Source organism: Galeopterus variegatus, unplaced genomic scaffold (genome assembly GCF_000696425.1).
Source record: "Galeopterus variegatus unplaced genomic scaffold, G_variegatus-3.0.2 Scaffold10734, whole genome shotgun sequence".
Classification (NCBI taxonomy): Eukaryota; Metazoa; Chordata; class Mammalia; order Dermoptera; family Cynocephalidae; genus Galeopterus; species Galeopterus variegatus.
Window position 1 is genome coordinate 1 of NW_007736845.1, and position 58,482 is coordinate 58,482.

At 35.3% G+C, this 58,482-nt stretch overlaps 1 protein-coding gene across 2 annotated transcripts; it reads right to left on the reverse strand.

Annotated features, from left to right (window-relative positions):
* Positions 1–3,759: 3,759 nt before the first annotated feature.
* Positions 3,760–23,976, reverse strand: MYL1 (myosin, light chain 1, alkali; skeletal, fast). Of its 2 annotated transcripts, none has more exons than XM_008594409.1 (7): positions 23,713–23,976; positions 13,360–13,387; positions 8,917–9,060; positions 6,614–6,787; positions 6,077–6,154; positions 4,921–4,963; positions 3,760–4,072 (listed from the first exon to the last, which is right to left on the reverse strand). In XM_008594409.1, exons 1-6 carry the CDS (start codon positions 23,830–23,832, stop codon positions 4,935–4,937), a joined length of 573 nt encoding a protein of 190 aa, XP_008592631.1. In that variant the 5' UTR covers positions 23,833–23,976; the 3' UTR covers positions 3,760–4,072; positions 4,921–4,934. The 2 variants fall into 2 exon arrangements, with proteins under 2 accessions (XP_008592631.1, XP_008592632.1); XM_008594410.1 differs by lacking the exons at positions 13,360–13,387; positions 23,713–23,976 and adding exons at positions 13,638–13,662; positions 14,491–14,557 and having other exon boundaries at positions 3,770–4,072.
* Between the last annotated feature and the right edge of the window lie 34,506 nt (positions 23,977–58,482).

Below are 58,482 nucleotides of genomic sequence, written 5' to 3' on the forward strand. Positions count from 1 at the left end.
AATTCATAAAATAACCCTTTTAAACTCTATTTTCTAGAAGATGAACTTGAAACTTGGAAAGGTCAAATAATCTCTCCGTGGTCACATAGCTCAGAAAGGGTAGCAGCAGGATTCAAACCTAGGTCTGACTCCAAAGCGCCTTCTCTTTAGGGTGTACTTTGATTCCTCCAAAGAACGTCTAACTGATAAAGGTGGGAAAGTAAACAAGAGTAAGTATATGTTTGCCATTTGAACATTTTTTGCTGAATTACAGTTCAAATTGAACTTTTACCAGTTGCCATCAAATGATTGCCACTAAGTACACTTTTACACATATTATGGGTTAAGCTTTAACATATTTAATAAAAAGTAAAAAAAAAAAATTCCAAATATATTTTTACTTATAACTTTAATTTATATATTTTTATTGTACCACTAAGCATTATTGATTACCTAATACTATGCTAATAGCATGGTACTTGTTATCATACTATACAAAAAATATTATGAGATGAGTCAATTTTCACAGATTAGAAGAAGATAATAGGAAAGGGTTTTTTTGTCTTTTCAAGGAGAGAAAGAAAAACCTAACATATTTGCTAATAAAATTCTTCTCTGCCAGCTATGTGATTACTGACCAATTTTCCTATTTTTTTTTTTTTAAGTTGAAATGAACCAGGAATATTTCTAGTATTTCTAGGAGTATTTCTGGGCAACTTCAAAATCTGTCCCTGAAAAGTCTGAGCCTTATCACTTCTCAGAAGGTCCACCCCGATGTTTGCAGGCCTGGGTCAGGAGTACAAACAGATGTCCACTTACCATAAATTTAAATATTTAGTTACCTATCAAACAAACAAACTGTTAAATAATATATACTCTGGTGTCATTCCTTGACAAATATAGATGCATTATAACTTGAAAGCCCAGGTTAGAATTTTTGGACTCCTTGGTGATCTGCCCCAGAATGTGGTGGCCTGTCCTCCTTCAACTGACACCTCTGGTTCCATCCTGCCCTGCAGGGGCCTTGTGGGTAACTCCATCGTTTCTATAAACAAAACAAAACTGAACAAAAACAGCTGGCTTTGGTCACCTCTTGGTTTTAGGATTGTATACATCACTGGCAGTCTTCTCTTCGGAGGATGGACCCAGGAAGACTCCTACACAGGTTCTGGAAGAGAGCATGGGGCCATTTGGGCAGGGACGTATGGGATCCTGGTTATCCAGGATCTAGGAGTCGGGACACAAGCTCCAGCCCAGCATGCTCTATTTCTGAGTAGACTCTTTGGCTCTGGGGGTTTCTGGCTGGAAGAGGGCCAGAGTGGGGCCCTCTAAAGTGTGGGGTCCACAGCATAGGCCACATTTACCCTGGTCTAAGAGCTGTACTGCTTCTCAGTTTTGCATGGCAGAGTAGCTTGGGCCAGTCCCATTGTTGGCAGAAGAAGCCAAGGCAAGGTAAAGCTAGTACTTCTTCCTACCAAATGTTAATGAGCAACTGAGAAAATCAGTCTTGGAATTGTTTCAGAAAAGATTCTCAGCAGATTCCTTGAAACCCCATCACCCTTCCCTTCACAATGATTTTCATAACCTGGGGCTCACTCATCAATCTGTAAAATTGAAATCATTGCCTGAATTGTTTTTTTTCCTTTTGCTCTTCCTTAGCTTGACTTAATCTTGATAATTCAAGGGAGTGTAATCTTTTAGTCTGGACTCCAGATACTTGTTTTTTAGCCTCCTGTTTTCTTTTAGGATATAGACTTGGTTTGCTGAATAGATCAATAAATTTATAATTTTCTGTAGATTTAGGATTTAAAGGAAGATATTCTGTCTTCCTTCTATTAAGTTCCAAGTTATATTTGCCACTATGGAGAAAGACTTGTAAATAGTGTTAGAGAAAGATACATTATGAATTCTTTCCTATATAATGTTTCTTAAGGGATATTACTGAGAAGTCTAAAAATAAAAATTTATATCCCCAATTTAATAATAATGGTTTATTTCATCCACAGAGAAAAATAAATTAAGTTCCTCTGTGATATTTTAGTTTCAAATATAATTTTGAGGCAAAAATGTAATGCATAATACTCATATTACATTTTGTCAGAAAGGTAACTTGAAGATAGAAAAAACAAACCTGAAAATATTTGCTTATGCAGTGTAGGCTTTTCAAAAGTTATTTTTAAAGACTGAGGAATTAGGCACCTGTCATTTTTGCCAGCTGGTGTAGATGTTAAAAATTACTGTCACTCTTCTGCTTGCTACTCTATTTTGCACCTGCTGCTACTTGAGTTATGAGCATTTCATACATGGTAATTTATCAAGGTTAGTTCCCAAGACAGTATACTAGATGTTATCTCACTGGAAGTTAAAGCAGTTTTATAAGGTCTTGAGGGAAAATTGTTAAATATAAAGCTTGAGACAAAGAATGTAGTACCTTGTAGACATCGCATTTTTCTAATTGAAAAATTTCAAAGAAGGGTAGAAGATGGGACGTTTAGTCACATAGCCTAAAGCAAAAATGAACCTTTTATGATTAGACTATTTGTACCAGTCAACTTCTCTACATGGTGACATTTGTAATTTTTAGAAAAACACTTTTAATTCCCTGATGTAACAACTGAAGATATATATTGAGAGCTACACTGTTCAACATGGTAGTCTCCAACCACATGTTGCTATTCAAATTCAAATTTAAATTAATTAAAATTAAAACCAATTAAAAATTCAATTCCTCTATTGCACTAGCCACATTTCAAGTGCTCAGGAGCCACATGTGGCTAGTGGTTACCGTACAGGATGATGTGGATATAAATTTCCATTTTCAGAGGTGGTTCTATTGGATGGTCTTAGGTAAACCTGGCCTTAAAGATGATGAGGCCATAGTGTATTTTCCTTAAAAAAGTGCTTGTAATGTTGCAACATCATCTTTGCCACTAAAGCATAGAATGAAGTTGAAGTGTGAGTTACTGGAATCCAAGTGAGCTTTGCTAATAGAAGGAGCATGTTGACCTGAAGCTCCCACCATCAGGAAAATGTTATCTCAGCTTCCAAAAATATATAGGCAAGCAGGTACTTTTCAGAGGTTTTATGATCCCATAGATTACAGGTTATCTTTAAGGAAGGTAGGGAGAACTAATTGTCACTCATCTCTTCTAAATATTCAACTTTTGCTTTCAGATTCTGTTCTGAAGAAGAGATGATAAAGTTTTCTCTATGAACTTTTCTGTCAATTAGTCTTACTATTTTTGACATCCATTGAAAGATTGAATTGAGATTTGCAGACATGAACATGCACAGTAGGAGATCATAGGAGAGAGACTATAAATAAACAGCATCTTGAGTTCTTACACAACAATCTCAACCCCAGAGAGTTTCTTTTCCAAGTAACAACTGGAAGGTCATTTTAAATTTTATCCTTGAAGACCTTCAGTTAGAAGGATCAAGGGCCTTCTAGAATTTTCTAATAGACCAAATTGCCACTAGAAGTGAACTAGGTCAAGCCATGAACATGATAATTTACACAAATCGGAGGAAACCTATTTTCAGCTTAAATTGCCTAGATTATATTAAAAAGCTTCTGATCCTATCTGAATTTCCTTAGTTCTCTATTTCACTTTTTAAATATATAATTATCTTTATTCAGTTTGTTATTGCTATGTAGAAAGCAATGATTTATTCTTTTAAACACATTCATTATTCATCAATATTCCATACATTTAACAGAAGAATTGAGTTTTTAAAAATTATTTTTATTAAGGAAGAAAATAAAAACACAATGTGACTTGAACATTCCAGACTGACCAAAATTGTTTATTGATTTATTTTTTTAAGATGTTGTCGACCTATGGTAGATAATAGAGTGGTGCTTATATTTGAGATCGTCAATATTTTATTCTTGTCTAGAGCAGCAGACACTTGCTTTGTATGGTGTGAATACAATTAATACAGAAACTTAAGGAATATAAAAATTTAGTCCTTCAGACTAGAACAGTCCAGAGTGTTTTGTTTTTCTGAATGATGGTAAACATATCTGAACAGTTAGTCATGGGTGTTATTAAAATAACGTTCCAGCCAGTCTTCCTAAACAATGCTTGTTCTGTAAAGGAAAAGAGAAAATAAGTTAGATGTTGATTGCATCTTTCCAGAAAGAAAACTGGGGAGGAAATAAGGTGAACTGCAAAAGAAAAAAAAAGCACAAAATGAACCAGCACTGACAAGGTGAGACATCTCCTAGTTTAATAAGAACCTGGTTGCTTGTGCATGAATTTGGATTGTTATAACATGATTTTCTGGAGCAGTAATTATTAAAAACTACTTTAGAGCTGGCTGCTTAGATCCGTTGGTTAGAGTGTGGTGTTATAACTCCAAGGTCAAGGGTTTGGATCCCCTTACTGGCCAGCTGCCAAAACCAAAAATAAATACTTTAGTTATTCAAAGAACTTAGGCCCATGCTTTTATTAGTGTTATGTTCTAAGTCAATTAATTAACTAGTCTCTGGTTTGTTGAGTTTCCACGGCATAACTGTAGTATAGTAAAAAAGATAAGCTTTGTAAGGTCTGGCTGGTTAGCTCAGTTGGTTAAAGTGCAGTGTTACAACACCACAGTCAAGGGTTCAGATCCCCGTGCAGATCAGCCACCAAAAAAAACAAAAAAAACCAAAAAAAACCCCAAAACAAAATAAAAAAAACCCCCAAAAAACCCAAAGATAGAATTTATGGATAGAAGCAAAAACTTTGTATGATTTAAAATATATACTTATACAAAAATGCTCTATTTCTAAATAACCCCTCTCAGGGAGCTGATGTTTTCTGGTTAATATAAATAACTCTTAATTAAGAACCAATACTAGTTATATCCACAGCAAATAAAGTGAAAATGTCAATTTTTTAAAAAAAATACTACATCTAGAAAAGTTTTTATGTTAAAGAGTGAATAGATATGTACCTCGAGAGCTCCGTTTAGATAGACATGATATGCTTGACAAAAGCTGTAGGAATAATACAGACAGTTTAGAGTCAAAAAAACAGTCACATTTAATGAAAGAAAGGTTCAATAAAAGAGAGGTTTAGCTGAATGCTAATTCTTCTTAGCTGCAATGCTAGAGTTTATTTTCTTAAGCTCCATACAGCCCACGATTCTTAGTACTGGATTGGTGCCATTTCCCCCAATTTTGTAAATTTAATTTTTTGAATAAGTAGTACATTCACATGGTTAAAATTTTTTCTTTGAAGTATAAAAGGGTATATAACAATAAAAAAATGTTCCTCACCACTGTCTCTCAGTCATCTAGTTTACCTCTTTCTACCTAAGATGGCAGAGCTATTTATGCATGTACAAGAAACAGGCATGCTTGGTATTAGTAACTGATGTTGAGATCTCTCCAACTTTAATATTCTATTAAATTTGATTCTGACACAAGCCCTGTTTATATAACAGGGATATTCTGAAGATCTAACAAGAAAATACATGTGAAAACACATTTTAAGCTACAAAACCATGCATAGGATTGCTAAAACACAGTGGAAAAAATCTTATGTATATATTCAGATCCTCATGGGATATCTTTTTAGAGTTATTATGAAATTTATTGACAATAAATAACATGTGTATATGCAGTGGATTGAATGGTTCCCCCAAAGTCATTAAAGCTTAATCCCCACTGTAATTGTTGAGGGTGGGAAATCCTATATTGATAATTGAAAGGTGGGCCTTGAAGAGGTGATTAGATTGTGAGGACCATGTACTAGTTCATGGGTGTGGTTCTGAGGGCTTTAAAAGGAGAGTGTGTGAGAGTCTCTCTCTCTCTCTCTCTCTCTTTCTCTCTGTTCCACCATTCTGCCAATTACTGTCACCACCAAGGCCTTCACCAGATGTGTTCCCTGGACTTGTGGCTTCCCAGCCTCCAAACTGTAAGCAATGAATTTTGTTTTCTTACATATTACCCAGTTCCAGGTATTTTTCTGTAAGCAACAGAAACAGGCTAATACAGTATGTCAATAAAGAAGGAAGAGGAAAAGAAATTATTTTAAGTTCAGAAGGAATCCAGCATCAACCTGATGAGTTAAGAGTTGCTGTAACCACCAGAGCACATTGATTGTACCTTCATAGTTGATGCAGCCATTGGAGTCTTCTTGACCTGCCATCAGGGCTTCCACTTCTTCCTCTTTCATTTTCTCACCTGATGAAACAAAACTCTTCTTTCAGAAAGAAGGCCACAGGATATTTTCAAAATTCCTCCATAAGTGATCAGTCACGGCTCCTGAAGACTATGACTAAACTCAAGTATAGGAGCTGTGCCCTTCCTATTCCTCTGGCACTTAGCCTATTGACAATAAAATGTTTTTGAATAAATGAATGAAATACACATTATCCCTGATCATCCAAATTGTATGCTATAAGAACTGTAATGCTTTATTTTACTTATTCATTACCAATATCTTAGATTACCATTTCCCTGAAACAAACTCACTGTCACTGAGGCCAACTGAAATGGTCGTTAATTTTTGACTACTGTTTTTTTCATTTTTCCTTTATAGTCTTTCCCCCTCCCTGTTTTGGTTATAACATGATTCTCCTGAGTTGTGCTCTTCCCTACATATTCTGTTCTGTTAAGTCCACTGAAATCAATTCTCCTTACCCAGGGTGGCTAGAACGTGGCGGAGTTCAGCACCCATAACTGTGCCATTGCCTTCTTTGTCAAAGACACGCAGACCCTCAACAAAGTCTTCATAGGTGCCCTGGTCCTTGTTGTTGGAAATAGCTTGCATCATAGGCAGAAATTGTTCAAACTCAATTTTCTTGGCATTCATTTCTGTAAGAAATTGCAATTTTTGAGGGTTATTAGCTACCACGAAACGCCATCTCTGAGTCACAAATTAAACTTGGAAGTTCATTCTAGATGATCTGAAAAATCTTCACACAGCTTAAATTTCACTTGGTAAATTGCTAAAATGACAAAAATGTGGTAATAGATAAATAGCATGAGTTCTGGAGTCCCAATGCCTCAGTTCGATCCCCAATCCAACATTTACAACTGTGTGACAGCGGGCAAGTTTGTTAACCTCTTTGTGCCTCAAATTTTTAATCTGTAGAATAGAAGTACCTCATAGCATTATTGTGAGAATTCAATGAGATAATGCATGCAAAGCTTATTGGAATACTTGAAATGGCCTGCGTGCTTAAGAAGTGTTAGCTACTATTTTATTTTCCAGTTCAATATTTTTCATAAGTACTAGGGAAGCAATATAAAATAAACAGATATAAGAAATCATTAGCTTATAAATAGAGTAAAATTTAACTGAACTTTAATACATATTTCATCTATATCCCAAGCCTTCTATTTTTACAAATTTTAAGCATTTTTTAAAAAAAGCTTATGAGGAGAGTGTGTGTCAAATATTATGTGATTTCTTGACTTCTTTGTTATCTAGAGGCTTTAAGATGATATGACTTTATTATCTTCTGACAGTTAAATCTCATTCATGGCAAAAGTATAAAATAGACTATCCAGATGAATGCGATTGGATAAAGTTATTTACTCCTAAAATCAAAATTCCCTTTTCCTATTCTTCTCTCATAAAATAGAAATCTAGTACATTAAGTAATATTAAAAATATTATATTTGAGTACTTAATAAATGAGCATTTTCCTAATAATTCCATTAAAGATGGATGCTTGGTAAGTTAGAAAATGATATTTAAAAATAAAAATAAGTTTGACCTATTGCTGTCTCACTTTATCTCATGTTCTCAGGTACTTTCTGCATGATTTAACTGGAAATTTTTCTTCGAAAAAATAAAGTCTGAGAAAAGTTCCAGCAGACTGATTTAGAAGTGTTTCCTTAAAATCAAGTGTTCTCCCCCCCCCCATTTTTTAATGAAGAAAAGTCCTTAAAACATTTTCAGTTATCAATGAGAAAAAAAAAAAAGATTATTTGCCATCTCCTTCTGTTTTTTCCTACTGGTAAACATAAACGCCAAAATATCTACTTGAAAAAAACTTCATCTTTTTTGTCTTGTCTTTTTGTTTAGACTGGCATTTTCCAATAGAATATTAAACTCTGTTATGAACCATTAGAATTAAAAATAATTTCTTTGTTCCAGACTAATGACTGGATTTCTGTATTGAGTAAATGACTTCTGCAATTTTGCCACTTACTTATCTCACTGATTTTTGTCCCAGGATTTACCTTGATGGACTGATTACAGGTTTCAGCTTAGGGTTTTTTATTTATTATTTTTTAAAAATAATTCTTTGGAAACAGAAAACACTCTTATTAAGATGTCATTCTGTCTATTCTTAATTAAAATTGCTGAGTTTCTTTTAAGATGGCCACAGAAGCAGGATGTCAAAGGACAGAGCACAGGGCAAAGTCAGCATGTTTTTCTCACTTGCTTGAAAACATTGCAATTTCATTTCCACAACTTTTATCAAAGAGTGGATTTTCTCTAGAAGTGTGCCACTGTAACTTACTCAGAATATTTTACAAAGAGCATTGTGTTTTTGTCATATTTAACATCTTTGTCAAAATGTATTTTTGCCTTTGAAGGTTTGAAGTCTGAAAAAGTGTGCAGATTTGAATATTATTTAATTTTATCAGCCTTTAAATTATGAACATTAGATGATGATGATGATGATGATGATGATGATGTTAGTATTAAATAGTATTTTCTTTCATTAGCAGGACATTTTATCATGATTGCAAATTCTCAAAGGAAGGTTAATTTATTTTGTGAGAGAAAAAGCTTAGATGCTAGATGGCCAAGGGGCACACACACCACCATCAATAGGAAACTGAGCCCCACTACATGGAACTTATTTCTCAGTCTCTCTTTCTCTCTCACACACACACAAACACGCACGTATACACACACACACACACACACACACACACACACACCCCTACACTTCCATACTTCTTGGAAAAACTGATGTAGTTACCTTCATTGCTGGGATTTCCCAGAACCTTCTTGACCTCTGCATTGGTGGGATTTGTGCCCAGAGCCCGGAGGACATCACCGACCTGGCTTAAAGTGATCTTGCCTTCACCTGTTCTGTCAAACAGGAGAAATGCCTCCTTGAAATCTGCAAGAAGCAAGAAGCATTAGGGTGCTTTTTTCTTCCTCAGACTCCAGTTAACCCTAACTCCATCAAGGATTCAGTTCAAGTCTTCTCTGTTTTACAACTTTTACCAACCACTCTAGTCGTTATCTTTGAACTCTCTTTTTTTAGCTCAAACAATCACTGGCAAACTCTTGACGTTTCTTTTTGGGGATTATTTTAAGGCAGCATTTTCAATTTCAAGTCATACATTATTATTAATCAGGTATGGAAATTGGAGCTCCTAATCATATTTATTCATATTACATTCACTTGCCTGGGAGGCAGGACTAAGTTAAGAAATGCTGAGGCCTTGATAAATCTTAATAATTGCTCATATAACTTCTAATATAATTAGCAAGGTTAATAAAATTTCAAGAAAACAAATTTTTAATCAGAGTTTTATTATGTGAATTTAGCACAAACTTCTCAAATTGTATGGAAAAAACCTCTCTCTAGGTACAAATTTCCTACACTCTCCCCTTAACTGTTTTTCTCCAGGAATAATTTCATTTTTCAAGAAAAAATTTAGAAGGGTGAAACAAATTTGTAAGTTCTGTAGAGTCATTTAACCACTTCCATGTATGACTCTAGTAGGCTACTAGTATAAGCTATTTGGAAGGAGAAATATTTGTTTGGATCTATTGCTATGGTAATCTCTTTAAACTTTATTCTTTTTCAGCTAATAAATATGATAACATGTTGCCATAACAGCTTTAGAATTTAAGTACACATTTTAAATTAAAATTTCATGGAGATAATTATAGATTTACATGCAGTTGTAAGAAATAATACAGAAAGATCTCTTGTATACTCTGCCCAGTTTCTCCCAATGGTAACATTTTGCAAAATTATAGTATATTACTGCAACTGGGGTATTCACATTGATAGACTCCACCAACTTTTTTCATATTTTCCCAGTTTTACTTGTACTCGTGTGTGTGTGTGTATGTGTGTGTGTGTACTGAGGATATTCTAAACTGTGATCTATTCTTACACAATCAATCTATTGGCTATTTTTCCTAAATTTTGTCATTCTCTTTTGATAGGAACTATTTTTACTTTTCAAAATTACAATGAAAAGAATTTAGAAGTGTACACCAAAATACAGGAAAGGGGATACTGTGGGTTTAGGGGCCAGTAAAGCCATGTTAATTGAAACTTCTAAACTTAACTAACTGAAAATTTCTGGGAAACCCAGAAGTACTGGTGGCAATTTATTGGAGTTAATACCATCAACATTCAAAAAACCAATCGTGAATGAAATGATAGAGGTGAAAGCATTCTTTTCAGGCCATCCAAGGTCTCACTCAGATCAAAAGATGCCTTCTAGATAGAATACTCAGCAAAATACCCTATTTGCTATTCCTCCACCCCAATCTAAGATTGTACCAGACATTGTGTTCACAATTAGCTATATGGATCATGTTACCATTCTTTACTAAAATTTCCCTCTCAAATTGTATGCAATTTGACTATAACAGATCATTTCCCTAATCTAAAAAACATGCTGCAGGCACTGTGCAGGCATTAGTCAAATATTACTTTTCATCTTTCTAAGGGACATGTGAAACTGAACTATTTTTGTTACTGGCTCCAGGCTTTCACACACAGACTGCTCAGAGGGCTCGCTATCACTCTGGTTAGAGATGCTGATGTAGAAACAGGATTTTATGGGCTGTAATAGAATCACTCTGACATTAACCCTTTTGGTGATTTAAAAGCAGAGGCCAGAAACATATTCTTCTTACCCCAGATTTTTAACCCAGGTCTTAATCTCTACTATTCTAGAACATGGGTTGGCAAAGTACTTCCCAGAGGCTTTTTGTAAATAAAGTTTGATTAGAATACAGCCATGCCCATTCTTTTATGTATTGTCTATGGCTGTTTTCATACCTTAGCAACAGAGTGGAGTTGTTTCTACAGAGACTGTACTGCCAGCAAAGCCTAACATATTTACTATTTGGCCCTTTAAGAAAAAGTTTGCTGACCTCTGGTGTAGAATAGCACTGTTCTAAAGCTTTTTAGTAATGATGGGAATGTTTTCAATCTGGGTCATCCCCAAAGGTAGCTATTACCTGTGACTCTGGAACACTAAAATGTGACTAGTGCAACTGAGGAAATTTATTTACTTATCTTTTATTTATAAATTTATTTATTTGAAAATAATTAAATTTAAATAGCCACATGTAGCTAGTGGCTACTCTACTGGACAGCATAGGACTTATACCTTTAGAATGCTATAATTTTTCTTTTTCCTTTAATCCTGTGATATATTCAAATAGAGCAGCTCTAATCATTAAACAAGGAAACAGTCTTCATTTATTTCTGAAAGTTGAGAATTTTCACTTCATTTAAAATGTTTACATTTGTTTTCCTGACACAAGAGAAAATCAGTCCACTGCACCAACATCTACCAAACTTCTGTTACTATTTATCTGTTCCTTTTGCCTCTCTCCCTCTCTCCCCTCCCCCCACTACATCATATCTGTTCACTTGTCTTAGGTTCAAGGAACTGTTGTGATTGCTCATGAAAATCAACTACAACGTATATTTAGAAGTTAAAATAAACAACAGCAACAGCAACAACAACAACAAAAAACCAAACTTCTGTATCTAAAACCCATTTCACATGTGGAGTAACAGGTTTAATGGTCATCACTAAGTCCTTCTGTCCCTGCAAGGGTTTTTAAATCTTCCATTGCTTGGTCCTACCATAGTTTGGCTGTCAAAATGACACTGTAAATTAGATATCTGAGAGAAATGGGATGTAGTAGCTGATAATATAACAGCATCACTAGTTAAAAATGCATTAGAAATCAAACAAATGATAGTAGTATCATGTTTTCGATAAGAAAAAAATAGTCCTTTATAGTATAATTTCAAATGATCTTGATTGTGAGTCATCAGATCATCTCATCTGTCTACATGAGGTCATCAACCATGATGTAGATGCGTGTGAGTCAGTACTATTGTGAATATCCTTCTTTTCTTAATCGATGTCCAAACATGAGATATTTTAGACACCAAAAGAAACTGAAGAATGTGAAATCCTTTAGGTAGAGAACTGTATTTGAATAGGTCCTTATTAATCACCTATAATTATAATTATTTATATATATATCATAATGTATATAGAATGTACTCATTTATTCTTATGACCAATATTCTGATTTATATATCATGTATCTAAAATTTCCCCTCTCCCTTCCATAGATGTAGTTCTCTCAGTGCATTTAGATAGTGACACTTTCACTCCATACAGCATTCCTTTCTATTCTTCCTAATAAAAAAAACAATATCCTGTGGGGTATGAGATGTGTTGGATCCAAAGACCCAAAGGGGAAAAATATTGAAGTGTTAGGGAAGTTATTTAGATTCTCTATTTAGATTCCCTTTAATCTTAAGAGTTTAAAGTTTCCCAGCTAGTACCTATTTTTTATGAAAGAAAAAAAATTTTTTTTATCTGACTGGTAAGGGGATCGCAACCCTTGGCATGATGTGGTCCGCACCACACTCAGCCAGTGAGCCCACTGGCCATCCCTATATAGGATCTGAACCCACGGCCTCGGTGCTCCCAGCGCCACACTCTCCGGAGTGAGCCATGGGGCCGGCCCTATGAAAGAAATTTCTAATCAATTTAAATCAATATGTGATTTTGATCATATTGCTAATTTTTTGGGTCCCTGAGCAAATCCTGTTACCTCTCTGGGAGTCTATCCTGAATCTCTAAAGAGTGGTTGGACCAGGAGACATCTAATGTTTTTTACATAATTCTATGATACATCACTCATTTCTCTTTGTTTCTGAATCCACGTTTATTCTACAACTCACTATGGTGCCCACTGAAATTATGTAGATTTGGTAATTGGGCAGTTTTATAATCAATTCTATTTCCTAAATCAAATAAGTCAGACCAGCTAAATCTCTCTTCAGGGATTTGATTAGCAAATTAGCCATCCAAAATCTACATCCTTTTCTGGGTATTTGTATGAGTATATGGTATTCCTTATTGTATCAAATTGGTTTATTTAGAAATCATTGAATGTAAGGTGTTTACCTTTTGTTTGCCTGAACCCTTGATTACTGATTATAAGCAAGAGTTTCAGGTTGAATGAATTTATATTTAGAGTGATAGAGAGCATTTATATTTAGAATGGTAACACTAGAGTAACACTAGTGGGGATAATTAGGAAGAGCTAATCTCATCCCAAGGGAGTTGGTTTTCTCACAAGCCATCTTTATGAGTGTGCACATATTAACAACTGTATCTTTTAAACTTACCATCCCGCTGTGCTTGAGAAAACTCGATCTGTTAGAAAGAAATTAACCACAAAGAATATTTTAACCAAACAAAAATGTCCTGATTTTTAGGTGTATCCAGCGCATTCCAAGTAATCTTCAAAGTTAGCTCCAAAAGAAAGCCTACTTTTCAGAGTTCAGGCATATCTGGGACATTAACAGGTCGAGCCACAAAGTAACATGCCTTCAAGTTAAGTGATATTTCAGAAAGTAGGCAGTGCTCTGCCTACGCCTGGAATAGAAAAGCTCAATTCACTTACCAGCAATCTGGTCAGCACTGAAGGACTGCAGTGGCGACAGAGAGGGAGAAAGAAAAAAATAACTAGAACTCTTTCAAATGCATTGACAGAAGGAGTGCTCTCTGCTCTGAGATTTTTAGTAAGCCATGTAGGTGTCATAGCATAAGAAGATTGCTTTAGGGTACTTTTGAATCTAGGAACATAAAAAGCTATTGCGAAAGATAATTAGGAAACGTCTCCCTGTATCTTAATCAATGAATCAATGATTTAACAAATGCTAAGTCAAATACTTCCTGGCAAAATATAATAATCTTTGGTGTATTCAAGGTATGTCTAATAAGATACACTTTTAAAAAGTACAGATATACTGTATTCAGAAGACCACCTTAAGTCTTTCTGCTGTTTAAACAGTATTTATATTAGCATGTAATACCCAATGCATGTCTAATAAGATACACTTTTAAAAAGTACAGATATACTGTATTCAAAAGACCACCTTAAGTCTTTCTGCTGTTTAAACAGTATTTATATTAGCATGTAATACCCAATGAGTCAGAAGCAGTTTACTTAGTTTTAACTATTGGCATCATTGGTTAGTGTTTTAAGAATAATATTTTCCTATTGTTGCAGGTTTCTTCTAAATTTAGATATAACAGACCATATATGATATAGCAAAATTGGTGAAGCATAAAGTACTGCTCTAGGAGTAAGATGTATTTTTCCAGTTGGCATAATAGCTCTAACTTATGATTACCTCATCAAAAACCAAAAAGTAGATTGTAAAGATTCATACTGGATATGTTCTCTTATCAATTCTAATCCCTGTCTGCCTTTCTTCTGAAGAAAGGACAAGTTGTTTTCTTATAGGACCCACCATGATGGAGCTGCTGGGCTGCAAAACAGCGGCAAAGCTGGACAGTGGTTGAGGTCTGCTCCAATCCCTGGGTGAAGTCCTCCCTGCCTGAGGCTTCTTTTTATTTCTGGGCAAGCTGTGACCTCACAGCTAGCATCAGATTTCAGAGGGAAGTTGCCACTCCCTTGGAGAGTTCTTTAGCTTTCTTAGGGCAAAGGGATAGAGGGATCTGTACCCTGAGGGCTATTTTTAGGAAAGCAGAACCTAGGAGTGGACAGCCATAGTGAGACTGAAGCCTGTCAGTACTTTTATGGTCTTTATCCCCAAGATGTTCTCTTGTGGCATCTTCCTTTAAGAAGTTTCTTATTTGTTCAGTGGCACGGGAGTTTAGAATTTCTCTAAGGGCTCAGGCTGACCCCTTCTCTTGGTGAGTTATGGACTATGCAATCTTCTAGTCAGCAAGTTTTGATATTATGGAGCTTCTTGGATGGGACTGGTTTAGGGTTTCAAATGGCAACTGCTATAGAAGGAACATCCTCTGAAGCTCCATCCCTTATGGTCAAGTTCAGATGACTTGAAAAGGCCACGCACGTTCTCTGTGTTTCTTAGGGGGACAATCCGGTCAGGTCTTTAAATCTCCAATTAAAGACCACTTTTTTGCAAGTTGTATTCTCAAGAGTACAATTTAAGCCAGCAATGGTTTTGATCTCCATGTTTCACCATTTTCCCTTAGTCTCCTGACATTAGGACTGGGAATTTTCCTCCTCTGTTATCTTTATGGTGGCCGACAAGCCCTATTTTTGGAATATTAGTTTTTCCAGGAAGCAAAGCGGATAGGCCATTTTTGCATTCTTTTTTCCTTATTCTATACATATTCATTTAAAATTTTATGCAAATACTTACTAGAACGTGCTGATTCTGTTTCTGCCTTGTCAAACATTTTATGGATCAGTCCACAAATGGAGAACCAAATGAACCTAAAGTAGGGTTTGTGAAATGCAAAATTGTACTTTAGAATTTTAAATGTATTTAAGAGATTGGCTGACAGTGGGTTTTCTTGACAGCTTACCTGAAAATATGGCAACAGTTTTTACTGGGAAAAGATCAGTCCTAGAATATCCACTAAAGTTCAGACAAAATGTTTATCACTTTGCTACATATTTATTTATTTATTTATTTATTTATTTATTTATTTATTTATTTATTTATTTATTTATTATTTATTTATTTATTTATTTATTTATTTATTTATTTATTTTAAAGGATGACCGGTAAGGGGATCTCAACCCTTGGCCTGGTGTTGTTAGCATCCCGCTCTCCCAAGTGAGCCAACTGGCCATCTCTACATAGGGATCCGAACCCGTGGCCTTGGTGTAATCAGCACCACACTCTCCCAAGTGAGCCATGACTGAGTGAGCCACGGGCTGGCCTACTTTGCTACATATTTAAACGAGCTTACAGACATAAAGTATGCTGGAGATGAAATGTAACTTATGTAGTGCTTCAGCAACTCTTTTGAAAGGGGGTGATCACAAAAAGCATGAAGTCTCCTCTACTAGATAGATGTATACTTTGCAGTTTCCTCTCAAACCATTCCAGAAGAAATCAACATATTTAAATGCATATCACTTTTGGCCCAAAGTTTATAGGAAGTGAAAAAAATCTCACAGAATCTTGAGTTGGGCCCCAAAATGAGAATTGAATGTATAATTTTAAAATTATTCATCCTCAGGTACACATATCTTCATAAGTAGACTGACATTTTGAAAGGTTATTGGGAAATGAAAGTTAGAAAAAGTAAGAATCCTTTGAACCACTAGGGGAAATAAATGGAAGGGAGAAACATGGGTCAAAATTTGTAACCTTTGGTAATTGTGTAATTTGGGATCTCATGGTTTTTGATACACAAATTAAAGCCACTAGAGCACAGCATGTTTTCTTTGTGTTCTTTTTGAGTTTTGTAATTATATTTATGGAATTCTGTCATTAAATTTGAATTGCCCTATGATTATTATTGAGAACTACCATGTATCTTTAGTGGAGCTAATAACTATAAAGAATACATAATTAATCAACAAAGTTGCCATACTAGATATAATGATAACTTTCATATTTCATACTTTTTTCCAGATAGAAAAATATGTTCTTGTATATATATAAAATATAGTTAATTTGTATAAAATATGTTGGTTAAACTAGAAAGTCTGCTTAAAAGTGATATTTATGTTATGAATAAGCTATTCCTAATCACTTAGATATCATGTAAAGGTTTATTATTTTTAAAATAGAAGTGGGGAAGTGATAGGCAGTTGCCAAACGATTTCACACTAGTCTTTCTCTATAACTTTATAACATAGAGAGTGAGAGTTTAGATTTTTTGTACCTACTGAAAATCAAAATAAACATTTGAGCATGTTATTTGACAACAGGGAAGGTTATAGTATAGTCCAGTCTATGGAATAAACTATATTTTAAAAGTTAGAAGTACTGGATTCTGTGTTCATAGACTAAATGGAAAATGCAATTTATTCTCTGCTGCACTTACAAATGACAAAACCTCTCTTGCATCTCTTCCTTGGTGTTATAATGATGAGGTAATCAGCCCGTTGAACAAAGGCATGATATGAATACGCAAATTGGCAGATTTTGGCCTCAGTTTTCTATGTCATCATTTGGTTTGTTTTAAAAAATTGGATTTAAGTCTCTTCTGTCTGGAATGCTGTCCTCTCATCTCTCCGTTTTAGAAATAAAACATTCTTCCAAGCCCTGATAAAATCTCTTCCTCTTGAAAGAGCCTTTTCATCTCTATGTTCTATCCAACTCTTTTTCCCACTGCAGGTTGTTCAGCCTTCTTGATTGCAAACTTCTGGGAAGCACAGACCATTCCTGAAAGCCATTTGCTCATGATGTGGATGTGGGGCTGGGCCTGCCCCTACCTCTCCCCATTTCAGTTCTAGTCCTGCCTTACTATTAGGTCTTATATCCCATAATTCTATAGAATACCTTGCCTATATTAGATGCCCAATAGATTTTTATTAAATTAAAATCATTAGAACATATGTGTACTAAGCTTCTCTTCAAACATAAACTCCTCCTCTAGAATATTATATTCCCCCAGGAAAGAAACTTCAGCTGTTCCTTCAAAGAGCTTACACTCCAGAGGAGGCACATACATTCTTCCGTGCTGCACCTCTGGCACCTAGAACTGCCTAGCCCATGGTAGGCATGCACATTTTGAATTATTGATATTTGTACCTTTATATTTCCAGCACCTTCCCTTAGATTTTGTATAAATGTTTTTTTATGATCTGGAATTCTAATTCGCTAACCTTCAATTTGTGTTTTTAAAGGCTCGCTCTCTCTCTTTTTTAAAATTCTAGCCTACATACTTAGACTGTTAGTAAAATAGCTGTATTCCACATTTTTCTGACCCCGGAATTCTAATTCGCTAACCTTCAATTTGTGTTTTTAAAGGCTCGCTCTCTCTCTTTTTTTAAATTCTAGCCTACATACTTAGACTGTTAGTAAAATAGCTGTATTCCACATTTTTCTGACCCATGTGCTATCATTTGGTGTTGAATTTAGGTAAGTAATAGTCTACAAGCTACTACTACTAAAAAGAATTTTTATTGCAATGTTTACAGATTTTTTTTTCACTTCAAGAAGCATCTTTCTGATAGTAATCATGAGGTTTGGTTAACTGACTAAAGAAAAGATAAAGCTCCTGGTATATGGAAGGAATGGATTTATAGATAATGTATTAAAATGTAGTTAAGCAAACAGATTCTAGAATTTGCCCTCCAAATTCTGGTTCAGGGTGAGAAACAAACTGTAGAAGTTGATGTAGAAACAAACTATAGAAAATCCTATTTTCCTACAAAAAATATTTCGGTCTGAAGAGAAGCAGAAGAAAGTGTAGCATCAGCAAACTAAATATAATCCTTTCCACCATGAGTCAGATGGTGCTTAATACTGGGTAATTATGGAACGACTTCCAAAGACAACTTGCCAGGGGGTTCATTTGCAGCAGTAAAATGTCGAGTGCTAAATTTGGCACTATTCCTTTGTGGTCTCCTTGACTTACAAAGATCTCATTATCTTTAAAATTAAAAATGCTATTCACTATTAATTGGTGAACATATCTCTTCCTTTCCAAACTGCATTTTACTTTGCAATGACATTATTCAGTTACATATAATTCAAAACATAATTCTGGAGAGAGTTACAAAATGTCCTTTAATATTTTCCTATTCTATGCCACCTGTTCTCTTCTTTTACAGAGTAGATACTTGAAAGAGGAAATATGATACTGATATCTAGTGATAGTCTCAAGTAATTTTTGATTTGCTCCTGAGGTTATATCCACACTGCAAATGAATTAATATTGCATTTGGTTGACATTACAGTCATATTAAAAATTGATTTGTGCTATTGAAAGGCCAGAGTAAAAGAAAATAAAATTATATAAACAAAAAATTGAAACAACTTATAAATGTTTTCACTCTTTTCTTCTAATTAAAAATCGACTACATTGTGTTTTTTTCCTAGCTCTTCTCCTCAAATTAGTTAATATTAAGATTTAACTTCATTATACATGTGGTGTTGTATTTCTGCATCTGATGGTACTTCAAAAAGTTCTTGGAAAGATTTGTATTATCTTTCAATTTTATTTTTCATGAACTTTTTGAAGTACTCTCATATCATTCCAAAGACTATTTGGTTGGGACTTCCAATTTAAATCATGCTATTTATTTGTAGACAAAATAGAGTTCTCATACACTTCTCAGAATATTAACCTTATAGCAAAATCTGAAGGTCAGGCTTGGTATCTGTGTGTTTAAACAAAAACAAAATTATTTTAAAATTCTATCAGTTTGAATACATTTAACAGCATTTTTATATCAGGAAGCTGGAACAAAAGTGACTAGGAGCGTTTAAAAGTTCTTAATATTTCACCCTCCATCTGTAAAAGAGAACACCCAACTTGTCAGCAACAGGCACTAAGGTAGGGGAAAGCTGTGGAGAGCAGAAGTGAGCTGCCAAGGTCAGAAGGCTTGGAGAACTTGCTCTGATGTGTGCTTGTCACCCCTTCTTTTGGCCTCACAGGACTGTGCAGGGCAACAAGAACTATTCTACCTCATGCTCTTAAGAGCAAAAAAGGTTCCATTACACTTACTTCTTTAGAAACAGCCACTTACTCTTCATGAACTGGAGGTAGCTTAGGAAATGGTTAGCACAGTTGACTCTGGGTATGACCTGCTAAGTTTAATCCTAGCTCTGCCATTTAACTAGTTACCTGATCTGATCATGGGCATAGCACTTAACCTTGTTTAAGCTAAGTTTCTTTACTCACAAAATGAGAATAAAAATAACCTCAGTGTAATGTTGTGAGGATTAAATAAGATAATATGGCACAGAGTAAATTCATAATGAATATTGATTATTATTATTACAAAGAACTTTATAATTTTCAGAGCCTTTAATGGAGTGTGACATCATTTGATTTTCCAGAAATTCTTCTAAGTGAAACTTGGTTTATGTTTGCCTTGTTAGAAATTAGAAAAAAGAATTTATAGATTAACACGAACAATATACCTCAACCAAAACAAGTCAGGTGTCCCAATGCATACACAGCTATCTACTTCCACTGAATACCCATCAGTAGACAGATGTATTGGGAATACTAGATTTGCACCTTATCCATTAAATTGAAAGCTTTTATCTTTCCAAGCATGTAGTCAATTGTTGCTGCAATATTTGTTATTTGGTAGAGTTTCTGTCAATGCATTCTGTACTTTTACCACTTTTTGTAATATCACCCACAGTGTCTAGTCAGGGATGACCTGATTGAGTGATGAATACAATGAGAATTAAAATTCAAGCAGCACAGTGAGAGACGTCATTCAAAGTCCCATCACCTCACAGCAATGCTGACAAGTCAGCTAATGCATGCATCATGCAAAAAATTCACTTACCCATTGAAGATCTTTTTAAATCTAGGCACAGAGTCACCTCATTATTTACTTTCATTAATTCACTTGGTTGCAGTTTTGGGCAACTAGTATTCATTCTTGTGTTTGCACCTACAACCATACTTATGGTGGGTTTTAATTTCTACAGTTGTGATTCTGTCAGGCAGTGTTCTTTTTGTCTGGATGTTGTTGCTGGAAGTACCAACTCTCTAAAGGCAAAGAGCACTTGGAACCACCAAGGACAGTAACTTTAGTGTTCAAATATCAGCAGTACTTTGTTTTTGAAAAGAGTACTTATAAAAAATCCGTGGGTATAGAACATTAGGTAGGCATTTCCTCAGAGAATATCAAAGGTTTTATGTCAGAACAACTGAAGAAATGTCCTAAACAAAGAACAAGCAAACCACCAAATCAGATTGGAAAGCACATTTAAGAAATTGATAAAACTAATTAATAATATCCAAGATTGTTCAGAGTTTATGGTGAGCCAAATATATGACTATTAAGCATAGCATTATATTGTAAGATGAAACATAGTTATTAGCTGAGAATACTATTGAGAAATTAAATTTTACTATTGTTACTACTGTTGAAAAATTAAGTTTTACTGTCATAACAATAGTACTACACAAAGATAGTTAAGCTTTAGTATTACTCAGTCTAAAGAACAGCTAGATGTCTAATCTTATATGATTTATGAAAGAAAGTTTATAATCCAATTAAGTTTTGTTCTTTATTGAGTTTTCAGAAAGTTAATGAACACATATACCAGCTCTATTAATTTTTTTAAAGTTCATTTTCTCTGTTCATTTTAACAGCTCTATTAATTTTTTTAAAGTTCATTTATAAAAAAAAGCTTATAATTTATATAAGGTAATGTATCTAGAAACATCGTTAAGTGATTAAAAGCATCATAATATGAAATGTTTTAATGTGCATTCTAATTAACCCTGTTACCTATTAGGATGAAATTAAATTGCATCACATTCTCTAGCTATGTTAGAATAGCTCTAAAAATGCACTGATTTCATATTGATTAATGCAAATCATTGAAGGCATTTAAATTCCTTTACAAAAATATGTTAGTTTTAATTCTTTTCCTATTTTCTCTTTCTATTAGGAATGGTCCATATGACTGAAAAATAAAGGCTAATTACTTCCTGTTTCTTCAAGAACTTCTGCTTTTTGATTTGTGTCCATTATCAGAATTCATCACATCTCTTGTTCCACAATGAAATAAAGAAGAGAGAGGATACCCCATCCTTAAACAGACTCTCTAGGAGTATTTCCTTCTTTTACATAGTCATACTAGCTCATGCTAGCATTAATTCAACACACATGTAAGGATAAACCAATTTTCAAGATTCAAATAAGCATCACTTCTTTGCCAATTATTAAATGAATAATTGGCTTAATTTCTGGATTGAGAAAGTGATGTTTTATATTAGAAATCTCTCACCTGCCAAACTGATTTTTTATTTAATTGTTTACTCTTACATAGTTCCTTGGGAGGAAAATTAGTGCCTGTTTATATTAGCAGAATACTTCTTTTTCCTAAGTGAGGAAGGAACATTTTTTTTTCCTTTCCAGATGTTTGTAATCCCGGATACAAAGAGGTGACATTGTCTTATAAATTACAATAAATGTAAAGAGGAGTAGCTTTGACACTGGTTCATATCTCTAACATTAGTGTAAAGTGGAGAGTTAAAGAATAGGGACATCAGAATTACTGTAGTGGCTGAAATCACACTTATTGTATAATGTAGTCAGTGTGCATCTATAAAGATAGATTAACTAGATTACTGGAGATGAAAATTTTGTTTTCCTCTTGAACTGTATGCATGTAGTCCTCAAGATAGAAAAGCATTTATTAGGAGATATGACATGCATTTCTTTGCCTAAATGCATATTCATTAATAGTTGTTAACCAATATTAGATTCTATGAACAACTTTGGTCAAATATAACTTCAGGTACCTAAAAACTAAAAATTAAATATTTATGATAATCTACTACTACATTGAAACATAAAATTTCATATTTAACTGGAATGCTATAGAAATTATGAATGTATCTATTTAATTTCATATATCTCTAAGGGTAATCTAATTCAATATTTCAAGAGATTTTCAAAAATCTATGATTATACTAAAATAGTCAATGAAGTGTTTATTTATAGATCAGCATCGTAGTTGCAAGTAAACAGTGTTAAGTTATCAAAATTCACATTTATTATGTACAGAACTTTTGGCATAAGTGAAAAGATAACCTCATGGGGACTTTTCACTTAGTAGTTTTCCATATAAGGCAGGATTCCTCAGATGAAGATTTTCAAACTGTCATTTGGACCAGTCAAAGCCCAGTGAATGAGGAAATGGAGCACATTTGATGGGTCACATCACTGAAAGGCAACAGGCACATCCATTTTGTCATTTTTCCCAAAGTAGATAATCTTTTGGCAGTTGGGAACTTTGATCACAGCAAATGTTGACACAAAAATCAATTGCATTCTCCTTAGTTCAAGATCAGTATGCAAAAGCTCAAAGACATAAGCTAAAAACCATATAGCCAACAAACTTCACAATTTTTTTTGTTAGTTTCATTTAGAAAAAACTCACAAATTCTGAATTAAATACTGTATATAAATAAACAAAATGGCAGTTATAGTCACTGAAACACTTGAGTGCATAATTTTTTGCACTGAGATCTCATTTAATGTTGTATCAAATTTTATTAAGCAAAGCTGAAGGGGAAATTAACTTGAATTGCAAAAATCTTCTTGTTTTCAGATGAAATAGAGCAGCTGTCAGATGAATATATCCAAGACAACTGGGTCATCAGCTGTTTTTAAACTTCTGGAAAGAATTAGTGGCTAAACCTTTCCTTTTGATGTAATTTTAAGGTAAAGGATCCAGTTTCCACAGAAGTTTTATAAAACAAACAAACAAACAAAAAACCCCCACAACCCACCAGTTTAAATATTTGTGAATGAAATGTCTTTATACTTTTATACTTTCTCCTGAAACTGCACTTTGACAATTTAGGGAAAAATGGAAGCCAAAGGTTAAAAAGTAGAGCAAATGAAGGTTCCACATTTTGAAATTATATGCTAGAGCTTGCTTTTTTAAAGCAGGATTCTCTTTTTCCAAAATCTATGAATTCACTGAGAAATGTCATTCCTCTCAATGAAAAATATATCCCTTTGCAAGTTCCTGGAGTTCCCTACTGTTGAAAGATGTTTCGGTGACCAAACAGTTCACCCGTTTAGTTACCTTAATGGCAGAAAGGTCAATTTTTTCTTCTTTGGGTTTGGCTGGGGCAGGTGCAGGTGCCGGGGCAGGGGCTGGGGCAGCAGCAGCAGCAGGTTTCTTTACATCCTTCTTTGGTGCCATTTTGTTTAAAAGGATGGGTTAAAAAAAGAAAGAGCTCCTCCAAAAGAACCTGTCAAAATGATTCTTGGAAGAGGAGTGGTGGTCGGTTGATCCACAGCCCAGTGTCTTGAAGGTGGACCCGGAGTGTTAAATGGTATAAGGGCATGCATATATATTTCACTTAGTGACTAATAGAATCTTGACACATGCGGCTGGATTGGACAGTTTGCTAGTCAAGGGGGGTGGCATTCCAGCTCAGACTATAAATGGAAGCTAAAGGGTCAGGGCTTCATCAATTTTTTTAAACTCCCCTTGCTTTTTTTTTTTTTTTTTTTTCCATCTCCACATATAAAGGAGAAAGAAGTATGACAAAGCCAGCTTCAGATCCTTTGGTGACAGTAAAATAGATTGATACTTTTTCTTGGTAGAATTACAGTTCTGCTGAAGTTGTAAATCTTTTTTTTTTTTTTTTTTCCATGCCTAAAAAACTTTACCGAAGGATTTGATTTCAACTTGGAACGTTGGCAGGGAGTATCACCAACTTTCACTCAGCTCCTTTGCTCATGCTCCTTCCTCCTTGCCATAATTTGCTAGAAAATGTTGGTCAGCAAAGAGGTGGTGGTGTTTAAAAATAAAAAGCAGACGTATAAGGAAAGCCCATCAAGTCCTAAAGTGGTTTTCCTTCTAGGGAGCATGAATTCTGGCTCCCTCTTTCTCTCTCTTTTTTAATTGTGGTGAACTCTATGCTAAAGAAAAATAATTCAAAATAACTTCCTATAATTTAATTATCTTTGTGTACTTTAATAAAGAATATCAAATGGAATGGAAATGACAGCAAGATTTACCTTCCTGCAAAACAACTTTTTTAATAGTAAAGCAGCTTTCAATAAAAGTACTTATCCATTTTACTTTAAAAATAGCATAAAGTCTATTTATTTACCAACTAAATCTTTTATTTATACTAGGGAGACAAAATACATTTTTAGAGAGATAAAAAGAGAAAAGGACATTAACTGGCAATATTGTGCAAGGTTTGGTGAGTAACTTGAAAGTTTTTCCTTTTCTGTCCTTGGCTTCCTCTGTTTGCAAGGCTAGACTCATATGAAGAAATATAAGATAAGCAAAGGATTCTTTATAACTTTGTAAGTGGCAAATTCTGCCCAGACAGGGGGTTACAATCAGTATTCAGCTATTGCTCAGTACCACCCTCACTTCTGTTGTTTTAACTTGTGGAATATTTAACCAATTAGTAGTTATTAATTAGTAAAAAAAAAAAAAATTAAGAAACAGTAGTTAATTTAGTATTTTAAAGTAAATATGTGTATATACACATACATTTTATATATGTGTGTGTATATATATATATTTGCATGCATACACACACATTTATACATACATATACAAGTATTATGTGTAAATATACATATTATATACTTTAATTGTTAAATGTAGTTGTGTTTAAAGATATAGATTTATTAAAGTTTCCCTAACTTGGAAAAGGTTTTTCTTCTCTATATATTACAACTGAGGGAGATTAAGACTCTCGTATTAGCAATAATTCACCTAAGTCACAATTTACCTGCAGTTAGTCCTTATCTCACATGGTGGCCTGAGCTATTGAATTATTGTATCCACATATGTTCAAGCAAAACTTTTTGATTACCTCCCTCCCCCATGTTGTCCCACACCAATGACTCAATCATTATCCAAATTTAGCTGTTGATATCATTTCTTTCATACAAGACAGTCATGAGAATCTGAACATATTATACCTAAGAATGTTGTCTCACATTTAAATAATTAGAATAGAGTTTTTTTAAAAAAATCCTGCTTATAATAAAAACACTACTTTTGCAAATAGCAGAAATTCACCCACCAGTTTTGTTTTCCTTTGGATTATGAAATGACAGATTGATATTTTCTGCAATTACTGAGACATGGCTATTATTATGAACTCTTGCTTTAACATACAGCCTATATTAATACTTTGCTTCATATGCACAAATTCTTTAAAATCTATGGCAGGGTTAACAGGCAAAGGAGTTTTGTGTGTTCCGAACAAAAATATTTTGGTCTTCCTTGCATTCAGAAGAGAAATTAAAACATATAAATTATTATACATTAATATATTATAAAATATATTGATTTATATGTTTTACTAATCCACTCCCTCAAAATTATTTTATATTAGTAATATTACCAAAATAATTTTGATATTAAAAATTTAAATATCACAAATATAAAATAGGTACACTTTATTTCATATTAAGGGGGGAAATGGCCTGATCCCACTACGTATCTTAATCCCTTTGTATTAACAAATATATATCACTGATTTATGAATTCATGGAGGAAAATATGTTAGTGTAGAACGTTCTTCTTGAGAAATAGAAATCACAAAGGTAAAGCACTATTGCTATCATATCAAGGGCATATGCTATGAACATGACATCATTGTTGATGTTAACCTCGACCAGGTGGCTGAGGTAGTATTTGGCTACCCAAAACCTATAACATGATATAATCATGAGAAAAACACCAGTCATACTGAAACTGAAGGACATTCTACAAAATTTCTGACAAGAACTTCTTAAAATTGTCAAAATTACCAAAAACAAAGGAAGTCTGAGAAACTGTTACAGCCTAGAGGAGCCTAATGAACATAATGAGTAAATGTAATCTGGTGTCCTAGGTGGGATCCTGAAATGAAAAGGAGCACTAGGTAAAGAAAGGAAATCTGAATAATGCATAGAAGTTAGCTAATTACAACATATCAGTATTGGTTCATTAGTTATGACAAATGTACCTTACTAATGTAGGATGTTAACAATAGAGGAAACTTGGTGTGGAGTATGTGGGAACTCTCTGAAGTCTCTTCTCAAGTTTTTTGTAACTCTACAAGTATTCTAAAATAAAAAGTTTATTTGTAAAAATACAAGAACTTAAAAAAATTTAGAAATAATTTAGTCTGAAAGTTCAAAGAGAAGAGGTGTAAGATCTCATTCTTACTTAGGGAACACTCTTTTGTGTTTTTGGTCAGATGTGCTATAGAAGGAAAGCCTAAAATGTTCACAATTTATAGCACTGAGGTTAGTCTTATTAGATGAAATGGTTAGTCCTATTACATGTAATGTATATGTACAAGGGCACTTCAAAAGGTTCATGGCAAATGGAATTGAAAGATAAAATGAATCTTTCCATGAACTTCTTGAAGACTCCCTCATATGTCACTTAGGCATTATTAGGTACACGCAGAAATTACATGTGAGAATTTAGATACTTCTGAACTATGATCTTGAGCAATTTAATACAATAGTCAAAATCAAAATGAGATTTCTCTATTGACCCCCTTCCTTTTCTAGGACTATGTGACAGGACTCACTGGGAAGGGAAAAAGAAGGCAGCAGCTGAGGATTCATGTTCTTGATGACAGCTGACATGCTCTGTGCCCAGATTGCCCAAGTGTTCTTCATGCTGAACTGTACCATTTGCTGTGTAAGTTTTTTTAGACAATTACCAAAGTACAGGGAATGGCAGAGAAGGGACAAATTCATTACTAAAGGCAGTATGTCATCTTCTATTATCTAATCCTATTGTGTTTCTCTTACCACGTGATCAAGTTTTGCCACACATTAATCTGTTTCTTATGATTGTGTAGGTTTTCACGTTCGTTTTGGCTAAGGTAAATAATTGTCTTCTATGGAAATGTAGGGACTGGGAAACAAGAGCAGCCACTTTGTTTCACTGGTCCTCATGAGAACCCAACATGCCTAACCACTGATCAGGCAACCACAGGGGTTTACTTGTTCCACAGGTGTTGGTAACCTATGATATGCTAGGTGTTAGGATTTCTGGATGAACAAGATGAATTTAGTTCCTGATCTCTTGGAGAACTGAGATGAATATTTGAAGGAGGATAAAAATAGGGATATGAGAACATGGAATTAGAAAACTGTCTTGTAGGCATCAGCAAAGGTCTCCTTAAGGAAATGATAATTGAGAGCCAAAAGGAGGCAGAAGTTTGTAGGGGAAGAGGATGAGGATTCCAGGCAAAAGCAGCAGCAGCATATGAGGCACTTGGTGGGGAGCTGCCACACACCACAAAAGTGATACTTGTATCAAGAAAATATTAAAGAAAATTAAAAACAATTTTTTTACAGGGGGTAAAATTTCAAAGTAGATTGAATGTGGCAGCATCAATTATCCTTTTTGGCCAAAAGAAGACAGAGAGATAGAGTGATAGATAGAAAGAGAGAGAGAGAGAGACTGAGATTTAAAATTTCAAAACCCATCTTTTTGGTTGAATCTGTGTCTGAAAAGTAAAGTAGGAATCGCATCTATCCAGCAGATTGAAACAGCAAGTAGGCAACACAGCCTCCAAAAAATCTTGAGAGTACAGAGTGCATAATGGATTTTATCTGCCTTTATAATACTCTTCTGAGGAAGAAGGAGCCAGGAAATGTTATTCCTACTTTATAGTGAAAACATCGAAGAAGATAGATATTGACCTGGCCAGCACCAGAAATTTTTATGTATATTTCTTGCTTCCTACCCCTTTTTCAAAGTTTTAAATTTAAAAATGTAAAGTATTGAACTTTTAAAGATTTTACTCCGTTAAAAATTTTTTTTTCTAAATTGCTTTACTATTTCCTTGATACAAGTGTCACTTTTATTATATGTGGCAACTCCCCATAAAGTGTACACTTTAGACTGCTGCTTATTTTGCCTGAAATCCTCTTCCTTTCTTCCCCATTTTGCCCAAGTAATTTAATTTTTTTGTGTGATCCTTACAGGAATAATTTCTCAAAAGTGTAAATGCTTATTTTGAATTTCTCCAAATATTGGAACAATTAAAGGTGTTCAGCAAAGTATTGTTGAATTGGAATTGATCTGTTGTCATAGCTCTTTATATATTCCTGAAGAAAAGGGGTTGTTGATTAAGTACTAACCACAGTTCAGGAGGGGAGAGAGAATGGGGGAGGAGAGGTGGTGGACTAAGGGGTACAACACTCTGCTGTCTACCCTAAGTGAATCATCGTGCAGTGTATGCATGTATGGAAACAACACACTGTACCCTACAAATACATACAAGTAAATGTTAAAATTAAAAAAGGAAAAAAAGAATTTAAGTACTTAGTGAACAATAATTGTGGAATTTTGAAGTTCTTCATATGAAATATCTTTTTCATTTGTATGATCACTGTTTTTCATATAATGTGGTGTTCCATATTAGGTTTAAAAGCTCATATCGATTCCATTTGATATACCTCCTTAGGCAAAATAAGAATGAACTTGGGTGTGTGAACAATTAACCTGTGTGCATGAGTGTGTGTATGCATGTAAATGCCAAGATGTTAATAAAAGTATTTCTGAGTGCTAGAATTATGAATTGATTTCCTTTTGCCTATCTATATTTTGTATTTTTCTTCTCCTATTATGTTTGGCTTATATAATAAATAAATAATAAAATAAGTTAAAAAACCAACAATAAATATTAGATATAAGTTCAACCACATGTAAAAGCCAACTTGTTAAACTCTTACTTAAGGCCCAGGATTTTTTTTTCTTCCTTACATTTATGTAGCTCTGTTCGTGTGTGTATGAAAACTACTTGAAAACTTTTCAATAGCAAGCACTTGAAGTAAGTGGCTTTCACATCACTCCAGCTATAACAGTTTTTGCTCTAGATTTTAGCCCTGAGTTGACATGTTCACCCTGCCCAAAAATTTGCTTATAAAAACTCTTCTCTCACCTCCAGTTTATTTCCTCATCTGAGCTGTCCCCAAATCACACTCCACATTAGGTGGATAAGATCTATATGGAAATCACATCTTCGTATTGACTTTTTCCCCTTAACAAATTGAGTACAAACTAGAGTTCATGATTCTGAATCTCTCAAGCCCAATAAGCATTTATTAAACCACACACTATTCCAGTGTCCATTTGCCTCATCAGGAATCAGACTTCATTTGTGATTGATTCAGAAAATAGCTATGAAGTTCATAAAGCCCAAACTCAAAGCTAAAGCAAGTGGTGAATAGTTGAATGATTCCTCTATTAGAATGTTGACTAGGGAGATATGCTTTACTACTAACTAGCTGTGTGACCCCTGACAATTATTTCACCTTCAGAAAGGTTTACACACAGAACTACAGGAATGAACACAGAACTATAGGGTAAGATCCAACATCTCTTTTTTTACTGCAAAGTTCTGTGGCTTTTGCTTTTTGAAAAGTGTCATCATTATTAATGCTCATCTATTGAGGGGTTAATGTATATTATGTTGTTTAATCCTCACAACTACTCTGAGATAGGTATTATTTTCGTTTTATGGGTCAAAAGACTCATACTCAAAAGACTCAGAGATATAAAGTAATGTGCTAGTTATACACAGCGGAAGTGTCAAACGCAGAAACAGAACCCGTTGCAATCTAAAGCCTAGGCTCTTAACTACTGCTTCCTATTGGCTAAAGGGTATATAATTACATGTAAAAAAAACCTGGGGATTGCACCTCAGCTAATCAGTTATGATGTAATTAAATTCTGGCTTGTAAAAATGACTCGGCTGAAGGTTATATTTCAGAAGAGGAGGGGATTAAAGAAGAAAAAGAATTACAGGATGTTAGCAATGCTGACAGCAGAGATATCTTGGGTGTACTGGGAATCACAAATTGGAAGAATGCACAATAACTCAATGATCATAAGCCTGGCACTTATGATTCAGTTAAAAACTTACATATGTATGATAATTCATGAATCACATCATCACATTTGGAATTTACAAGATGAGCTCCTAACGATGGCCAACAAAGCTGGGTTCAATCTAGCCCTCACCTGTCTCTCTGAGCTCCTCTCATGGTTCTGTCCTCCCTGATGGTCATGTTCTAGTCATCCTGACCCTCCCTCCTTGGGGCTTGTCATTGCTATACCCTTTTTCTGGGAACACTTTTCCTATACACTTTTTCATAGCTGCCACCTAAGATCATTTAGATTTTAATGCAAATTTTATCTCCTCAGAAAGACCTATCCAATCATGCTGTCTTAAGCAGCCCCCAACCTGGTCATTATTTAGCCCAACATCCGCTTTTATTTTTCTCATGGCCTTTATCATTTTCAATCTATTTATTTATTTGTTTTCTAATTATTTAGAAAGTGAGCTCCATGAGATCATGGACTCATCTGTCTGGTTCTCCACTGAATCTCCAGCTCCCAAATCATAGTAACCTCAAAACAAACTTTTCTTTGTGGAATGAATGAATGAATGAATAAATGAAAGAATGTTATGGATTTAGGTGTTGGCCAATTACAGTTAAATGATTCAAGACAGGTTGGTGCTCCAAAATTTGAGCATTAAGAAGAACTTGGATGGCTAGATGAGAAGAATGGAGAGGAGCAGAGAATTGACTATTAGAACCCATTCTGAGAAGATAAGGGCTTCGGCATTATTTAGTAGAAGAAAGAGAAAAGGGTGGCTTACAAGCAATTTTAATTATGTAAAGTGTCACTATTCAGAGAATAATCATCAGCTGTTCTTAATATGACATTAACAGGGATGGATGAAAGGATTTTCAGTTAAAAAATAAATAATTTACTAACTGGGGATGATGAGATACTCCAAAAATGTTTCTGAAATGTTGTAAACTGTTACCTCTTAAGAATAGATGGGTTTTTATGTGCCAGCATGATAAGGGACTAGGACTGGATAATAAAGATAATTTTTTTAATATTCATACTCCTTTCATCACTGTTTTTAAATAGTTTTGTTTCTTTAACAGTCAATAAATTCACTCCTTGTATAAGTAGGAGACTGGTATTATTTTTCTCCTTTTGCTCTTAGAGTTACCTTGCTAGAGGTCATGCCATATCCAAGGCCAGGCTGGGACCAGTGCTCACGAATCTTGCCTTGTGAAGGAGATGGTAAGCCACGTGGAAATGGAGTCAGAGTGATTCTTGACATGGTTAGCATGCTGCTTCCCCTGGAGGTGGGGGTGTAGGGTTTCTCGAGGAAGGACATTTATAGTGATTAAAATTTCTCAGAGCTTGCTTCATTGTGTAATTCTGTAGTATGTAATCCTGGCAGGAGGAGAGTATGAAAGGGACAGAAAATCCCAGGCGATGGCACAGAAGGGCACACGATGCAGATACTGTCTCAAGAAAAAGGGCTGTGGAATTAGGAGAATAGTTAGTGAATGGTCAAATTCTTGGTCAGAAATCCTTTTCAGTTACCTTCTGAGCAGGAGAGCTGAGAGCACAAATGCCCAAGGACAATGACTGCCCATTAACCACTATCAGCATACGATATTTAGTATAGCTTCGAGGACAAATTGACAAGGGATTTTTGGGAGCTGATACTTTTATGGGAAATAAAGTGGAAAGTATCTTTCAGGACAGAAAGGTTAAGAAAAAAAAATACTAAATGCATGCATACCTTAAAAACCAGTAATTCTACTCCTAGGTGTATGTCCCACAGAAATGTGTACATGTATGCATAAAAATGTACATAAACATCCTTAGCAACATTATTCATAATAGCACAAAGCTGGAAACAACCCAAATGCCTACTAGCAGTAGAATGGATAAATTAAGTATGGTATGTTCATACAATGGACTGCTTCATAGCCACAAACTACGGGTACATGTAATAAGGTGGATCAGTCTCACATAATGTTCAGCTATGATTCATGTAAAGTTCAAAACCAAGGGTAAGTAAGTGATGCATTAGAAGACAGGATGGTGTTATCTCTGAAGTGGAGCGTGGGGTAGTGATGGTGAGTGGAGGGGCTGGTGGTTTACACGAATATGGCTACTTTGTAATAATTCATCAAGGTGCACACTTAAGATTTTTGCATCTTTCCAGAGGTATGTTATACTTAAATTAAAAGTTTGATAAGGAAAAGAAGTAATACTTCCCTCCAAAGTAAAATTAAGGATGGATGGAACCAAAGGGACAGAGGGACCCTGTTGCCAAGCCTGTTTGAAGGGCTTCAGATAGCATGAGCACGGCTGTCTCCATTTTGAAGATGGGCAGCAACTGCAGGGACAGGAATAGCCCGTGGCTGACAGTGCATTTGCTTCTTCCAGTCCTGCTCAAGGCTTTCTAATTCGGGCCCAGGAAAGTATCCACGTCTCCAGGAGGCTACACGATGGCATGTTAGGCATTTTCTAGGGACCTCAGTCCTTGTGTTTGGAGGAGTTCTACTAGAGGAAAGAACAGCGCAAAGGGCACACTCGTCCCACTGTAAACTGGCACCAGGGTTTTTAAAATGTGAGACACCTGTTCCCCTTTATTTGTAAATTTCATCCTGAGGTCTTTAGCTTTTGAATTTGCTTGATACATTCTTTTATATCAAATAATTATGGACATTTCTAACAGGGAGAAAGTTGGGACCATTAAACCTAGGAAGAAGGCAAAATGGAGTGGCAATGGCCCTTTTCTCTGCTTCTAATAAAATATTTGTAGTCAAGACCAAGCACACACATTGATTCTCATCGAGTGGGATTCTTTACAGAGTGAAAATATTGGCTGCCCTGGAGGGGAGCCCCGTGGGACCGTTTGTGCTGCACTCTTTCAAATGAACAGATTAAACCCCTCATAAGATGCTTCTTCCGACACATCTGTACTGTATATATTAAAATCCTCCTTGGTGCCCTTTGGGCAGGTAGGATTCTTTTAGCTTCAGTGCACCACACTGTGTACCAGCTGGCAAAGTGATTCTTTTTCCTTCTCTGGAATGTACAAAGGAAGAATTAGATTGCTGTTTGTTAAAACGGACTGTGTATTTCACAAGTCCCATTTCGATAATCTTCTAGAAGCAAGAATAATTTGGTATTGGAAAGGGCATGACAACATGGCTAAATAAATAGCAAGAGGTCCCACAACACTTGGCAAGCCTGCAATGTCACAATGCGACTTCTAGGCCTTACATTTCACAGTCTCTTCCTTCAGCAAACAGAGTCTGAAAGGTCTTCCACAGAGACAGAATTTTAAGTCTGAACACTCTGGAAATGTGGTCTTCAAATTCTAAAGCTGTCACATAATCCCTTAAGAAGTGCCAGAAACTTTCCAACTAAACCTTTTTTTGTCTCCAATAATTGTTAAATCCAGTATGCCCCAGGTTTTCCCTCAAATTTAGTCTTTTGAGATGTATACATATTTCTGTACATTTCTGTTACACTTTTCTCTGTGTAAATGAGATGGAAAAAAGAGAAAGAAAGAATTCACTCAAAGTACCATCAATGAGGCCTGGAGGGACTGTCACCCATCAGGGGAGCAACAGCCCCTGGAGGGGCAGCCGCTCATCAGGTGAGCAGCCCCGATTGAAAATCAGCCTTTCTTTTTATTGACAAGACAAGGAAGTTTCACAAGAAAAATCAGTTGATTCAATCATCAAAGAAGGACATAAAAACGAGCAGTGTAAAACTAGTAACAGCAGTAAATTAACAATGTGATATACCAGAATGTAATTTGTAAAAAGTTAGGTCAATTCACCAACAAATAGCTTGTCCCTAGTAAACATTTTCTTTTCTACACACTTCCTACAGCGATTTCTTTAGCATATTTAAACAGCATTCAAGCAGTTTTCTTAACATATCTAAAGAACAATCAGTAGGTTAAATAGTCAATAGTTGTTGGGTGTCTCCCGGCGGGCAGCAGCATGGGATTCCAACAGGTTTTTCCTTTCCCTAGAGGGTTGGGGCCAAAGGGATTGCCCTTTTCTCCCCCCCAGGACACAGGGTGAAAAGAGATTACAAAAGATGGATGAGCACCCGCTGCTCTCCCAGATAGGGAACAAATACATACACACGCAGCAGGGGTTCTGTCAGGCAGTTCCGTTTATTGTAACACAAAAGATCATATTTATATGCTTAGCAGGCAGGGATTTCCAAGCTTAGGTCAATCCTTGAAAAGGTCAAATGTGCACGTGCCTTGCCTCTCTATGCTTAGCCCTCCCCCTTAACTTCCCTTTGGCGCCACCTTTTATCTGTTTAGGCCATCTGTTGTTTTTGCTTAGAAAAAGGGCGCGTTCCCATAAATAGTCATTCAAGCTGGAATCAAACCAGCAACCTAAAACACTCAAAGTACACAATCCCATCCCTAAACAGTGATTGGAACTGATTAGATGGCTTTTGCCAAACTTATCTGTGGACTTTCATCCCCAACTCAAGAGCCTTTTGGCTCATTCATGCATTACCTAAAAATCCTATTCTAAGATCAAAGGAGAATCAAGATTTCTAACCCACTACACATTTCTCCAGCTTCAACATTGGGCTCTGCCATCATAGGAGTGTACAGACCATTTACATGGCTGTGCATTCATATTGCAAGTCTGAAAATCTGAGATATCCTGATAAAGAGAGAAAGACCTCCTTGTTGGGGCATGGAGGATGCAGAACCAACAGGTTTCTGAGTGCTCAAGTCTGTTGTGTGGTTTGATCCCAATTCTTGCCTCAAGTTGTAAATGCCTCCTTAGGTGTGAGGGAGAGGGACTATAGAAAGCAGACCTGTGTGTGAGTGGAATTATTTTTATAGTGTGTTTTCTCACAACAGTCTCTTTTTCCTAGAATGTTGATGAAAAATGGATGTGCTCCCACATCATCTCATGCTGCTCTCCTCCTCACATGCTGGACTCTAGTTATTCTTGACTCCTTTAGTTTATTCATTGCACCTCTCCAACTCAGAGCCTTTGTGTATGCTGTTCCTTCTTCCTGGATTGCCCTTCCATCCTTTCTTTCAATGGCTGTCTTTTTTTTTTTTTCCCTATCCTACTAGTTTTGGCTTAGATGTCCTCTCTTCAGAGAGGCCTTACCTATCACACTATCTAAAGTAGGCTCAACTGCTCGCATTCCATATTGCAACACTTCATTTGAAGGACTTGTGGCATTTATAAGGATTTGAATTATTTATGTACTTGATAATTGTCCATTTCACTTATTATAATGTAAATTCAGTGAGGCAGTGCTTGTAGCTATCTTATTTACTGTTGTGGTTCTCTGATCTTAGCACACAATACCTGACACATAGTATGCTCAATGAATATTGAGCAAGTAAATGAATAATTGAATGAATACACTCATCTTGGGTGATACATTTTCTTTTTACTGTATTAGGTTTCTCCTGAAGCAAGTGACTTAGATGTTTTTCCCTCCCGGAGACTATTATGTAATTCTTTTTTTTTTTTTTGTCTTTTGTCTTTTTCTGTGTCCGGCAACGGATCGCAACCCTCAGTGTTGCCCCCGTACCGGACCGGGGACCGGCAACGGGATTGCAACCCTCGGTGTTGCCCCCGCGCCTCGCTCAGCCAGTGAGCGGGAACCGGTCCGTATGTGGGATCCGAACCCTCGGGCGGGAGCGCCGCCGCGCTTCCCAAGCGGCGCACTATCCAGTGTGCCACCGGGCCGGCCCTGTAATTCTTTAAATAGAAAAAGTAAAGAGCAACTCATTACAGCTTTAGAGAAAGGGAGCAAGAGAGTTGTTCTTATTTCCTCTTTCCAATCCTGTATTAGTTTCTGTTGCTGCGTAATGAATTACCTCAAATCTTAGCAGCCTAAAATCACAATAAACATTTATTATGTCACACAGTTTCTAAGTGTCAGGAATTCAGAACCATCTTGGACAAGTGGTTCTGGCTCACAGACTCATGAGGTTGTCATGCAGATGTCGGCTGAGGCTGCAGTCAACTGCAGACTTGACTGGGGCTACAGAATTCACTTCCATGATGGTCCACACATGACTAAAAAGTAGGGGCAGATATTGACAGAAGGGCTCAGTTTCCTGCCATGTGGGTCTCTTTGTATGGCCGCTTGAGTGTCTTCACAAAATGGCAGCTGGCTTCGCCCAGAGCAGGTGATTCAGGAAAACAAGCCGAAGTGCTGTCTTTTATGTCCTTGCTTCAGAAGTCACACACCTTTACCTCTCAATATACTGTTTATTACTCAGCGTGGGAGGGGACTACAAAAATGTGTGAATGCCAGGAGGCAAGAAGCATTAAAGGCCATTATGGAAGTTGACTTCCACAAATTCCTACATGGTTGTGTCCTTTGGCTTCTGGGGCTTTTCATCCTGTTTCTGTCCCTCAGTCAGTCAGTAGCAACATCAGCCCTCAGACAAGGAGATACCTCAGGACACAGAGGCCATATTGCATGCAAGCAAACAATACTGTTTGTGCTTGGTAATGTCAGTTTCTATATGCAGAGATCTCTTTAGGCCTTTGCTATGCCTGGCATAAATTCCAAATACAGAGAAGGTTCTCCACAAATACAAATATTTTGAATGAGAGAATGAAGGAATAAACAAGGGATCAATTAATTTTCCCTCATGAAGCTGAGGGCTGACTTCGTGTTACGAGTTACATAAACAATCACCAGCCTTCAGAAATACACATTAATTTTAATAGAAGAAATGAAACATACTATTAACTTTTCTCTTTCATAGTCTAGGTAGATTCCTATCAGACTTGAAACCCACTGAACACAAATCAGACAATTATTTTACTTTCACTCATGGACAGTTTTATTCCTTTATTCTTCTCTAGTTAAAAAAAATTTGCATTTGGTGGCATTTATTCCAATCATTAACTCTAACGACTAATACACAGAATGGGTATTTTTGATCCTGTACCTACTTGCCTTAGTCATAAACTGTCACCAAAACTATTCTATACAGGATATTACTATGGACACAATTACTATTATTAAATTCACATCCAACCTATTTATAAAATGTTTTGGGAATTTTTGAAATAGCCACTATTCAACAATATTTGCCCAATTTGTCTTTCCTTAAAAGGCTCAGAGACTCTAAGATCCAACTTTAGCAATAGAGCATAAAATGACATTTTATATCATAAGAATGCCATTTATTATGATTCTCATTTAAGTGATTTGGTGGCAAGGCTTTGCTAAAGAGAATTTCTGGAGCACTGTCAGAAAGTTAAAATTAGGAACTCTCATTCAGTGCATGTGGGAGTACACATTTATGGGATTACTTTGTAGATCAATTTGACAATATGTAGTGGAGTTGAAATTGTATATATCCTATGGCCCATTAACTCCAGTCCTGGGTATATATATTAGGGATACTCAACCACATGAGCATAAAAGTGTGTATCACTGCATTGTTACAGTAAGAAATTGGAAAGCATGAAAGGTAAAAACACATACACAACAACAAAAACCATTACAAATATGAAATATTGATACAATTCATGCAATAGAATATTCTATAGAAGCAAAAATGAATAAAATAGTACATATATCAACATAGATTACATTACAGTGAAAGATAAAAAGCAAGTTATAGAAGTATACATAGCATATAATTCCATTTGCAAAGTTTAAAAGATGCAAATAATATTATATATTATTTAGACAAAAGTGTGACAATATTAATGAAAATGATAAATCCCAAATGCAGGATAGAAATTCTTCTTGTAAGAGAGAGGGAGGGTAAATGGGACCTGGGTTGGGTAGATGTAAGGGTTTAATTGCATATTTAATATTTTACTTCTTGTGCTAGATGGCAGATACATTTATATTTTGTAGAATATTTAAAAATTTGAAAATTCGCGTGAAGTGCTAACAGTTGGGATAGAGTTATAACATTGTTATAACAATGCTCAACATGTGTGCAAACAACATTTTTTGCAGTATTTCTTTCTGAAGTTTTTATTTTTTTTATGTGGACTTCCACTGATTCCAACATTGACTTCACCCTTTATTCATGTGATTATTTTGTGAAAAGTCGAATGTATCTCTCCCTCACTTTTATCCATACAAGTAAGTTGGTTGCATATTCAGCCTATTATACTGTTTGGTTATAACGTTTGACTTAGGTATAAAAAATTGGGTATTAAAACTGAAGGCCACAAGAAATAAATCTAAGTTCACAAAAATGAGAAATAACCTTTTAAGAATTTCTAAAGTGCTTTCACTACATATTTTAAATGATCTTTAAAATATAAACATCCAACAGTTTTTAAAGTGCCTCTGATCTTTCTGTTTGCCTTTTAGTATTGAAAAAAAAAAAAAAAAAAAAAAAAGGAGGAAGAGCCTAAGGGAGGGATGCTCTGAGAGATGCTAGATTGTCTTCTGCATATGACATAGTTGCTGCACTTTTACCACCAGGCAAGTGCTTAGATATTTACAGATTAGATTTCTGTGAGTGCTTTGGAATTTTTTTCAGATAGTCTCTGAGCATTTTACCCTTAGTTGGAGAAATACTGTCTTGGCATTGGCTATCCTGGAATGGTCATACTACTCTAAGTTCTAATAATTACACCTAAATATCTATGATCTTAGGAAACAATACCCCAATGATCACAGAGTAAAATTTTCAGTATCCAGCTCTCATAAATATAGCAAAAACAAACAAATAAACAAACAAACTAGGGGATAAGGAAAAATAAGTTAAATAAATTTCAGATGCAAGGACGTAAGTGCTTCACAGTTCATTAAATCACTGACTTTCAACTTTGGCTGTATATTGGAATCAAGTGGGGAGCTATAAAAAAAAATACTGATGCCTGGTGTCATTTTAGAGATTCCATTTTATTTGGTATGGATGTAGCCTGTTCATTGGAATTTTTAAAAACCTTCCAGGTGATTCCAAAGTACAGTTAAGTTGATGAATCACTGCATTCGTTAAAAAATTATTTTTTGTGTATGACAGCCTCAAAGATTGATTGAAAACTTATTGACTCCTAACTCACATATAGTCCTAACCACTGCAGAATCAGTTCATGCAGATTAAAGGTGACTAATTAAAGTTCAAAGCTATTCAAAGCCAGGCCCAGTGCAGACAGAAATGCGAGCTGGCAGCCAGACGGCAAGGGAGGAGTGATGCCATTACTTCGTCTTGTGTGAGTAGAAGCAGAAACCTAGGAACAGTGTCCCTGGGTGTTAAGCATCTGTGAAGTTGTATTATGATGAGTACTTAGCAGTGCTTTGGACATAGTGAATGTTTAATACACAGTTATTGAATGAATGAATAAACAAATGAATAAAAGAAGGAAATACTGAATAAGAGTAATATTCAGTGAAAGAATCATGCTTATGAGAAATAAAATCACCTAGCAATTACATAACACTTCTGAAATAAAGAAGTTAAGAGTCCCATATCAATATTCTATTTATTTTTCTGGCATTTGTGGAAAGGAACATATATCTTTGTAATGTTGATTCTTCCTAATTCTAAACAGGAATGAAGATTGCTCCTCATCTCAGTTCGAGTTTGAATTCACCTACCATTTAGTTCTCTCTCAGGCAGCTAGAGGAGGGAGGCTCTTTCTTCACAGCTGTCCTAAGATCAAGAGGTTCCCCCAAATAAAATTAAACACTAAACACTTATGGACGTTTCAAGATGAGATTTGCTTCCTTTTTCATTTTCTCGGCAATATTGTAGGTACTGAAAAGAACATTTGATGAATGATAGTTCTGGGGCTATTTTTAATTTCTTTACCAGCTAAGAAAGCATGTTCCATTCCCTGCTCCCTCATGCTTGTGCCTCTGCCCTCTGCCCTGAACAGTTGTAAACTTGTTCACAGAAAATACACTTTCACTTTGAGACAGTGATTAGCTCCTTTACATCAATTTGGTTTAGTAGCACACACGTGAAAAGGGACTTTAGCTCGGGATATTTATACCAGTTCAGGTTGAATTAAGTTCTTAACCTTCCCAAGAGAGGTAGGAAAATATTAAAGTGTCTGCTTCCCTTTTTCCTCTGCTAAATTGATACCGCACTTGACTGGTTTCCACTTGATATGTGCAGTATTAACTAATTTTTTTCCCCACTAACATGGAAGAAAATCAGGCCAAAAATAAAGTGTCTAAGTATGTCAGAATAACGGGGACCCAAAAAATACAAACTTAGGAAATATTTTTAATTGACTTCTTTTTTGGCTTTTATATGAGACCAAATGTCATGTAACAGAGTTGCTGTTTCCTTTGGGACTCAAATAGAAAAGAAAAGAAAGGCATTGGAAGTGTTTGTTTTTTCACTTTAAAGAGAGAATTACAAGGGATAGAACCAAATGGCACAGTAGGACTCTCCAGTGATTGTCTCCCTGCAGAAACACCAATTTGAACAACTATTTATGCATAAAAATACCTTCACAAAAGCTAAGGCAGCCAGGTGAGAGATTACATTACTTTGTTTTAGCCCAATAATAGGAAGAGACATATAGAAGAGAATAGGAAGAACAGTTTAACATTACCTGCCACCCCTCCCCCAACCCTAGGCAGCACAGAGCAGAGATACTGTCCACTTGGAGGAAAGAGAGGAAAGTAAGCACAGGACTTTGCTTGGACCCCAAGCTGGGACTTCCACAGTATAAAGTCCAGCACTGGGAAGACCCCCACCGCCCCATGCTCCAGGTCGGTACCTGCAGACTGAGCCTCTGGATCTGCCCTGGTGCTAAGTGGGGCCACACAGCCCAAGGATTCAGGCTTGTGTGGTGTACTCAATCTCTGGCTGGCACCACTTCTGGTCCAGAGCAGCAAGCAGCTCTGTGAACTCAAAGACGGTTATTTAAAAATATACTGTCAGAGGGGAAAAAAAGAACAAATGAAGGAAGCTTATGGTATTTATGGGGAACATCAAAAGAGCTAATATTTGAGTCACAGGAGTTCAAGAAGGAGAAAGGAAGATAAAGGGATAGAAAATTTATTTAAAGAAATAGTAGCAAAAAATTTCCAATCCTGGGGAAAGATGTAGATATTCAGATACTGGAAGGTCAAAGCTCTCCAATAAGATTCAGTCTAAATATGATTACCTAAAAACATATTATAATTAAACTGTCAAAGATCAGAGATAGAGGATCCTGAAAGCAGCAAGAGAAAAGAAGAAAATAACACATAAGGGAGTTCCAATCTGTGTAGCAGCAAGACTTCTCAGCAGAAACCTTATAGGCCAGTAGAGAGTGGGATGATATACTCAAAAAACTGAATGAAGAAACCTGCCAACCAAGAATACTGTATTCGGCAAAGCTGAACATCATGAATGAAGGAGAAATAAAGACCTTTTCAGATAAAAGCGGAGGGAGTGTCACACTTCTCCCTGTGTAACAGAGATGTAAAAAAGAATTACTTGATTACTCAAAGCAGTATGAATGTATCAAGAAGCCTGGAAGGACTACACTGCAGCAACTTCTCCATTAGGAGGAGAAAGCTGAGTGTGACAAAGTTAGCCTCTCCCTTTTATTGTAAAGACAAGAAAGTTTCACAAGAAAATTCAGTTGATTTAATCATTATGAAGAACACAAGGACATGTGCAGAGTTATGACTAAGTATAGTTTTAACAATGGAAACTAGTGACATCAGTGAAATAAACAAAATGACATTCCATAATGCGATTTGCAAAAGGTTAAGTCGATCCACCAACAAAACCTTGTTCTTAGCAAATTCTTTCCTTTCCTACAGCAATTTCCTCAGTATGTTTACATAACAATCAAGTAACTTTCTCAATATGTCAATCAGTAGGTTAACCTGCACCAAGGCCATCTATCCTTTGAGCCAGCAGATTTTCAAGAGCTTTACAAGATTTGGGAACACACATTCATAACATCTCAGTACTGACAATGGTTTCCCATATAGTCTAATTTATCAAATAAGCCAATTAGTTTTGAAACATCTCCTATATATCCTTTGAGAAGCTAAAGAGCCCTTGGAACTTAGTTTAAGTCAAAAGGTTGAGCTTTCAAAATTTAGTTTCAGAAAGTTTGTCAAATAACAAAAGCTTAAAACACTCACAAATCATTACAAAAATAAAACCAAAGTGACAAAGGATTCTAAAGGCAAAATTTAGTTTCAGAAAGTTTGTCAAATAACAAAAGCTTAAAACACTCACAAATCATTACAAAAATAAAACCAAAGTGACAAAGGATTCTAAAGGTAGAGAGCACAAAAAATTATGATAAAACATGAAGTAAGTTTTGTAGGCCAGTTATCTAAAAGATAAAGAAAACTTTTTACAAATTTCTATTAAGAGCAGTTAAGTGCTTTCAGGGAATCTGGTTGTTCCATTGCAGGAGAGAAAACTTTAATTCTGTATAGAATATTTTGATATTAATTTTTAGAAAAACTCACTCATAATTTGCTTTGAAATTCAGTCAATCCTTCTACTGTAAAACCTTTTAAACAAACTTACCCACACAAACCATTATCATGACTTACTCAGACATTTGATGACATGCTTTAGAATTTTCATTTTGTCTTATACTTCCTACATTTTTTTTTCCTTTTTGTCTTTTTTACTGACCGGCAATGGGATCACAACCCTCGGTGTTGCGCCTGCACCGTGCTCAGCCAGTGAGCAGGAACCGGTCTCCCCATGGGATCCAAACCCTCGGCGGGAGCGCCGCCGCACTCCCAAGTGGCACACTCTCCAGTGCGCCACCGGGCCGGCCCATACTTCCTACATTTTAAATAGCCAGTTATTTTACTCTAGGACAAGAATACATTGTACTAGATGCCTTCTCACATAAAAATATTTTCTTTCCTTTAGCCTTTCTAACCATAACTGGCTCTCGATATCCATAGCTTTTTTTCACATCTCTTATTTTACATACTGATTCCTTTCTTACCAACAATACTAAATTAGCCTTATTTACTTAAAAATTTTATAATTAGAGATCATTGTGTTATAGGTTGAGTTCATAACTTAAAAGCCTCTAGCAAAGACATATATAATCCTGCTTGATTAGTAAACCAAACACAAGTTAACAACAAGTCATGTGAAGGACTTTGGGAGAAACCCAGCAGTCAGTTCTTTTATAGCTTTTAGTCCTTAAACAAAAATTAAATGAGCATCAAACATATCACAAAATGTGTTAACCTAAAAGAAAATGTAGGCAGAAGGTTTAAATCAAATTTTGAATACATATTTATATTTTCAAAACTTTAGAAAATTAAAGTCAAGTGAACTTGAAAAGTATACTTATTTAATGAGTGCACATTAATTATAAGCCAACTTGGTACCATGCAGAAAACACAAACACACATATAGGCATGAACATGTAGGCATAACATACATTAATGTGCATATATATGTAGACATAAACAGACAGATAAAATGGAGAACTCACTAGTATAAAGGGACAGTCAGATTTAATTGTTTTTCTCTTTTTAAAAAAAAAACACAAAATTTATCTGTGAGGCCTCACCCTGTTTTAGAGAAAATGAGTTAGCAAAACAGGTTGATTTTAGTTTAGTTTTTGTTTTTCAAATGGGTTACTGAGCTTAAGGTTGAGCCAAAGAACAAGCAGAGCTAGAGCCATTGACTTTTGGGGTTTCAAGAGAAAGGTAGCAGACCCAAAAGGAGGTCCAGTTGGTGCACCCTGGCTGTATTTCTTATAAAGCCTTAGAGTCTCTGGCAAAGAAAAGAAGCATTGTGTAGATAAGAAAAGAAAACATGCTCAAACAAAACAAATGTTGCAAAGAAATATTAACTTCTTTTACTTTAGTTTGTCCAATTAAAAGTTCTTTCAGTCACTGGCAAAGATTACGTTTTATCCTTTATGGTGACATAGATATGTCTTTGTTTTTTTGTTAAGATCTAGGATAGGTCTCGGAGTGACTTCACATAGATTCTAAACTGTTAGGTGATAAGTCTTGACAAGACCCATTGCATAAATTAACCAGTGACCAATTCATTTCCAAATTTTTATGTCAAGGCTTCCTTCCTTGTGGTACCAAGGAAATTGTGTAATAGCCACTAACAGTTTCACAAGCTGCCATTTAGTTACTTTACAGCTGGCTGCTTTAAGGAGACATTGGAGCTGTAATTTATGTTGAGTCTCCTCTTTAGATAATGAAATCCCATATTTTAAAAGTGAAAGACAGAGAAACAAAATCTTTGGGCTGAAAAGACCTAACTTGACCTGCTGCAGGCATGAACTGCTAATTGAGAGCCACCTGTGATTCCCTTACTGGGATGCGTTTCCCTTGCTGGGACTTCCCTTTCTGGGATGTGTAAATATAAATGTCAGACACTCTTTAGTTTCCAAGTCTTGGCAGGTCAATCTCTGATCCATTGAGTTATAAATTCCTCACACGGGCACCACTTGTCACCTCTCCCAGGGTGACGGAGATGCAAAGGATTACTCAAAGCCCATTTCTTCTGAGCAGTGAGAGGCCCCAAAAGGCTATTTCCGAGGAATGCTTCTCTCTTGAAGGTTCTGGAAGTAACCCTTTTGGGCCTCTCACTGCTCAGAAGAAATGGGCTTTGAGTAATCCTTTGCATCTCCATCACCCTGGGAGAGGTGACAAATTTAGTCCAAATACAATTACCTAAAAACATATTATAATTAAACTGTCAGAGATCAAAGACAGAGAGAGGATCCTGAAAGCAGCAAGAGAAGAAGTAAATAACACATAAGGGAGTTCCAATATGTGTATCAGCAAGACTTCTCAGCAGAAATCTTATAGGTCAGGAGAAAGTGGGATGATATACTCAAAAAACTGAATGAAGAAACCTGCCAACCAAGAATACCGTATTCATCAAAGCTGAACATCATGAATGAAGGAGAAATAAAGACTTTTTCAGATGAACAAAAGCTGAGGGAGTTTATCACCACCAGATCTGTCTTACAAAAAATGCCAATAGGAGTTCTTCAAGCTGAAAGAAAAGGATGCTAATGAGTAACATGAAAACATCTGAAAGTGTAAAACTCACTGATTAAAGTAAATACACAGTCAAATTCAGAATACTGTAATACTGTAGTGGTAGTGTGTAAATCAATTACATCTTTAGTATGAAGTTAAAAGACAAAATTTAAAAAATAGCTAAAATAATTTGTTAAGGGATATGCAATATAAAAAATTTTGACATCAAAAATTCAAAATATGTATGGGAGGAGTGGAGTAAAATAGTAAAGTTTTTTGTGATAAAAGTTAAGTTATTAGCTTAAAATAACCTGTAATAACTATAAGAAGTTTGTTGTAAGCCTCACAATAACCACAAAGCACAAACCTATAGTAGATACACAAAAATTAAAAAGCAACAAATCAAAACATACTACTAGAGAAAATCACTTGAACACAAAGGAATATGGCAACAGAGAAAAACAAGAACAAAGTATCCACAAAAGAACTAGAAAGAAATTAACAAAATGACAATAGTAAGTTGTACCTATCAATAATTACCATGAATGCAAATAGATTAAATTCTCTAATCAATAAGAAACCAAGATTTAACTACATGTTATGTACAGGAGACTCACTTCAGTTATAAAGACACACATAGACAAAGTAGAAAGGTGGAAAAAGATATTTCATGCAAACAGAAATCAAAAGAGAGCAGGATATACTTATATCAAATAAAATAGTAAAATATTGTAAAAAGAAACTGTAAAAAGAGACAAAGGCATTAAGTAGTGGTATAAGGGTCAATTCAACAGAGAACATAAAAATTGTAAATATATATATGCACCCAACTTCAGAGCACCTAAATATATAAAACAAATATTCATAGATATGAAGGGAGAGATAGAGTGCAAAACAATAATAGTAGAAGTTTAACACCCCACTTTGCAATGGACAGATCATCTTAATATAAAAGCAGTGAGGAAACTTTGGACTTAAACCACACTCTGTCACATGGACCTAATAGACATTCTAGGGATCTTCAAAAAGCTTATGGAAAGATTTGTATTATCATTTAATTTCACTTTTCCACAAATATTTTTTTTTTTTTTTTTTTTTTTTTTTTTTTTTTTATACCGGACCGGGGACCGGCAACGGGATCGCAAGCCTCGGTGTTGCTCCCGCGCCTCGCTCAGCCAGTGAGCGGGAACCGGTCTGTATATGGGATCCGAACCCTCGGACGGGAGCGCCGCCGCGCTTCCCAAGCGGCGCACTATCCAGTGCGCCACCGGGCCGGCCCTCCACAAATATTTTGAAGTACCTTTGCATACAGAAAATTCCATCCAGGAGCTGGAGAATACATATTCTTCTCAACTGTGCATAGAACATTCTCCAGGATAGATCATATGACAGGCCACAAAGTAAGTCTTAACACATCTAAGAAGACTGAAATTATTTCAAATATTTTTTTTCTGACCACAATTGTATAAAACTTCAGGAGAAACTTTGAAAAGATTGCAAATACATCTAAATTAAACAACATGCCCCTGAACAATCAGTGGATCAATGAAGAGATTAAAAGGGAAATTTAAACATTTTTTGAGACAAACAAAAATGGAAACACCACATACCAAAGTCTGTGGGATACAGCAAAAGCAGTTCTAAGAGAAAAGTTTATAGCAATAAATGCCCATTTCAAAAAAGAAGAAAGACCTGAAATAAATAACTTAACAATATACCTTGTGGAACTAGAAAAACAAGATCAAACTAAGCCAAAATTTAGTATAAGAAAATAAATAATAAATATCAGAGCAGAAATAAATAAAAGAAATAATAATCATATACATTGTATATTGACAAAATAAAAATTTAATGAAAAAATAAATAAATAAAGAGTCTAGAAAAGCAACATAAAAGATCAACAAAGCTAAGAGTTTGTTTTTAAAAAAGATAAACAAAATTGATGAACCTTTAGCTAGACTAAGAAAAAAGGTAAAAGACTCAAAAGAGACTCAAATGAAAAATGAGACATCACAGTTGATACAACAGAAATACAAAGGACTATGAGAGACTCTTAAGCACAATCACATGCCAACAAATTGGATGACCTAGAAGAAATGAATAAATTTCTTCATTCATACAACTTACTAAGACTGAAGTATGGTAAAATAGAAAATCTTAACAGACCAATAATTAATAAGGAGACTAAATCAGTAATAAAAATCTCCCATCCATGAAAAGTTCAGAACTTATGGTTTTACTGCTAACTTCTCCCAAACATTTATAAAAGAATTAATGCCAATAGCTCTCAAACTCTTCCAAAAGATTGAAGAGGAGGGAATACTTTCAAACTCATTTTATGAGGCCAATATCATCCTGATACCCAAGCAGACACACACACACGCACTTACACACACTACAGGCTAATATCCTTGATGATCAAAGATACAAAAATTCTCTCCTAAATACTAGCAAACCAAATTCAATAGCCCATTAAAAAGATCATTCACCATGACAAAGTGGGATTCATCCCAGGGATGTGAGGATAGTTCAACACATGTAAATCAATAAATGTGATACATCACATTAACAGAATAAAGGACAAAAACCATATGATCATTTTAATAGATCCAGAAAAACCATTTGACAAAAATCAACATTCTTTAACTATAAAAATTCTCAACAAATTAGGCATAGAAGAAATGTGTCTTAATACAGTAAAGGTCATATATCACAAACCCACAATTAATATCTTACTCAATGGAGAAAAGTTGAAAGCTTTTTCTCTAAGATCCAGAACAAGACAAGATGTCCACCCTTACCACTTCTATTTAACATAGCACTAGAGGGCCTACCCAGAGAAATTAGGCAAGAAAAAATTAAAAGGCATCCAACGTGATAAGAAACAAGTTAAATTGTCCCTATTTACAGATGACATGATCTTATAGGTAGAAAACCCCAAAGACTCCACCAAAAAACTGTTAAAACATAAACAAATTCAGTAAAGTTGCATGATACAAAGTTAACCCACAAAAATCAGCAGCATTTCTATATATTTACAGATAACTACATAAAAATAAATCAAGGAAACAAATCTCATGTACAGTAGCCGCAAAAATATATAATAAAATACATAGGAATAAATTTAACCAAAGAGGTAAAAGATCTCTACACTGATATCAATAAAATATTGATGAAAGAACTGAAGAAGACAGAAATAAATGGAAAGATCCCATGTTTATGGATAGGAAGAATTAATGCTGTTAAAATGTCCATACTAACCAAAGCAATAAACAGATTCAACACAATTCCTATCAGAATACCAATGACATTCTTCAAAGAAATGGAATAAAAACAACTCTAAAATTCATATGGAACCACAAAAGACCTGAAATAGCCAAAGCAATCTTAAGCAAAAGAACAAAGCTGGAGGCATCACACTCTCTGACTTCAAAATACACAACAAAGCTATAGTATTCAAAACAGCATGACATGGACATAAAAACAGAGACACAGATCAATTGAACAGAATATAGAACTCAGACATAAATTCACACATTTATAGCCAAGTGATTTTTGACAAAGGCACGAAGAACACGCAATGGGTAGAGGATTGTCTTTTCAGTAAATGGTGTTGGGAAAACTGGTATCCACATGAAGAAGAATGAAATTAGACCCTTGTCTCACATCATATACAATAATCAACTCAAAATGGATTAAAGACTTAAATGTAAGACCTGAAACTATGAAACTACTAGCAGAAAATACAGGGGGAAAAACTCCATGACATTGGTCTGGGAAGTGACTTTTTAGATTTGACTCCCAAAACACAGGAAAAAAAAAAGCTAAAATAGACAAATGGGATTACATCAAAATAAAAAGCTCTGCACAGCAATAGAAATAATCAACGGAGTGAAGAGAAATCCTACAGAATGGGAGAAAATAATTGTAAACTAACCCCTTCTGATAAGGGGTTAATATCTAAAATATATAAAGAACTCAAACACTTTGATAGCAATAAAACAAATCACACAATTAACAAATGGGCAAAGGACCTGAATAGAAATTTCTCAAATTAGGACATACAAATGGCCAACAGGTATTGGAAAAAAATCTTCAACATAACTAAATCATTATGGAAATGCAAATCAAAACTGTAATGACGTATCACCTCACATCTTTTAGAATGGCTATTATTAAAAAGATGAAGGATAATAATTGTTTGAGAGGATGTGGAGAAAGAGAACCTTGCACAATGTTGGTGGAAATGTAAATTGGTAAGTTATTATTAAGAAAACTATATTGAGGTTTCTCAAAAAATTGGAAACAGGACAACTATATGATCCAGCAATTTAACTTCTTGGTATATTTCCAAGGGAAATGAAATGAGTACTCAAAGAGATATCTGTCCTCCCATGTTAATTGCAGCATTACTCACAATAGCAAAGAAATGGAATCAATCTAAGTGGATAGAGGGATAAAGAAAATTTGGTGTGTATATTCAGCCATAAGAAAGCAGGAAATCCTGTCATCTGCAACAACGTAGATGAATCTGGAGGACGTTATGTTCAGTGAAATAAACCAGGCATGGAAAGACAAAACCACATGATTTCACTTACGTGTGGAATCTAAAAAAGTTGATCCCATAGGAGTGGAGAGTAGTGTAGTGTTATCAGGAGCTGGGGTTGGGAGTGTGTTGGGAGATGGTGGTCAAAGGATACAAAATTTCAGTTAGATAAGAGAAAAAAAATTTGAGAAATCTATTGTACAACGTGGTGACCATAGTTAATAATAATTGTATTCTTAAAAAATGCTGAGAGTGGTTGTAAATTGTTCTCACCAAAAAAATGATAACTACATTAGATAATTATCTAGATTTACTCATTTTTCTCTCTATATATACTTCAAAACATCATGTTGTACATGATAAATACATACAACTTTATCGATAAAAAATTGTAAAAAAAACACATAAAAATAAAATTATTGTCACTTGCTTATTTTAGGAAAAGTCTTATTTTTATGCGAAACGGAAGTAGAGATTTTAACATGGGCAACATTTTCAATGACATACCTCCTTGGGTTATTATTTTCTATATTATTATTATTATTTTCATTTATAAAACTACCACCTGCTTTCAAATTATAAAACATATATAATTGTGTTCAAATTATAAAACATTTGAATACTGCAGAAGTCTTATAACTTGTACAGGGTAAATTTTCCAAAATTCCACTTTTAGTAACAAAAGCTTAGCAAATATTTTTCAGGTTTTTTTTAATATATGTATAACCTAACATATACAATAATGATAAAGATATAAATAATATTGACATTTTTTATAAAAACAAGATTGTCCCTTACATAGTGCTCTGCAAATTTCTTTGTTTTAGTTCTCAATATATACTTGCTATTTTTCCATCCACTCTGGAGTATATTGTATTGCCAGTTCTGTGTCACCTAATGCAAAATATGTGTGTCAAGTTTTTGTGTCTCGGTTCAATTCAAAACCTTATCCTCACGCACTTTCCTGAAAAAAGTTTTTATTATCACGAGTATTTATTTGCATTCATAGAAATAATACACTAGTTCCATATGAAAAGGCAACACACACTGAACACTGCCATATGCTATGTATAGAATCGACACAAAAATGAATAAATTGTGTTCCTACTCAAAATAATCGAGTGCAGGAGACAGGCCAATAAAGAAGTAACTACAATCTAAAGCCATTAAGTTTAGATTCCACAGCAGACGTCTATGTGAACTTTCTTGGTGAAATAGAAGAGAAAGAGATTAATTCTGATTGAGGGGAATGGGAAAAACATTGTGAAGAAAGTGTATTTTGTATTAAATTTCAAAAGTTGAGTTGGATTTTGACAAACGAATAAGGAGAAATTCTGGTAGAAACAGTATGAGCTAAAACATCTAATCCTAAAAGGACATGACACCCTCAAGGAAATGAGAGAGTATGTGTGCAGAGGAAGGGGTAGAACATAGAGCTGCAAAGTTATCTCCAGGTTGTATCATGAAGGTCTTTAAATGGAAGGCCAAGGCATCTGATGTACAACATAGAGGAATAGAGACCCACCGATGATTTCTGATCAAGTGGTTGACTACATTTTTGCACACAGCTGTGTTAGAGAACATTCCATGTTGTGTTGTGATAGTTTGCTTATATGGTATGTGTATTAGTGTGTTTTGTGTTGCTATAACAATACCTGAGACTGGGTAGTTTATAAAGAACAGAGGTTTACTTGGCTCACGATTGTTGGACAGCTACATCCGGCATGGGCCTCAGGCTGCCTCTACTTGTGGTGGAAAGCAGCAGGCAGGCAGCGACGGGTACAAACAGATTACATGGCCAGAGGAAGCAAGACAGAGAGAGAAGGGAGGTGCCAGTGTCTGTTAAATAACCAGCTGTTGTGGGAACTAATAAAGTGAGAACTCACTCACTACTCCATCCTCCAGGGAGAGCATTAATCCAGTCATGAGGGATCTGCCCCCATGACTCAAACAGCTCCCAACACTGCCATATTGGGGATCAGATTTCCACGTGAGTTTTGTGGGGAAAAACACACCCAGACTCTATGAGTATGTAAATATCTTCCATGAAAAAACCTGAGGTCTTTTGGAACACGAGACCATTTCTTATTTATTTCTATAGCCTCAATACCTGGAAAAGGGACAGTCATATTAAACATTCGTTAATTGTTATATTAACATTGAAAGTTATTTATTGAGTACTACTAGCCAGGTTCTTACACATATTTCAGTTACTCTTGTAATATAGATATTATCCTCTCTTAAGAGATGAAGAAATGAAGCTCAGAGAAGTTAAGCACTTGACTTACAGTCACACACCTAGAGGCGTACAGTTCAAACTCCAGTCTGTCAGACTGCCAAGACCTGTTTTTTCTTTGTTTTTTTCTTTGCTACTCTACATTACTTCCTAACAAAAAATCCCAAGCTTAGAATAAATTTCAGAGTTATGAGAGTATCTTTATACTATACTAGAAAATTATTTTTTATTTATCTGAAATTCAGACTTATCTGGGCATCCTGTATTTTTATTTGCTAAATCTTGCCATCCTACTTACCTACTACTTAGTTATCCTTCTCCAGTTATTCTAATACCTTATTTTCCTTCCTCTTGCTTTTTTGCTAATACTTCAAGATGCACCTTCTTCATATCAGATGTGTCAGGAAGTGCCATGATTCACTGTGCAAGGTTACTTTTTGGCAGAATGAAAAGAATTTGATGGAGGCTCCTTTAATTCTTGATTGCTTTTAATGTTATCAAGCCCTAAAATCTTTAGGAAAAGAGATTGTCATTCTGTTTTTCTAAATGGCTAACCACATGTAATATAAATTCCCTCTCAAGAAATTTCAGTTATCATAAGACTCATCCTGGATCTTGAGTCAACCCTTTGCTTAAAATACAAGCTGTGGGGACACACTCAAATGGTGTACAAGTTGTCTGCTTCCTGGTACTCATAATGAAAGTTTGCATTTTCTTTTCTTACCTCTAAAAATTATAAAGTATATAAATATTTTTGTTCATATAAATATATAGAAATCAGTATTGAAAAGAGTGACTTCACAAGATTTCCAGTTTCCAGGGCTACACATAAGGAGCTTAGAAGTTCCCACTCTTGTCCTAACAAGTAAAAAGTTGAACAGACTGAAAAAACAACAACTCTTCTGGATTCATAAAAACGTGAAGGCGAGGACAAGGGCAAACTGCTTTCCCCAAGATTGGTGAGACAGAGAGACAAATACAGGGAGTCATATCTTACCACAGCAAAGACCCACGAGTGAAAACTTGCACAGAAATCAGTGCTAGAGTAGAAAAACCTGAACTACAATTGATGAATTGCTGGAAGCTCAGTGCAGGTAAGTTTGACAGTTAAAAACACCAGAAGGCCTAGTCATAAGGGGACCCCCACATTTTTGTGTGTTTTACCTCCAGGAGCTCAACCAGGTTTTCACATAAATATCAAACAAAAATTCCCTCATGCGTCCAGTAGGGACATGACAAAAGGAACTATTTTGAAATATGAAATAGCATTCTGTTCTTCTTAACAAGGCCTGACCTCAGGAGAAACTAGTTAACCAGACCTAACCTGCTGTAATATTATCAGAGCCTAATTGAGCTAGGGGAAGGAAAATACCAAACTCCAGCCTGTCCCAGTCATCCTGTCCCACCTAAGTCTGCTGTGTTTGAAATTAATATAGGTACTTCTGCTTTTTTTTTTTTTAGATAGTGTTAGCCTGGTATATTTTTCTCTATCTGTTTACTTTTAATTTACAGGTGTTTTTTTTTTTTTTTTTTTTTTTTTCTGTGAAAGAGGTTTTATTTATTTTTTTTATTATTATTTTTTATTTTGTCAATATACAATGTAGTTAGTTATTGTGTCCCATCACCGAAACCTCCCTCCCTCCTCCCTCTCCCCCCTCCCACCCAGATGTGTCCCCTCCATTTTCTTGTTGTAAGAACTTCAAAAAAAAAAAGGTGTTTTTATATTTAAGTGGGTTTCTTGTTGACAACGTATAGTTGGTTGTTGTTTTTGATCCACTCTGACAGTCTTTGTCTTTTAACAAGTACATTTAGACCATTGATGTTCAAAGTGATTATTAATACAGTTGAATTAGTATGAGGATACTTCAGAAAATTTATGGAAAAATAGAATTAAAAGATAAAAATAAAAAATATAAATTTTATTTCTCAACATAATCTCCATTAAGTTCAAGACACTTTTGTAAGTGATAATAGCAGCCATTTAGTTCATCCCTAAACAACAGAAGGTCCTGGGAATTTAACCATGTCAATACAGTCTTTCTTACATTATTAACCAAAAAAAAAAAAGGGTGCCCTGTGAAGATTTTTTAAGATTAGAAAACAAAAAGAAGTCAGAAGGAGCCAAATCAAAACTGTAAGGTAGATGCCTAATGATTTCTCATTGAAACTCTTGCAAAATTGTCCTTTGTTGGTAAGAGAAACAAGCAGGAACATTGTCATGGTGAAGAAAGATTTTCTAGTGAAGCTATCCCCGAACAGTTTTTTGCTAAAGTTCTAGCTAACTTTCTCAAAACACTATCATAATAAGCAAATGTTATCGTTTTTAGGCCCTCTAGATTGTCAACAAGCAAAATGCCTTGAGCATTCCAAAAAATTGTTACTATGATTTTTGCTCTTGACCAGTCCACATTTGCTATGACTGAACCACTTTCTCCTCTTAGTACCATTGTTTGGATTGAGCTTGGTCTTCAGGATTGTACTGGTAATACTGTATTTCATTTTGTTACAATCTTCAAAGGAATGCTTCAGGATCTTGAAGCTGCTCTTGTCTTCAGTGGATCTGGGTGCAACAGTTTTGTCATTCATTGAGCAGGTAATTTGCTCAACTTTAATTTTTCAGTCAGAATTGAGTAATGCCTTTGGTGTTGGCTATTTTATCTGTTGTTAACCGTCAGGCCTCTTCAAAAAAATAAGACTATTTTTTTTTTCTCAAATTGATGTGGATGGTCTTCCCCTGTGAAGTTCAACTCCGATGTCATCTTGACTCTCCTTAAAATGAATTATTCATCCGTAAAATGCTAATTTCTTTGGGACATTGTAGAAAATGAAAAAGACTTGGCATAAAAACTGAAACTCATAAGCAATTATAGCAAGGATGCAGTATACAAGGTTAATATACCAAAGCTAATCACTTTTTCTATATACCAGCAATGTACAAGTAGAATTTGAAGTTAAAAACACATTATTATTTACATTAGTTATCCTCCCCCCCACCCCCTGCATCACCACCAAATAAAATACTTGGGAATAAATCTAACAAAATATGTACAATATATATATAAGGAAAACTAAAAACTCTGATAAAAAAACAGAGAAGAACTACTAAATAAAGAGATATTATATGTTCATGGATAGGAAGACTCAATATTATCAGATGTCAGTTCTTCTGCAAGAAGATGTAATCTCAATCAAAATCATGAGTCATTTTGTAGATATTGACAAACCGATTGTAAAGTTTAAATGGAGAGGTAAAAGATCCAGAATAGCCAGCACAGTATTAAAGAAGAACGATGAAGTTGAAAGCCTAACAATACCTGACTTCAAGACTGAACTATAAAGTGACAATAATCAAGACAGTCTTATACTAACAAAGGAATAGACAATAGATCAATGAAACAGAATAGAGAAATCCCAAATAGACTCACCTAAATAGAATCACCTGATCTTTGACAAAGGAGCAAATGCATTACAATAGAGCAAAGATAGTCTTTTCAACAAATAGTGCTGAGACAACTGGACATACACATGCCAAAAAATGAATCTAGACACAGAACTCACACCCTTCCCAAAAGTTAACTAAAAATGGATTATAGACCTAAAAGTAAAACATAAAACGAATCAGTTCCTAGAAGATGACATAGGACAAAACCTAGATGCTATTGGGTATGAAATGACTTTTTAGATACAACACCAAAGGCACAATCGGTGGAAGAAACAATTGATTAGCTGGACTGAGTTCAAATTAAAAATTTCTGCTCTGCAAAAGATAATGTCAGGAGAATGAGAAGACAAGCCACAGACTAGGAGAAAATGTTTGCAAAACACGTATCTGATAAAGGGCAGTTACCCAGAAAATATAAAAACTCTTAAAAGTCAATAATAAGAAAACCAACAACCTTATTTTAAAAAGTGGGCCAAAGTCTTAACAGACATCTCACCGAAGAAGATGTATAGATGGCAAATAGCATGTGAAAAAATGTTTCACATCATATGTCATCAGGGAAATTCAAATTAAGATAACAGTGAGATACCACTACACATCTCTTAGAATGGCCAAAATCCAAAACACTGACAACACCAAATGCTGTGGAGCAACAGAAACTCTCATTCATTGCTGGTGAAAATGCAAAATGGTGCAGCCACTTTGGAAGACAGTTTGGTGGTTTCTAAAAACCTAAACATATGCTCTTACCATATGATCTAGCAATCACTCCTTGGCATTTAACCAAATGAGTTGAAAACTTATGTCCACACAAAAATATGCCCATGAAGGTATATGGCAGCTTTATTCATAATTGCCAAAGCTTGGAAGCAACAAAGATGTCCTTCAATAGGTGAGTGGATAAATTAGTTTCTGGATGTGGTACATCCAGACAATGGAATATTATTCAGTGTTAAAAGAAATGAGCTTTCAAGCAATGAAAAGACACAAAGGAACATTAAATGCATGTTACTAAGTGAAAGAAGGCTATCTGAAAAGGCTACATACTGTATGATTCCAACTATATAACATTCTGTAAAAGGTAAGACTATGGAGACATTAAAAAATCAGTGGTTTCTAGGGTTTGAGGTGAGACGGGATGAATAGGGAGCACAGAGGATGTTTAGGGAAGTAAAACTATTTTGTATGATACTATAAAGATGGGTAGTTGTTATTATACATTTGTCCAAGCCCACAGAACGTATAACACTAACAGTGATTACATTATGTACAACTGTAATGTAAATGGTGGACTTTGGGTAATGTGATGTGTTGATGAAGTTCATCAATTGTAACAAATGTACCATTCAGTGAGGGATGTTGATAATAGGGGAGGCTATGCATGTGTGGGAGCAGAGGGTATATGGAAAATTTCTGTACCTTCCTCTCAACTCTGCTGCAAACCTAAAACTGCTCTAAAACATAAAGTCTGTTAAAAAGGGACTCATACAATAAACTATGCTTATATTTCTGCATCTTGCTTTATACACTTGGCATTGTTTTTGAGATTTATCTGCATCAATGCATGTTGCTGTAATTTGTTCATTCTTCGTGACTATATAATATTTTACTGTACAAATACACTGTAATATTTTTATACAGTCTCCTTTTGATGATGAAATGAGGATTTCTGTATATATTTCCTTGTATAACTGCAAGAATTTCTTTCAAAAGTATAGAATGGATTTGCTAGTCCATAGGGTACAGAAATCTTCAACTTTGCTAGATATCATTAGATTGGCCTCCAACGATGAACCTCAATTGTACATTTCTGTCAGTGTATGAGAGTTCCTTATACCACAAGTTCTCACCAAAACTTGAAAAACTCAGACTTTTAAAATCTTTGCCAATCTGAATGAGTATAAATTAATATCTTCTTATTTTAATTTGTATTTCAATAAATAGGAATGTTGAGTATTTCCAGTAGTATGCTTATTGGCCATACACATTTACCTTTTATGAGTTGCCTAAATATTGTCATTGCTTATTTTATGACTAGATTTTTTTGGTCTTCTTGTTCCTTTGTAGGATATCTTTATATATTCTGAATATGAATAATTTTCATATGGTTTCTAACTATCTTTTCTCAATATGTGGTATATCATTTTATTCATGTGTCATATACAGGCTTATAATTTTAAAAATGTCAAGTTTATTAGGGAGCAAGATGGCAATGGGTCTGGAGTGAGCGTGCCAGAGGACAGAGAGAGCCTGTGAAGTGTGCGCCGTGCTGCCAGAGTACTATTTGCATTTCCAAGAGCAACAAAAAACAAATAAATCACTGATCAACTAGTCTACAAAAAAAAAAGCAACTACAGTCTCGAGGTTTTAGGGCCGATGCAAAAGAAGATTCCTGAGAGCGCCGCAACTGCGCCGGGAGACCGAGCAGCCCAAGGCAACAAAGGCCAGGAAAGATGGCAGCGGCGATGCAGAGACGGAGAGGAAGGCGCGGGACCGGCCCAGCTCTGAGAGCTTTGTGAGTGACCCCCAGCCCAGCCCCGCTTGGGGGGCAAAGGCCCGCCCGGTCCCCACTTACCACACCAGGCTAGGCACATTCATCAGCGCTGCCTCCATTTTCTCCGGGGGGTCAGAGCCAGCCGGCTCAGATTGGGCAAGCCAGCCATCTTTGCTTGGTGTGGCTCCTCACTGAGCCATGCTACTTGTGTGCCTCAGCGCGGGGCCCCCCGGGGCCTGTGGACCAACCACCAATCCCACTCCTCCCGCGGATCTCTGGTGGGGCTGGTGGTGTAGGGAGCCCCCGGCCAGCGTCAGGAGGGCAGGGAAGAGGATCCCGGCCAGACTGTCACTCCA

Coding starts and splice junctions, on each gene's coding strand:
- MYL1 (XM_008594409.1), bottom strand. CDS start 23,832: ATGGCACCAAAGAAGGATGTAAAGAAACCTGCTGCTGCTGCTGCCCCA. Junction 6,788..8,916: donor GGGAAATCCCAGCAATGAAG/GTAACTACATCA, acceptor AATTTCTTACAG/AAATGAATGCCAAGAAAATT. Junction 4,964..6,076: donor TGGCTGCATCAACTATGAAG/GTACAATCAATG, acceptor TTATTCCTACAG/CTTTTGTCAAGCATATCATG.